The sequence below is a fragment of the Heteronotia binoei genome, chromosome 4 (genome assembly GCF_032191835.1).
Source record: "Heteronotia binoei isolate CCM8104 ecotype False Entrance Well chromosome 4, APGP_CSIRO_Hbin_v1, whole genome shotgun sequence".
In the NCBI taxonomy this organism is placed as follows: domain Eukaryota; kingdom Metazoa; phylum Chordata; class Lepidosauria; order Squamata; family Gekkonidae; genus Heteronotia; species Heteronotia binoei.
This window is the reverse complement of record NC_083226.1, coordinates 34,431,005-34,503,093: the sequence shown is the minus strand read 5'-3', so window position 1 is coordinate 34,503,093 and position 72,089 is coordinate 34,431,005. Positions and strand designations below refer to the sequence as shown.

Below are 72,089 nucleotides of genomic sequence, written 5' to 3'. Positions count from 1 at the left end.
AAGAATAGCAGAAGGCGACTTATATAAAGAATGGATTATCTTCAGAAAATTCGGGCCAAAATTCATTTTCTGCAGTAAGGTTGTAAGATAAGGAACTTCAACGGAATCAAAGGCTTTTTCAAAATCAATAGACAAGATAAAGGAAGACTCAATATTAAATTTCCGGCAGTATTGAATAACATCAAGGACCATTCTAGTATTGTCCGTTAACTCACGGTGTGGGATAAAGCCCGATTGGTCAGGATGAATGTAGTTCCCTATAAAAGTATTAAGCCTAGCCACCAGGGCTGCTGTAAAAATCTTGTAATCGCAATTAAGGAGCGATATCGGCCTGTATGAACTAGGGTCTAGCAAGTCTTTGTCTTTCTTTGGAAGAAGAATGATTTTTGCCTGTGACCAAGTAACTGGAAAAGAACCAGACTGTACAAACTGATTACAGGCGTCCGCCAAGATGGGAGCCAACAAAGTATTAAAAAATTTATAAAATTCTGGTATAAAGCCATCTCGGCCTGGAGATTTATTGGATTTCATAGACTTGATAGTCTCCTGTATTTCAAGTGCAGTAAAAGGTTTGTCCAAAAGGGATTTAACCTCAGGAGAAACAGGCTTAATAACTGAGTGAGTGTCTAAAAAAGATGAAATAAGGTCTGATGCTGGATGCTGGGAGGAATATAGAGATGAATAGTATTTTTTAAAAACTCCTACAATATCCTTAGTGGAATGTTTCAAGGTACCGGATTTAGAACGAATGGAAGAAATAGCCATTGAGGATATTCTCTTTTTAACCTTCCATGATAGGAGTTTAAGGGATTGAGGAGTTCGAAACCAATATTTTTGTTTTATATAAGCCATTTTTTTTTTAATCTTGGAGACGTCAAAAGATTCTAATTTTTTCCTTTCTATAAGAAGTTTTGAATAAGTTTTTTTGCTACCAAATTTTTTAAATTTCTCTTCCAATTTGGTAATGTTGGCAACCAAATCTGATCTAATTTTGTCTTTTTCTTTTTTATACGAAGAGGCAATAGCCAAAAATCTGCCACGAATTACAGCTTTAAACGAGTCCCAAACTATATGCTGAGGTACTCCACACTCAGTATTGAATTGAAAAAATTCTTTAATGTCTTTTTCAATGGAATCTGTAACCGATTTCATAGACAGTAGTTTACTATCCAATCTCCAATTAAAAGAAAAAGATCTTTCAGTGATTCCTGACATATAACCTTCCAACCATGCATGATCAGACCAAATCATTGGGCCAATGTCTACTTTAAAAAAAAAGGTTAGAAATAGAATCCGAAACTAAAAGAAAATCTATTCTGGAATAAGTTTGATGACGAGAAGAAAAGAAGGTATAGTCTCTTTCTTTTGGATGCCTGCTTCTCCAAATGTCTGACAGATTATAGGATTGAAAGATTTGAGCTAAATCATTTTGGCCATTCGAATCTTTTGATTGAGACCATTTATTGGCAGATAGAGGTAGCAGGCTTTTTTGAGATCTATCTAAAGAAGGATTGACAACATAGTTGAGATCTCCTCCCAAAATAATGGGCCCTTTATGAAAAGTTTGAAGTTGTGACAACGTATCTTTAATAAATGCAATTTGTCCATCATTTGGAGCATACACCGATGCCAGAGTATAAGGGCTACCATTAAAGACCCCATTGATAAAAATATACCGACCCCTAGGGTCAATTGAGGAATTTTCAAAAGTGAATTGGACTGATTTACCTATTAAGATGGCCACACCTCTTGCTTTGGAGGACCCGTAAGCTTGAAATTGATGAGCAAAAAATTTTGACTGGAAGACCTTGGGCTGGTTACCCTTAAGGTGAGTTTCTTGCAAAAAAACTATATCTGGTTTCTGATGAGAGATGGCAGAGGCAACCCGTTTTTTCTTAATTAAATTATTTAGCCCATTACAGTTTAGAGATAGAAATTTCAAGTGGCACTCTGCCATAATTGAAAGAGGAAATAACCAAGGTTATCAAAATTATTGCAATTCATAGCTTTGAACCCAGGCGCCACCAGGATAGCTAGAGGCGAATCCTGTAGATCAAATTTCAAAGGTATGAGGACAGATTTCAGATCAAAGGCTTTAAAAAACTTCCAACTAAATCCATAATAATTCAATACAGTTATGCTGCCCGTAACACAAACAAAAAACCATAACCAACACCAGTGGTCTAGCATTAACAGACACTAGCCACTAACTCACCCTCCAACTCTGTTAACCCAAACTTGGGAAAACAACAACTATTTACTTAAAAGGATAAATTTGAAGCGGAAGTCTTCGTTACTGAAGACACCACACAACTAGCAACAACTACCAAATGGAGCTAATTAAAAAAAACTGAAGTTCTCCATTCTCCCTCTCTGCCAAAAATGCTTATATTTAACACTATCAACCCAGCAAAAATAAAATTTATAAACAGAATAACAGAGCCGAATGTATAGAAAGTTTATAATGAAAGGCCAAACAAAGCTGATCGAGTCAAGGCTAAAATGCCTAGAAAGCCACATATAATAAAACCTGTGCCTTTTACCAACTCAGGTTAGTGAATTAAAGATAATTACAGGCAAACTAATATACCATGTGTAACAGCATCAGATCTCGATCACAAAGTTATTGTAAGACTTAAGACACTATGATAAAAATACAATGAAACTTTAAACAGAACTATGAACGCTATTAAATACTGGTCTCCCCAAACACTCCCCACCAACTATCCTTCAGCCACTTATAAGCCTATGTAGGGAGATATGATGGTGAGGGAAACAAGTTTCCAAACCTTCATAGTAGCATAAGGCACAAACTGACACACACATACATTCCCTACCCACCCTCTGTCTCACAGATTCATTTCCATTCAACAATTCACACAGGAAGGGAAAAGGTCCTGACAATTCATTAACTCATAGTAGAAAGAAATATATTGATATAAAACCCTAATCATACTATTCAAGTTTCTCACTCTGATCTACCCCCCCTCACTCACTCTCTCTCCCTCCCTCTCTCCCACTCCCTCACTCAACACCCAGCCTCCCCATTCCAGCTCCTACTCAAACCATATATTCCAAGTCACCCCATTCTTCCAATCATGCATACCCAATCAACCAAGAAGATTTCCTTTAATGAGTTGAATTGAATTAATAACTCCCTCACATTCATAACATTGTGTTCAAAAGATATAAATAACCAAAAAAAAGGGGGGGGACCCCCCAATTTCGTATATAAACATTGCGTCATAGGCACGAAACAATCATCAGCATATTTCTAAGCCGTGACAGAGTTACACGTAGGCAAAGCTTATAAGTCAGCAGTTCAGTAGGCAAAGCTTATATGTCAGGAAAAAAAAAAAAAAAGGGGGACGTCAAAAATCCACACAAAAAAGGGAAGATTTCTGCATAGCAACAGTTCCAGTGTTTAGCTTCTAGGAGAAACAGGCCGATCAGGACGGTTCATAGGCACACGACGCCATCTAGTGTCTGAAGTTATTGAGTGAACATGTGAAACTGCTTCTATAAGGCCGGTGGGAACAGGAAGATTCAAATCTCTCAGCATGCTTAGGCCTGAGTCAAGGCCTCCAGCGACAAACGACCGATCCTGTACAGTAACTTGCAGCTTGTACGAAGCAACCCATCGATATCTGATGTTTTCCCTGTTCAGGATTTCAATAATTGGCTTCAAAATTTTCCGCCTTTGCAAGGTTTCAGAAGACAAATCCTGTAGAATTTGGATGTTGTAATCTCCTAGCAGAAGTGGATTTATAGCCCGGGCTTTTTGCAGCAGCTTGGATTTAACTGAGGCAGAAGAGAAATGGACTAAAATGTCCCTAGGCAACGAAGTTTTCTGTGTGCGCAAAGGGCCAATTCTATATGCAGCCTCCAGGGCACAAAGATCAGATTCAGAAAAACCCAATGCCTTTGATAGCCAGGAGGCTATAAGAGATTTTAGGTCAGAGGGAGAGGCAGAGTTCTCGGGGAGCCCGCGAATTTTAACATTCCCCATTTTCAGTTGGTTCTCAAGTGCAATAATTTTATCAGTGGCCCATTCATCTCTTTTATAAAAATACTGAGTGTCCTCCTGCACAGCACATGCCATGTTAAAAGCAGAATCTGCAGTCTCTGCCACCTTCTCTAAGGACGTTTTGAAACCCTCCAACTGAGCAGAAAGGGGCTGGATCATGGCAGATATTTTGTCAGTCATATTTTTTTCCAGTTTTTGAAAAGCCTCCATTACCTCAGAACGAAATGAAGCTAGGTCTGCTGCTGTGTTTTCCCCTTCTCCCGACGCCATCTTGCTTGCAGGGCTGCTTGCTTTTCCTGAGGCCTTAGCCTTAGGCTTTTTGGGAAAATAGTCTTTAACAGAGTTCCTTGGGTTTCTTTTTGATCTGGATTTTTGACCATCTACTGTTCCCATACTAATTAAAGAAAAAAAAGAAAACAAACAACAACGCTGGGCGCTTGCTTAAGTGGATTTGGCAGGGGTAAGTAAGGAGCTCTGTTTTCAGGCGTCCATTCCCTATGCGTGCGACGCCACGCCCCTTTTAAGCATGTTTTAAGTTTTTAAAAAAATCATTGTGTTTGTCTGTATCCTTTATAAAGTTTATATCTCCGCTACCTGGCATTACATTTTATGACATATGTGGCCCAGCCCGAAAACCTTTCATTATGTCAGATCCAGCCCTCATGAGTTCAACACCCCTGGTCTACAGTATAGGATAAAGATACAACTCTTGGCACATAGGCTCTGACTTTACTTGATCAATTCTGGACCATGTGGCATACAAAAAAACACTGAATGCTATAGGTATGCTCTTGATTAAGACATAAGGCAATAGAACAAGAGGCCAAAAGAATATCTCTAAGCCTTTGTCACTTCACTAAATTTCCTTGTGGTCCAGCATTGTTCTATTGTTTTATTCTGTTCTGTATTATGAGCCAGTATGTGTACTTACCTTTCTGACCTCTGAAGACCACCAATTTAGGTCAAAACGTGTCAAAAAATCATAGAACCTCAATGGGAACCCACTCAACTTGACGGTTGAGTGGGTTCCCATTGAGGTTCTATGATTTTACATAGGATAGAGGCTTATGATGGGCCCTTAAATGGTTTTAGTTTTCAACAATAAATACATGTATGTTGATTTATGGTTTTTTTACACTTTGTTTTTAATGTTCGGCCCTTTAATTGCATATTAACCTTTTAGGTTTCTTACTCCAGTTTTTGGGTTAAGTTTCTTTCCCTTGTTTTTCTTTCTACAGTATAAGATACCAACCCTTGCTGAGCATTTGGAATGTTGAAAACAAAGAGGGCACCACCCTGGGGGGCAGGAAACTCCAAAATGGCTACCATGAGGTCAACCACAGAATGTAAGCGGTTTCCAAGCCAAGCATTATCCCAAGGAGGCAGATGTTTCCAAGTGGGTGCTGTCTGTAGACATAAGAACAATTCCTCTTGAGCTTTTCTGAAGCTCCTCCTACATCACTGAGGAAAGCCACAGCTGGCTTTGATTTGGGGGAACAGATGCATTGTTGAAGAAAGAAGTGGACAAAGAAGATAATTGGGGGGGGGCGGGTTCCACAGTGCCCACAGGTACCACACTGGCGATCACATGTCTCCTGAATTAAAGTTCACTCAATATCATTAAGAAATTACTATTAAATCTTAAATTGAAATCTAATGATGCTTTTAAAAAAATTATTCTCCTAAACTAACCAGGTCATTAGTATGCGTAAGAAAAAGCTCCCTACTTTTCATATACATGGACATCGTGATCACTAGTTTAGTTGCCAGGGTGCCTGGAGTTTTCACTTGCACACATTGGCTCGAAGACGTGGACTCTGTCCATGGTTTCTATACTATAAGTCTCAGCTTTGCATCAGCATTCTACATCTCTGGATGGGTGTTAGCCGGAACTACAGACAAGGTTCCAGCCGCTCCGTACATACACAGCCTCGGGCATTGCAATGGAAGAAGCCGCGCAGCCATGGGCCATCCAGGAGGGCACCTTCCAACATGGTTCTGTGAAGCAAAGGCTAACACCACCAGAATCCATCTTGTTTTCTGGACTCCATTTCAGCAAAGCGAGAGCACCACATACCCAACAGCCATTGCAATATCTACATAAGGCAATCAAGCTTATTTTAGGCGTGAATCCTGCCAGACAGCCTAAGCTTTTGTCAACGGAACAAAGAATAGTGCCCGCAGAAAAGGAAGAACAGCTTCGGCCAGAGCTAGCACTATTGTGTAGATCGGGTGTCACCTTAGGTAGCAATTTGACTCTCTATTGTCAGTTTCAGATAAGTTTGTATAGCTTGTTTTAATCCCTTCCACCCATGCCTTGCCCAAACTGTCACTTTGGAGCCTTCCATTTCTATGAGGTAATGTACCATGTGGTACAGTATCATGTATCATCTGACTACTTGTCATAAACCCCTGGACCTCCTACCCCCTAAGGGTTCAAGGTAGTCCTTATAACCTCTGACCCAACATCCCACACGTGTGCATCTGACAGTACCCCAGTCCTGTTTAGATACGCCCCCGATACCTGATCAGTTGAGGGTCCATTCCCCCATCTTTCTCATTTGTTGCCATTGGAGCTTTCCTTGAAGACTAGGATCGGTAATTATCACCGTTTGTCCATCCTTGTGTTAACTCTGTATATTTCTATTTTTATTAGGTCTATGTGTGTGTTGTATGTAACTACTACCTTGTATGTGTGTTCTATAGTTTTCTGTAATAAAAGCAGAATTGTTTTACTTAATCAGTATCCTTGGTCGATTTAGCAAGACTTTCTGGAAGTAGACTCCTGTATACATAGATTCTAGATCCCTTTGAGCCATAGTTGCCCACCTATTAATTCCCCAACCTCTTTTTAGGGCAATTTGGCTTACAGATGTTAGCATGCAACTGTTCATGTGAAGATGTGTTATTAAATTTTAGCTACAGGGTTTTTTTGTGTGTGTGCAATGTAAAGGATAAAAGATTTTCTATCAGAAACAAATTAATGAACCTCCACAGTTGGGAAAAATATCATTAGTGTTGCAATATAAGTATTCTGGTTTCTTTTGCTCACACACACACAACTATAACCACTTACAATGAAATAATCAAGCTTTGTGCATAATCAACAAGCAAGTATCTGAAATCAATTAATGCACAACAGCTTACTTTGTTGTTCACCATTAGTAACTTGATTCCAGTTCACATCCTCCCTTGCCGCTGCTTTTATGAACTGCACTGTTAACAAACATTGTACTTTCTGAAAAACAGAACTTTAAGAGCACATCCAAACTACACAAGCATAGCATGTTTATATTTAAGCATCATTGTTCCCCTCTCCTCCAAAGAATCCTGCAATGTCATTGGTGAGGGACAATCATTAAGGGCTAAAAATTGACCCCAATCACAGCCTATATGGGGATGCCAACCTCCAGGTGGGGCCTGAAGATCCCTTGGAATGACACCTTATCTCCAGACTACAGAGATCAGTCCTGAGGAAAATGTATGCTTTGGAGGGTGAACTCTATGGCAATGTACCCCTGATGGCCCAGTCCTCCCCAGGTGCCCCCTCCATCTCCAGGGGCTTCTCAACATGGATCTGGCAACCCAACCCCACACCCCCCACAGCTGGGTGGCCAGGGGGGCCCTGGTAACCCTTGTCACTGATCCAATCTTCTCTCCTTAGGTTCAACGTTTTTTACCGGCCCCCTGCCTACACCCATCACATTTGCAGCCACTTTACAGGCAGACATTATGAGGCTATTTCCATACTAAGAGACCTTGCTGATTCTACACAACATAGGAATCAAGCAGGTGCCTTAACAAATGCCCTGTCCTTTTAACATAGGCTCAATGGGATATTTACCTCCATTCCATGAAAAGCTTTAACTGCCCATTTCCACACATTAAGGCTCCATGAAAACGACAGGAGACTTTTCTTCATGCCTGCTGGCAACCTGAAGGCCAAGCCATTTTGAGCAGTCCTTATGGCTCTCAGTGTTTGGACAAGCAATGGTCTTGGATGATCTTATATTTCTAGTTTTGGGAATTGTGCAGAAACATGAAAAGGCATCCTATTAAATTGCTCATAAAGATACTTTTCTTGATACTTTCCTTGGAGTAAGCTGCCTTGACTATACCTAATAAATTTAGAGTAGACCTACTAAGGATTGGTCTGTTGGAAGGATTGCTTCTCAGGTCACACACCTGCCAAAGCTTCAAAGAGTTTTTACAGCTCTGCCTTGAACCCCAGCTTGATGTGTGAGAATTATGGCACTTGCCCATTATCTGTAAATCAAGTAATCCATAAATATAAGCAGTGCTTATATCCCATGACAATTTCAGCAGACCAAATCACTATTATAGGCATAGTGGATATTATTCCATTTATAACAGGGATCAAGGATGTAGGCAGGCTTCATTGCTTTGTTCCTTGCATACATTAATTACACTGTTCTTTATTCCACTGTAGTGCAATTTTGAAATGCAATTCTTCCATGGCTTAGCAGGCATCACATTGTTTTTAGTACACTATTCTCTAATTTTGAAAAGCAGTTGTATTCACTATTGGTGCATGTTTTACACTACTGTTCTTGCTTTGGTTTACTTGCATAATCCACCTAGAGTCTCAGCAAGAAAAGCAGTCTATAAATGAAGTAAGCACATAACTAAATACAAAAACAAGGTTTTTCCCTCCCTTCTCCTTACTAGAGGAGCCCCGTGGCGCAGAGTGTTAAAGCTGCAGTTTGATCCCCGGTGGAAGCTGGGTTTTCAGGTAGCTGGCTCGAGGTTGACTCAGCCTTCCATCCTTCCGAGGTCGATAAATTGAGTACCCAGCTTGCTTGGGGGAAAGTGTAGATGACTGGGGGAGGCAATGGCAAACCACCCCATAAAAAGTCTGCCGTTGTGAAAGCAATGTCACCTCCAAGTTAGAAACGACTGGTGCTTGCACAGGGGACCTTTCCCTTCCTTCTCACTAGAACCCGTACCTGAAGCAGAGTCTTCACTCAAGGCTGGGCATGGTTGGGCTGCATTGCTAAGAACAGTTGGCAGCAACCCTCATTGAATAAAAGCAGACTTACTTTGAGTAGATCATTTTAGGCTTGTTCATTTAAAGGAAACCACGGTCCAAAGCCCTGCATGCTGTGAAACTTATTCACAGACCTTGGTGTTGTGTATCTTGGCGCAGGCAAGAAGATAACAGAAAACCCATTTTTGTTTAATTCTTCATTCTTCTTACAATCCGTTGTATTTTCCCCCTGCACCTTTCTTTCCCCTTCTCCCCTTCACTACTAAGCAGTCCAGGCAGCCCCGGAGATGATAGTATATATGGGACAAACTTCTAAATATCAACAACTGAACCAACGTTATTAAAAACACAAACCTGGGCCATTCTCTCAGCCTAACTTACCTCACTGGGTTGTTGTGAGGAGGGGAGAACCGCATATGCTGCCCTGCACTTCGTGAAGAGGTTTAAACGGTGCTAAATAAATCACTGAAAGGGCCTCGAAAGTACTAAGACCCTACCTTACTTGCAAGCACATGTGTTGGTTGGAAGGAGCATGTGATCACCTGGCACATTTGAAAACAAAATCATGGAATATCTTTCAGGTGTTCTGTCTTGTTTTATTTATTTCCTATCCCCCTGTCCTTGCTAATGAGCATCCAGAGTGACTTATAACATTCTACCTTTCTCCATTTTGATGGTTGGGGCGGGGAGTATTCCATGTCACGAGGGGGTGGGGTTGCTTCAAGCCAGAGCGGCTACCTGCAACTTCCCTGCGCTTGAGACAGGCCATGCAGCTTCTTATCAGACCATTCCCTAACCTCGTGAAGCCCCAAATTCCTTCAGGCTCCGTCGCCAATTTATAAAGCAGCAGCAGGCGACGCAGCGGGCCTTCCCCAGGGTGCCTTTTTTTTTTGCAGATTTCAGGGTCCTGAGGCTAGAGGCCGCCTCTGCCCTGCAGAGGGCGCTGTGACCCCCTGCCACTTCAAGCGAACAGGGCAGCCAAAGAACAAAGGGGCCGCCGGCTGCAACTGCGAGCGGCTAAGCGCTCCGCTAGTCCTCGCGAGCTCCCTGAAGCGAGGGAAGAGCCGCCCGGAGCTCGCCGACGCCGTTCCGCTTGGGGGGGGGGGAGGGAAGAGGAGGCGGCGACTCGCGATTTGTTTGCAAGGCGTTGCACTGGCACGCTTGCTTTCTTTGCCAATTTGCAAGGCGTTCTTCTCCAGGAGAAGCGCCCGTGCCGACTCCGCGGTGTCTCTAGCGGAGAGAGACAGCACGCAAGAGCCACCTGCCGGCAAGCGGGAGCACGGAAGGCGGGGCTAGGCAAGACCGCCCCCCCCCCCGCGTCCGCGGGGGCTGGAAAAGGGAAATCGGAGCCCCACGTGGCTCCTGCGGGGGAGGTGCCGGGAGCGCGCCCCCGGGGTTACTGGAGCCGGGGAAGGTCCCAGCCTCGTTTGGCCCGTCGGCTGCTGTGCTGCGGCTTGGCGGCGAGGGGAATTCCCTGCTTGGCTGCAGAATGAAATCAATGCACACGCAGATGTTCGGCTCGGCGGTTGACGCTCCGACTTTTTCGGGGGTGACCCACAGCCCCGGGCCTGAAGGTGGCAAGAAAATGCCACCCGCCTTTTCCAGGGAGGACCGTCTCCCGCGGACCGCCGCTTGTACTTGCTTTCCATGCAAAGGTCAGCCCCGAAATAATAGAAGAAAATACTTCCTTTCCTTGACCTCCCGCCCGGTCCTAAGCTCTTTGACTTCAACCGGTATCAGTGGAACCTCAGCGTTTCCCGGATTTAAGGAAAGTTTAGTTAACTCCACGCCTTGAGATCCGGTACTCTAAAACTTTGTGTATATTGACGATGGTGCTATATTTTTAAGAACAAGTGGAGTTGCCATTGCCAACCTCCAGGTGTAGCCAGGAGTCTTCTTGGAGAGGGACGCCTCCTGGAGATCCCCTGGAATTACAATTGATCCCCCGGCTACAGAGATCAGTTGCCCTGGAGAAAATGGAGGCTTTGGTGGGTGGACTCCGCTGAAGTCCCTGCCCCCCCCCAGGCTTCACCCCCAAATTTCCAGGATTTTCCCAGCCTGGAGTTGGCAAGCCTACCCCTTCCTCCCCTGCGGGTGGCCAGGGGAGATCTGGCGACTCTTATTTGCAACCGAGATCCAGACTACAGAGATCAGTTCATCTGGAGAAAATGGCTGCTTTGAAAGGTGGTCTCGGTGGCATCACATCCTTCCCAAAACTCCATCCTGCCCATAATCTGCCCACAAATCTACAGGAACGTCCCACACCAGAGGTGGCAAGTTAATACACAGTGCGCAGGGCTCTTTTTCTAGCAAGGGCTCCTCTATGTATTAGGCCATGCCCCCCTGATGTAGCCAATCCTCCAAGAGCTTATAGTAGGCCCTGTACAAAGAGCCCTCTAAGCTCTCGGAGGATTGGCTACATTGGTGGGGCGTGGCCTAATATGCAGAGGAGCTCCTGCTAGAAAAAGAGCCCTGCGCAGTGGCAATAACAGTCAATCATGACTGCAGCTAATGAGTCAAGGCAACCTATTGGTATGCTTACTTAATAAAACATGCTGCTTTCCTGGGGAAGCCCATTCAGGGTGGCAGTCAATTTTAAACATATATCCAAGTGACATGGAACAGTAGCAGCACCTAGAGTTCCCAACCTCCAGGTGATAGCTGGAGAGCTCCTGTGATTACAACTGATTTCCGGGCAACAGTGATCAATTCATCTGGAGAAAATGGCTGCTTTGGAAGATGGACTCTACTATGGCATTATACCCCAGTAAAGTACCTTCTCAGGCTTTACCCCAGATTTCCCAAAATGGAACATGCAACCCTAGCAGCAACTCAAGAAAAAAAGCCTCCGAATTAAAAGTGGGTTTTTTTTTAAAGTTTTATGTCTGGCTTAAACATTACAATACTAATCCCCCTCTTAGATGCTGTTGCTGTTTCTCCACTGCAGAACCACAAATACATATTAATGTTACTTTTCCTGTTTAAAGCCAGCCATTAATGCTCCATTCAGCATACCTGTTTAACATCACGGTGTTTAGTGTTTTAGACTAGGGCAGGGGTGCCCAAACCTGCTTAACATAAGAGCCGCATAGAATGAACACCAGATGTTCGAGAGCTGCAAGACATGAACATCAGATGTTTGAGAGCCACCAGGCAGGCAGGCAAATAGATGGGGGCGGGAGGGAGAGGTGGAAAGAAAGCAACCTTAACTTTTCTAGTCTGCCAGCTGGCTTGGCTTGGAGAAGTGGTTTAAAGAGAGAACAGCCTTCTCCAAGATGGAGCAGTGGTGGCTTTGAGAACCACGCAATGTGTGCAAAAGAGTCACATGTGGCTGGCGAGCCACAGTTTGACCACCCCTGGACTAGGATCTGTATTATCAGTTCAAATGCCTGCTCTGCCATGAAGCTTCCTGTGTGACCCTGGGCCAGTCACTCTGTCTCTTTGCCTAGCCTACCTTTCAATGGGTGCATTCACACTACACTAAATAATGTGTTCTTCAAGTGGATTTTTGCTATTGCACAGTAAAAATCCAGTTGCATTATTTAGTGTAGTGTGAACCCACCCAATGTGTTTGAGCTCTGATTCACAAAAGCTTTCCACGGGAATAAATTTTGATAACCTTTCCGTTGCCACTGGACTCTTATTTTATTTTACCTTCTAGATGTGATTGTCAAAAAGAGGACTGGTCTTCCTTGTACCTTTTTGTTGCAGAAAAGGGAATTGCAGCCAGGACAGTCTGCCATAACTTTGACCTGCAATCCAGAAAAAGATTTGTTTGCCAAAAATCCCCTCTTATGTAACCGTGAAAGGGATAAACTTCCTGCAGATTCTTGCATAATATATAAAAGACTGTATTGCCTGTAGATTCCCTGTAAAGATTCCACTAATGCAAGCCCACATAACATTGGGCCCACTAAACTGAAAGTAGCCCTCATTTGGTGACCAACCAGGGTCTAGATAAAACTCTTGTTTTTTGTCTCTTCTCTGGTACTGCAAAAACCAGAAGGTTGTGAAATATCTAGCAGGCCACCATATGTGGCTAGTGGGGCTTTTGTTTTATTTTGGTAACTGACATCCAGGCTGACCCTTTGGTTAGATCACTGGTTGATAGGACAGTTGGTATTGCCCATAATCAGGTGTTTTTTTTTTTTTTTTACAGGAATGCAGTTTCAGCTGGCTTGGCCACGGCTCCAGTTAGGGAAGACACTAGGCAGCCATGTGTTCCCAGGCTGCATGCGTCATCCTCTCTGCTGCCTTCTGCTTGTGAAGAGAGTGAGAAACACAGGCTTGTGAGAACACACGTCCATGAAATACAGTTGGTGGCACTGTACTGTTCTGTGTCAATATGCGGAAAGTAACCTACTGAAGGGTGATATCACTTCCAGTGATGTCAGAGGATGTAGCCTAATATGAAATGAGTTCCTGCTGGGCTTTTTCTACAAAAAAAGTCCTGCCCATAATCCTCAGTTTCTTTAAAGACCATCAAATACAGGACATGTTTTTGAAGACAAAATACCTCTCCATTTCCTTCTCAATAGGAAACATTTGAAAATATGAGAAAAAGGTAAACAGCCTTGCTGGCTTTTTGGTTATGCATCACCCCTACGAAGGAAACAATGCAAGCTCATCTCTTGTTGAAGCAACAGAGAGAAAGAGAGAGGCTTCTTGGAAATCTGACTCTGTCCCAGGATGTGATGGATGTGCATTGTTCTAACTTGCCTTATCCATCAACGTCTCTGCTGATTGTTTGATCCCAAGAGAAGAAACATTGTGAGTAGAAGAGTCTTTTTGGCAGATGTAACCATAATTAATACCCAGATGTCCTTTTTGCTTTCCTGATGAGCTTTTTTTTTTTTTTGCAAACAAGACACCCCCATCTTAGAATTTTCAGATACTTGAAGAAAGTTTCTGGGCTGCTATGAGCTGCACACCAGAGGAATGAATCCACTGAGAGGGCCATCTCGTTAATCTAGGCCAGGCCTAGACAATATATGAACCTCTGAACACAGCTAACCAATTATGCAAGGTAGCGTCATGTCTGTGACTGTGAAATAGCTCTTGTTAAGTTTCTTTTGGCTACAATAGATGGCTGGTGGGAGAACAGAGTTGGGGGAGGCAAAGCCAGGGGAATAGGTAGAAATCACCTTATCCTCTTCTGTCAATAGAAGTGTCATTCTGCCCATGGAGTGACCATTTCGCAGGTGGAATATCGCCTTAGGATCCAGTTCTCTGTTGGAAGGAATGGCCATCTTTTCAATTTCCATCACACCTACATGCTGGAATCAAATTTACTCCAAAAACAAACAAGTGTATCCCGCCTGGATTGAAAGTGGCCCTTAGTGATTATTCAAATAAACCCCAAATTGATTATCAGCCTAAATAGCCTAGGCTAGCCTAGTCTCATCAGATCTTGGCTAGCGTTGGTTAGTACTTGGATGGGAGACCACCAAGAAAGAATGGGGTTGCTATGCAAAGGAAGGTAGTGGCAAACCACTTCTGTTTATCTTCTGGTGGCGGCTGCTCCATATTTTTATCTAACCCCCTCTTGAAGCTGGCTATGCTTGTAGCCGTCACCACCTCCTGTGGCAGTGAATTCCACACGTTAATCACCCTTTGGGCGAAGAAGTACTTTCTTGTATCAGTTCTAACCCGACTGCTCAGCAATTTCATTGAATGTAGAGTTCTTGTATTGCGAGAAAGGGGGAAACATACTTCTTTTCCTGTCTTTTCTATCCCATGCATAATCTTCTAAACCTCTATTATGTAAAGTGTTGTCTTCCTCAATAACTCGTGTTCATCAATGTGCCTACTCATTCTGTCCTTGATAATGGTTTCTACCAACTTTCCCGGTTTTGAAGTCAGACTGACTGGTCTGTAATTTCCCAGATCTCCTCTGGAACCCTTTTTAAAGATGGGAGTGACATTTGCTACCTTCCAGTCCTCAGGAACGGAGGCAGATTTCAATGAAAGAGTACATATTTTTGTCAGCTTCAAGAGGGGATTGGATAAACATGGAGCAGAGGTCCATCAGTGGCTATTAGCCACAGCATATTGATGGAATGCTCTGTCTGGAGCAGTGATGCTCTGTATTCTTGGTGCTTGGAGCGGGGGCAACAGTGGGAGGGCTTCTAGTGTCCTGGCCCTATTGATAGACCTTCTGATGGCACCTGGTTTTTTTGTCCACTGTGTGACACAGAGTGTTGGTCTGGATGCGCCATTGGCCTGATCCAACATGGCTTCTCTTATGTTCTTAAACCTTTTAAGGCTTGCAAGCCTCATTTTTGTCTTTGCTCCTGTAGAATCTGGGAACATCACATGAGCCAAAACAGCTAACTGCCACAGATGCTCTAGCAGGGCTTCTACAACAACTCCACATGGTCTTTTATATGCAACAATATCTACCTTAAATAGGTCAAAACATTTCAGTAGGACAGGAAGATAGTGTTCAACGTCTCAGCCTTCTCTGCCCAGAAATTAAGGGTCAGATAGCACAAGAAAAAGCAGGCCTCAGATTCAGTGGAAGCTCACAGGAGTGCAACTCCTGAACCTTTTTGAGAGTTCCACCTCCTTGACCATTGAATAGTATGTGCAGCTGCATAACAATCCCTGGGTGAACTCCACCACCTATTTTTCTACAAAACACGCCTGAGAAAAAGGGTCTGAAGTTTTAATGCTAGCAAGTAGAAAGGGGGAAGACGTTCTGGCAAGTACAACTGGAAAAAATTACCACACCATTGCTCACAAAGAAGAACTGCTTGCTCTTCAATAAGAGCTGATAAGCATGCGGTTTAGCTATTTTAATGCCCACACAGAGCTGGCCATGTTGCTGCTGAAATGAGATTTCCATCTGACAGGAGCCCTTTAAGCTCCAGTGCCAGATAAATCCTGCTAGAACTCTGTACAGACACACACACACACACAGTCCCAATTGTTATCTGCATTGTGTCTTTGTATCATTGGAACAGAGTTCTGACAGGACAAATTAAAGTATGCCAAACCAAATTCCCTTCTTTATTCCATTCTCTCATGTAGATTTTAGTTTGTTGGTCCACAAACAAGTCAAGCAAAATCTTTTAAAACTTTGGGGGGAGATCTAGATGGAGACTCTTTATGATATTTAATATCCAAAACTAGAGATAAGCAACCAGAGCTCAATCTGGCCACCAGTTTTCCAACTGGCCCCATGTAGCTTTTCACGCCTCATGCGCCTCAACTACTTGCCTTTGGCTTGGCCAAGGCACAAGCAAAGGGCTCTTTTTATCCTTTTCTCCCTCCCTATTTTAATCAATAAAAAACTCATCCTTTGTTATGAACTTAGCCTTGCCCTCTAAAGAGAGAAGCAAAGGGCTCTAGCCGTTTATAATAATAATAAATAATAATTTTTTAATAAATAAATAAGGTGAATAGCATCAGAATCTGTGTTACAGAGCAACAGGTAAAGGGAATAAGAAATTTCTTTACATGCTCTTTCCACATAGTGGACAATTAGTTGCTTTAAGGGCCACAAAACAAAGGCCAAGGCTTCCTAGCCCTGGGATTCAGAGTTTCACTGCCTCTGGATGTGGAGGTTTCCTTTAGCTGTCATGGCAAGGAGCTGTGAATTTATCTAATCCCATTGCTTGCCTTTCAGTACTGGTAGCTGATTTGGATCATAAACCTGGGCTGAGGTCTTCAAATGTGTCCCATTGGCAAGAATGGTGTTTGACACACGTCAAGAAATGACTTGCCACTGCCCTGACCTGGATGGCCCAGGCAAACTCAATCTTAGAAGCTAAGCAGGGTCAACTCTGACAAATATTTGGATGGGAGACCTCCTTGGAATACCAGAGGTAGGGGCAGGCTTTATTCAGCCACCTCCCTGAATATCCTCCAGGCCCCAGTAATCACCAGTGGTCACACCATGACTTCCAGGTGCACAAACACAAAAAAGAAAGAAACGAGTTTCCACAAATGCTCATCTCACTACAAGGGTTTCCAGGTAGTGTTATTTATCTCCATGTCGTGAAAAGCTTCAGCTTCCTATTTCTACCAAATTAAGCCTCTGTTAAAAGGACCAGACAAATTTTCTCTCTCTCCAGGTGGTTGGCAACCTCAATTGCTGCCCATTCACAGTACAGAAAAATGGTCTATACTGTAGTCCCTGTGGTGTGGAAAAATATGATGAATTAGCCAGATACTGCCTCTGAACATGGAGATTCCAGCTAATAACAGCCGATAGCCAATGCTTCGTGAACTTGTCTTAGTCTTCTACTTTCAGAGGCAATCTCCAGCACAGACTTGTCCAGTTTGCAGTATAAATTATGAAAATGAATTTTCACATATCTATTCCATTACAACTCCCCCACACAAAATGCTTTCTCTTTCAAGGTATTTCCATGTATGTCCGGTGTGGTTCTGCTAAGTATATTTCTATTTCAGGTGTCCTCTTGCCCCATCTCCATGCCTCGCGTTCTCTGGACAGCAATTGTGGCGGGGGCACTCTCCATTTCAAAGTCACCTTTGAAAGTCACCTTTGAAATGGCACAGATCATAAACTCTTTGATAGTTTGGCTCCCAGTCATCTACTATACAGAAGAAAGGTGTTGGAAGATCAGCAAAAGATCAGAATAATCAAGCAATACGTATTAGTACATTTGGATACTGCAGTTCTACCATGACTACACCGAGCCCCATGGCACAGAGTGGTAAACTGTAGTACTGCAGTCCAAGCTGTGCTCACGACCTGAGTTTGATCCTGGAGGAAGCTGGGTTCAGGTAGCTGGTTCAAGGTTGACTCAGCCTTCCATCCTTCAAAGGTCGGTGAAATGAGTACCCTTCCAGGATTTGGAGAATGCTGAGCTGACCTGCCTCTCTAAGGGGGGCAGACTGGAGCTTCTGTTCAGGATAGTAAAGGGTAAATTTTTGCCTTCTGCCTACTTTTCTCAGTGAGAGATTAATCCAAGATATGCACAGGAAACTTTGAGGTGATTTACCTTGGCTAAAAGGGAGTCCCAGGGGGGGCTCCTTTGAGGCTTTGAGAGATCCCCGGAGAAGAGTTGCATATTCATCATCTGCAGAAGTTTACAGAGTCATTTATTTGACATAAGCTTGACAAGATCCTAATCTTCTTTGAGACTGCTAAACATCTGATGCTGTACGAGACCAGTGTTGATTTGGATAACCTTAGAAAAAGGTACTGATTCCTATCTACCATTCAGGGACTATTTTAAAGCAAACAAAATAATATTAAGTGGGAAAGAGAAAGTTTGAAAGCTTGGAAGAAGTAGAGGAGAAGGGGTGAATTTTGGACTTTGTTAAATTAAGGACAGTGTTATAAATTGGAAAGGAATTTATTGTTTTGTCTACCTGCGGTCGTGGAGTGAAAGCACCGTCGTCAGAGATCTGCTGTTTCTACAGTCAACACAGGAAATACGTCAAGTATCGTGAGACTTTGTTACCAGTGAGAACGTGACTTGGGGCAAGCAAAGCAGGAAGTAATTATTGAAGAAGTGGACCTACTCTAGGACTATTACCATAGGAAAACATCGGTGGCCATTACTGGGAGGCTAAATTTTATCTGAGCCTGGGAAGTTCGGAGGATGGCGAAATTAGGCTCATTTGAAAGGGCAAGTTCTAATATATCAAACTTAATAGTTAAAATTTAATTTGGTGATATCAAATTTTTTGCTGTTTATTTAATGTTAGAGTCAAAGGTAACCCGTGCAAGGGCTGCCTCACTGGAGAAGATACAAGATCAGTTGGAAGCAATGGAAGCTAGGATGATGAAAGGGGTGGAAAAGATGATAAATGCTTGCAAGAAAGAACTTTAAAAAGATATTGAGGACTTTAAAAAAGAAATGGAAAAGCTTAGAAATGAAACAGTGGTGGTGTCAAAAAAATTGCAGGAGGTAGAAGGGAAAGTTAAACTCCAGAATTCCACCTTATTAAAAATGCAAGAAAAAATAATCCATGACTGTAAATTGATGGAGACACAAATACTTCTGAGAGGAGTTCCTGAAGAAGAAGGGACAGACTTAAAAGAACATGTAATAAAAATAATTGCTGATTTTTTGGAGGAAGATCCTGAAGGGACTAGAAATATGTATGATTATATGTATAGAGTGAATTCATCATATGTCAAGAAAAATAACTTACCAGGATATGTGGTTATAAGATATATGACAAAAGAAATGGTGGGAAAAATCTTGAATAAAAATTTTGAAAAGACATTGACAGTGGGAGGAAGCAGAGTAAGAATAATGAAAAAATTGCCCAGACAAGTGATAAATGACAGGAGAACATATAAGAAATTAACAGAAAAACTATGTGACAATGGAATGAGGTATAGATGGAGAATACCTGAAGGTTTTAGCTTCGAGCTACAAGGAAGAAGGATTACAATTACAAATACACAGGAGCTGCGTAAATTTTATGAAGAGAATAAAGAATTTGTACCATGATGGATTACAAATTATTATCTTGGAATGTAAATGGACTAAATTCACCACAAAAAAGAAAGGCAATATTTCATTGGATTAAAAAACAAAACTATAATATAATTTGCTTACAGGAAGTTCATACTGAGCAAAAGGATTATAAATTTTTATGGAATAAACAATTGGGACTGGAATTATTTTCATTGGCTGAACAGAAGAAAAGGGGTGTGATTTTTTATATTAAACAGGAATTAGACCCAAAAATAATATTTAAAGATAAAGATGGAAGATTTGTGGCAGTAGAAGTAATAATAAATGCAAAAAAACTTTATTATTGGGACTGTATGAACCAAATGGTGCAAAAGATGTTTTTTTTAAAGACATTATAAAACAACTTGATGAAGTGACATATGACCAGGTCATGATTATGGGAGACTTTAATGGAACAATTCAGAATACATTGGACAGATCTGGGGGAAAAAAATAACAATAAAGAAGGAAAATTGCCAAAATCCTTCTTTGAACTGGTTAAACAAGAAAACCTGGAAGACATATGGAGAAAATTTAATCCTGAAGTACGAGATTATACCTTTTTTTCAGCAAGACATAATACTTTTTCCAGAATTGACATGTTATGGGGTACAAAGGACTTAGGCCTTATAACTAAGAAAATAGAGATCTTACCGAAGATAGGTGCAGATCATAACCCAATATTATGGATTACAAAATTGTCTAAAAAAATGAGAAGATGGAGATTAAATGAAGATTTACTACAAAATAAAGAATTAGTGGCATCTCTAGAAAATGAAACTAAAGCTTTCTTCCAAATAAATGATAAAAATGATATAGAATTTCAGATGGTGTGGGATGCTTATAAAGCTATAATGAGAGGAATATTGATTACATTAAACAATAAGGACAAAAGGGCAAAAGAAAAACAGATGTTGGACATTCAAAATGAAATAAAGAAAAAAGAAGGGGAAACTGAGGAAAAGGCCAGGGAAAAAGAAAATTATAAGAGAGATTACAATACTACAAGTACAAATGAGACATTTGTTAAATAAGGAATTGGAATGGAATTTGAAAAAATTACAACAGAAGTCCTTTGAGGGAGCAAATAAACCTGAAAAGTATTTGGCCTGGCAACTGAAGAAAAAGAGAGGAAGTAAAATTATTAATAAAATTGTGGTTGATGGAAGAGAGATGGTAGATCAAGAAGGAATAAAGAGAGAATTTTTCAAGTACTATGCTAAATTATTTAACGGTATTAAAGTAAAGAAGGAAAGGAAGGAAGCATATTTGCAAAAGATTAAAATAGCACCCTTAACTGAATATATGGAAAAAAATTGATCCAATTGAAAAAATAGAAATTGAAGCAGCGATTAATGCAATGAAAATTGGAAAAGCACCTGGGCCAGATGGATATACAGCAAAAAAATTTTAAAAAGAAGAATTAGTACCGAAACTTCAAAAAATGATGAATATGATAAGAATAAAAGGGAAAATACCAAATACATGGAAGGAAGCTGTAATTTCTTTGATTCCTAAGGAAGATAGAGATGTCACGAATGTAAAGAACTATAGACCAATTTCATTACTAAATAATGACTATAAGATATATACAAGAAGTTTGGCAGAACAACTTAAACAACATTTGATAAATTTCATAAAGGAAGACCAAGTGGGATTTCTCCCTAAAAGGCAAATAAGAGATAATATTAGAACTGTTGTAAATATTGTAGAATATTATGAAAGACATCCAAAGAAGGAAGTTGCATTATTCTTTGTGGATGCAGAGAAAGCTTTTGACAATTTGAACTGGGACTTTTATGTTTGCAGTAATGGAGAAAATAGAGTTGGGGGGAAACTTTATAAGAATGATAAAGGCAATATATACTGAACAACGTGCAAGGTTATGTATAAATGCAGATCTTACAGATGAAATGATAATCAGCAAAGGTACAAGACAAGGTCGTCCGCTTTCACCTTTGTTGTTTATAATGACTCTTGAAATTTTATTGATGCAAATACAAGATGATAAAGAAATAGAAGGGTTGAGAGTTAAAGGATTTACTTACAAATATTTGCAGATGATATGTTTATAAATGAAAATCCTACACAAGTGACACCTTTGTTGTTAGCTAAAATACAAGAATATGGAGAACTGGCGGGATTTTATGTTAAAAAAAATCAAAATTTTTATGTAAAAATATGCAAGTAAATAAACAAAAGGAGTTGCAGAGACTAACAGGATGTGAAGTTACTTCTAAAGTAAAATATTTGGGTGTGGAAATAACAATGAAGAATATTGACGTGTTCAAAAATAACGATGAAAAGCTATGGAGTAAAATGGATGAAGATATGATAAAATGGAATAAGCTTAACTTGTCATTGCTTGGAAGAATAGCTGCAATTAAGATGAATATTTTGCCGAGAATTATGTATTTGTTTCAAATTATTCTGAATGTGAAAGACAGTAAACAATTTAACAAATGGCAAAGGAAGATTTGTATGGGCTGGGAAGAAACCAAGGATTAAAATGCAAGTTTTAATAGATGCTAAAGAAAGAGGAGGATTCCAATTACCAGATTTAAGATTATATCATGAAGCAGTTTGTTTAGTATGGATAAAAGATTGGGTGACGCTGTTGAATAAAAAACTTTTAGTGTTGGAAGGTCATGGAAATAAATTTGACTGGCACGCTTATATGTATTATGGGAAGAAAAAGATGGATAGTTTTTTCTCTCACCATTATATAATAAATAATCTGTTGAATACCTGGATGAAGTATAAGAAATATGGTGATGAAAGAAAACCATTATGGATAGTGCCAGCAGAAGTGAGACAGGTGAGGAAACAGCTGAGACAGGTGAGGAAAAATGGCTGTCATACAATCAACTATTAAAAATACAAAGTGGCAAAATAGAATTGAAATCTGCTGTGGAGTTGAATAACAAATACGATTGGTTTCAAATGCAACAAATAAAGAGTTTGGTGGAAAATGATATTAAAACTGAAGGAATAAAACGAGAGCAAACAGAAATGGAAAAAGTTCTGCTTGGAGATAATGAAAAATTAATTTCAAAAACTTATATGTTACTTTTAAAATGGTCTACAGAAGATGAAGTAGTGAAATCTCAAATGATTAAATGGGCAATAAATGTAAATAAAGAAATACAGATGGCTACATGGGAATATTTATGGAAGAACTCTATGAAACTTTCAACATGTCAGAGTATTAAAGAGAACTGTTTTAAAATGATGTATAGATGGTATATGACTCCTAAAAAATTGGCAAAGATGAATAACAAAATGCCAGATAGATGTTGGAAATGTAAAAAAATGAAGGTTCTTTCTACCATATGTGGTGGACTTGTGAAAGAGCAAAAAAGTATTGGCAGATGATCCAACAAGAAATTTCTAGGATCTTGGGATATGAATTCAAGAAAGCTGCAGAGACTTTCCTGTTGGGATTACAAATGGAAAAATTTCCAAAAAAAAGATAGAACTATAATTTGGTACTTGCTTTCAGCTGCTAGGACACTATATGTGCAGTTATGGAAGCAAGAAAAGATACCAAAGAAATGTGATTGGATTGTAAGAGTTATGACATGGAGTGAGATGGACAAATTAACAAGAACTTTAAGAGACTATGATTTAGAAGATTTTAAAAGGGAGTGGGAAAAAATTTAGAAGTTATGTAGAAGACGAGTGGAAAGTAAAAGGACATTGGACAATTTTTGATAATGATTAAACTTTAGAAGAAAGAAGAATATTAATTTTAGTTCTTAGGAATTAAGGGTACCTTTTAATGTTAGTATTTTGAGTAAATAACACTGGCGGGGGTCAAGTAACGGAGGGAGGGGTGATTAGAAAGAAGCATATGGGATAGATGAAAAGAAGTTATTAATGGGAATTATTACCATATGTTATCAATAAAATTGTTTAAAAAAAAGGTCGGTGAAATGAGTACCCAGTTTGCTGGAGGTAAAGTGTAGATGACTGAGGAAGACAATGGCAAACCACCCCATAAAGTGTCTGCCAAGAAAATATCATCCAATGGGTTGGTAACAATCCAGTGCTTTACCTTCTTACCATGACTACAAACCTGAATGAATTAGAGAGCTTTGATTTTACTTTTCACCCTTTGTGAAAGATACCTTAAATGACTCTGATTTTATAACTCAGTATTTAATAATTATTGTTTGTGAAAAAAATAATTTAGAGAATAACAGTGCACTCCTATGCAGAGTTACTTAGATCTGAGAATAGATGTAGACCAGGCATTTCCAACCCTTTATGAGTCTGCAGTCTCCTTTGGAATCTGACACATTGTGGTTGGTGCAGCCACAAAATGGCTAACAAAATGATTGCCACAGGAAGTGGAGCCAGCCACAAGATGACTGCCATAGCTTACACTGTGAAGATCTTTGTGCTGTGATGGCAGTTGCTGCTAAAGCAATATTTTTAAAATATCTGCAGAGCCAATCAAATCTCCAAAAGCCCCACTAGCCCCACCTACATTTTAAAATAGGGTTCCAATTCCCAGCATCCTGCTGGGTGCAGAGGTTCCCCTGAATTTGGGGCCTCCAAGTTGCTGCCATGGAACTGGTCAGCGGAGAGAGACTCACCTCTGAAGAGCACCGGCACACCGTGATGTGCTCGATGTGATGACATCACCAGGAAGTGACGTTATCATGCCAGGCTTGTCATGGGGGTGCTCTTAGCATTTGGGGAAATCTCTATGATAACCACAGAGTTTTTCCAAGCTACTAGAGCATCTCTTCACAATGTGCCTGATGTGATAATGGCACTTCCTTGTGACATTTATTTATTTATTTATTTATTTATTTATTTATTTATTTATTACTTTACATTTATATCCCGCCCTCTCCGCAAGCGGACTCAGGGCGGCTTACAGTATCATAAAAACAATCAATTCCATAAAACATATAAAACCATAATACATTTATCAGGTTAAAAACTATTACGCTATCTCAATCTAGTCTGGCGGTATTGGGTTCTGACTATGACCGCCAGCTTCTGTAGGATGTCCGGTGGCAGCCCATTTTCAGTCAACCAGAAAAGCCTGCCTAAACAGTTCGGTCTTACAGGCCCTGCGGAACGCCGACAAATCCCGCAGGGCCCTTATAGCTTCTGGGAGGGTGTTCCAGAGTTCTGGTGCTGCCACCGAGAAGGTCACACTGTGCACACTTTGTGCATGCAAGGGAGATCCCCTGCCAGCTGCCAGGTAAAACCTGGCAACTCTATTCAAAAAACACTTTGTGGGTACCAGGAAAAGTGTCAATGGACACCATAGCACTCACGGGAACCACACTGGAGATACCTGATATAGACCAAAGCAACTCTGCATATAATTACATAATGAACTACATATTTTTCCTCCAAGAAATTAAAAAAAGTTTACTTTTTAAAAGTCAGAATCTTCTCTGTTGTGGCATCCTAATTGTGTAATGCCATGCAGGAACATATTTACCTGGCATCCATTTCACTATTGTTTAGGATGCAGGTGAAAATGATCCATATATCAAAAGCATTTTGGCACTGTTTATGGTATTTATCCATTATATTGCATACCTTCTCTTCTATTGTCACCCCAGCACCGAAGGGCTTTCTGTCTTGCTAGATGTAATGCTCTGCCCTCTTCTTGGCAGATTCAACAAGACGACCTACTCTCTTAGATACTGTCCTTGTGACCACACATCCGTTGAAATAGTCCCTCATGTCTTGCTCCACTGTTTGCTATATTCACAGCTTTGTAATTCACTTCTGCGTCCCATTTTAGAGAAATTAGGAGACTGTTCGGATGCCTTGAAAGTCTGTAGGCTTCTGAGTGGTTTCTCCCCAAAAGGCACCAAAATAGTAGCCAAGTTCATTTTTCTGGCCCCTATAATACGCCAAAGGATTTTGTAACCATAGTTTTAATTGGTAACGATGTTTCTAAATTTTAACTCTCTTTTGTATTTTATGGGTAATTTTATTTTGCATAATTTGGTAATCTTCATACTTTGTATAACTGATTTCTTTTATGCCAATAAAGGATGATGATATATTGCCACTAGGATGCAGATAGCGGGTGCCTGCTGTAGATTTCGATATATTCTTCATTTGTTGTTTATTATTATATTGCTTTCACAGTTGAACATAAGCTGCCTCTAGAGACTGCTGGTGAACAGCGGCTTCAACCTGAAAAGCAAAAGCAGCACCATTTTCCCTGGCTCTCGAGTCCACTGATGTGTGCCATTTCAAAAACACGAGGTTAGATCCTAGACTCTTCTGCTCACCCATGGGTTTGGGAGGTATTCCAGCATGCGCTCGCACACACCCCACCATGCCACTCCTGCCTTTGGATCTTAACATCCAACCCTTGAACAACATCCAGCCGATCTTCCTTTCTCTGCAACTTTTCACTCCAGAGGCAAAAAGGCCAGCCACCGAGAGACAGTCTCTTGCACACCCAGAACCAACATGTCATTTTCTTCCATGGCCCTGCTAATCCTCAATCCAAAAGCATTTTATAAAATTTAAATTCTGAGTGTATCAATTTGATATTAAAACTGAGGGTTTCGGGGGGGGTAGAATGGGAAGCAAAAAAATCCCAGCAGCATTAGTTTGCAAATTCCCTCCCTCCGCTATACTCCAGACAAGGGTGGGGAAGCGGGGGGGTGGGGAACACCACCCTTTCCAATGAGACGTGATGTGAAGGCATGAGCCATTGCAGCAGGCAAGGCCATCGTTCCAGCTGGAGCCTCAGCAGGCCCATATGGGCTTATAAACACATGCTAAGGGAGGGGAGGCCTCTAAATAGCTTGCTTACGAGACTCAACACAAGACAGCCTGGTTAATGAAGAATTTTTTAAAAGTGTCTTTCAAAATAGGCCTTTTATACAATGGGCTGTAAAGGCATTCACGAGCTGCCTCCCTCCTGGCTTCCTCAAACCTGCTGTTGAAACGGGCAAAACTGAAAAATGGCAGAGCCGGATCTTCGGAGCTGCCAAGTTCTGGCTGCGAAACAGGCTTCATAGGAACCAGCCATTGGATTCTGCCCCGCAAGAGGAGCTGCCTGGGGTTAGAGCCAGAGCGGGGAGGTTCAAGTTCCTCTCCTTGGACCCCAGCCTGAGATGGGGACCATCTGCCAAGAGGCTCCGGATTGCCCAGTTCTCAGTCCCCGTTGGAACAGCGAAGAAAAGCTTCCAAATTGCTTTGGCAGTTCAGGAACACTTCCCCCCCCCCCCCTCAACATTTTGTTTTGTTTTTGGCCTGTGTATGGTGCTGCCACTTACATAAGAAGCTGGTCCCAGAGTAGTAAATAAATAAATAAAATGCCGAACAGTGTCAATTCCACTCCTCATTGCCAGCGCCACTTCTACCCGCCAAGCGTGGAAACCACAGGCAATTAACCATCATGGCAAACCTCACCCTTGTATAAACAATGCAATGTTTAGCGCACTGGGGGGGGGGGGATTGGAGCCAGTGGAAGAGGAGGCAGGATTCCCTGCAGCAAAATATTTTTTGAATGAAAAAGTCACTTCACAAACCATCCTTTTTTTTTGGGAGGGGGGGGTGGTTAAGATGACTTTTTCCACTCCCAGATTAGAAATGTTAAGGTTCTCCTTTGAGCAGTAGATTCGTGCAAGGGTTACCTTTGGGGGAACGATGGCACGTATTCTGCAGTCCACTTTTGCAATGGCAGCTGCCCCTGCGTTAGTGGAAAATGTTTTTAAAATTTGCAGTATACTTTGTAACGCTAAGAATTTCACGGTATCCAAACAGATATGCTCTCTTGCCCAAAGGGTATAGTAGTTGTCTAAGTTTTGCCCCTGTTGCACAGCTGTTATTTAATAATGCATTTTAGACAATGCTGCTTGATTGTGGTTTGTGGTTAGTACTCACAACTGCACAAAAGATCACAGCATGTGTAGTGCTACCCCATATGCAATGATCCATCCATTAATGAACAGCGCTGCCTTGGAGATGAACTTCATTGATGTTTTACTGGCTGAACGCCCACCTGTTTCCTGTGCGAAAGAGCCCTGAAGCAACATGTAGCAACAAGTCCCTATAACAACCTGCCGGTTCGCAGCTATAAAGGTGAACAAGTCCTGAAGGGCCCCCAAAGTGATCACAGGCCATTCTACAGTCACTACATCATTAATAGCTGGAATCACCAGCCATGAATGTCTTCCTAAGAACCCTCTTGGGAGCAAAGTGTGAACATAGGAGAGGCCATGCTGGATTAGAACAGTGGTCCATCTAGTCCTATTTTACATGGTGACTGGCCAGTAACTCTGGAGGGCCAATGAACATGACACAGAGGCCAAGGCCTTCCCCTTACTGCCGCCTCCCAGCACTGGGATTCGAAGGTTTGCTACTTCTGTAGATGGAGGCTCCCTTCAGTCACCATGGCTCATTTCCTCTTCTGATTCCCCCCCTCCCCCCCATTTTTAAAGTTATCTCTTCTCATGGCCACCATCACTACTTTCACTGGAAGTGTATTCCACAGTTTAATTACTCATTGGATTAAAAAAAAATTCCATTTTGTCAATCCAGAACCTATTTCCCAACAATTTCATTGAGTGCCACCAAATTATGCAATGGGGGGGTCCCTCAGTCCACTGAGAGTTTTGCAAGAACTGTGACTGACCCATGGTCATCCAGCAGGCTTCATGCAGAGAAGTGGGGACTCAAACCCGGCTCCCCAGATTAGAGTCTGCCACTCTTAACTACCACACCATACTGGCCGCCTTGTTGGGAGTCATATGCCTGTTTCAATGGGGAAGTTCCTTATAGTTTTAATTCCCCAGCCCTATCCACCATTGCCATCACAGTGAAGGAAAGAAATGTGGACAAAATAAGATTCTCTGATCTGTCTCTGCAGAAGACCTATAAACATTACTACTGCCCAACAAGCACAGTCCCTGCTCCCCAGTCTAAGCTTTGTCTGGGTAGGTAAAGATGGATGGGTACCAGGAGGCAATATTAAATGTGCTGCCTTACAATGAGAAAGATCATTGGTCTATCAAGGTCAGTGTTGTCTACTCTGACTGGCAGCAGCTCTCCAGCATCTGCGATCAACGTATTTTTTCACATTGCCTATTTTTAACAGGGCAGCAGGCCTAACAGCCCAAACTAGCATGAGATCATCTCACAGAGAAGAAAAAGAAGAAAGGAGGAGGAGGAGGAAGAAGAAGAAGAAAGAGGAGAAAGACAGACATTGGATTTATATCCTGCCCTCCACTCTGAATTTCAGAGTCTCAGAGCAGTTCACAATCTCCTTTATCTTCCTCCCCCACAACAGACCCTGTGAGGTGGCTGGGGCTGAGAGAACTCTCACAGCAGCTGCCCTTTCAAGGACAACTCCTGCGAGAGCATTCCAGCAGGTGCAAGAGGAGGAGTGGGGAATCAAACCCGGTTCTCCCAGATAAGAGTCCGCAAACTTAACCACTATACCAGACTCTCAGGGTCAATACATGGATGGGAAGCAGCCACCAAGGAAGCCTGGGGTTGCTATGAAGAGGAAGACAACTATAAACAACCTGCTCATCTTGCAGACCCATGAGGCAACCTTGAGTGTGCTCATCTTGCAAACCCATGAGGCAGAAGCTCATGGGAGGGGTCACCATGAGTCTGTTGGCACTTGGCCGCATACTATACCTTTTCCTTGCAGCAGGAGAGACCAGGTTGAATCTGGGACCTCCTGCATCCAAAGCATATACCCTGTCATTGAGCCATGGCCGCTACCCCAACTACAAGGAGAATGTCTGCCCATCATTCAGGAAAATTATCAAGACAATATACATGAATCTTAATCAGTGTAAGAATGCCTTAGATAGCAAGGATCCATTCAGGTGGAACTGTTTAGAAGAGGTAAAGCCACAGCCACCCAGAAGGGCATTGTCGGAGGAGAGAGAGGGTAACTGCTCACCTGCCATCAGGGCCAGCTCGCCCACTAGGCAAACTAGGCAGTTGCCTAGGGAGCTGGGAAGGGGGTGCCAAATTGGGCTTCTCCCCCTCCCGGTGCCGAAGACAACCGCCTAGCTTGCCTCTCTCTCTACCCGCCGCCAGCCCCCTTCCTTCCTGTCCGCTGTATTCTCTGAACCTTCCTTCCAATCTGCCGCACTCCCCCTGCGACGAGGCTGACCCTAGTGGCTTCAAGGCAGCCAGCAGGGCCACATTTTGAGAAGAGAAAGCTGGAGAAGGCTTCACTCCCCTCTCACTTCTGGTTCCGGAAAGGAGGGGGGGGAGAAGTCTCCTCCAGCTTTCTCTTCTCAAAACGCAGCCCTGCTGGCTGCTTCGAAGTCGGTAGGGCCAGTCTCATCGCAGCGGGGCACAACGGAACAGAGGGGGGGGTGGCAGTGGGGAGGCACCACATCAGGGAGCCTGCCTGAGGTGCCATGCACTCTAGAGCTGGTGCTGCCTGCCATTCACATAGGTACTCAAATCTGAACTCCAATCATTTATGCCATGAAGTAGAGCAGCGAAAGGAGGGATTGTGCAATTGGACTTTTTTTTATTGTTTCCGGCAAGGAGTGTGCATAAATGTCAGAACAAACAATAAACTGCACAGTCTGTTCTTCTCTCCCCCATTGCTATCGAAAAATAAAACAAGGGAGAGAAGAATGACAGAAAGCACATCGCTCCCACACAGCTCCAGGCCAGAGAGACCATGACAGATTTTGGTGGATCTCAAAAAACAAGATTCGTTGCAACACTTAAAGGGCCCTTGCTTGTGTGTACAAAGAACATTTTGCAGATGGGGTATTTTGAAGAGTACAGTGCAGATATTAAACCTCATGGTAACTATAGCAATGTATATATTCAAGATTAAACTTCCCATTTTAAGAGTGGGGTACAGCGCAATACAATCCACTTTCCAAAGCATTTTGTTTTCTCCAGAGGAAATGATCTCTGTAATCTGGAGATGAGCTGTAATTCCAGGGGATCCCTGGGGCCCACATGGAGGCTGGCATCCTTAGGGCTCCTCAGTGGGAAAGCTTTGGAGCAGCCTGCTGTGGTACAGCAATATTTAGAACAGCTTCTACTAAAAGGAAGAAGCACTGAAGGTACACTGACTTTCAGTACTTGGGAGTTATACAGCTTGGTAGTTCTCTAAGGCCCTGAGCTGGATAGTGCATCCTCTACTCCGATTTCATGAAGCCAAGCAGGATCAGCCCTGGTTAGTATTTGCATGGGAGATCACCAAGGAAGTCCAAAGCTGCTGTGCAGAGGCAGGCAATGGCAAACCATCTCAGTTCATCTTCTGTCTTGAAAACCCTACAGGGTTGCCATAAGTTGGCTATGACTTGATGGCACTTTCCACCTGATTGACTCACAGTTTGAGGTTGCTGTTCTATAAACATTTGACCAATCCAGGTAGGAAAGCTATAATCTTTTACGGAACCAGTTCAGGGATCTGAAAAAGCTTTTAAAACTTGAAAGTCTACTGGGTTCTAGTTAGTAACCCACCAGGGCTTCCCTCCCCCTCTCCCCCGGAAAAAGAAGTGCCAGAACTCTCAAGAGGGAAATGAAGGAGAAACACATGGCTGCCCCTCACAAACTTTTAAACATTTTTTTGAGAATTTTGTTTTCGCAAAGAAGTTATGGAACTCCGTTCTGCTGGGTTCCCTCAGAACAAAAGCCCCAACTACTACATTCCATCAGCCCCATCCCTAGGGTTGCCAGGTCTGTGTTGGAAAAATACGTGGAGACTTAGGAGAAGAGATTGGATTTCTACCCCACCCTTCACTTGTAGTTTCAGAGCAGCTGTGGGGTAGGTGAGGCTGAGAGAGCTCTGACAGAAACTGCTGTTGAGGGTGCAGCTCAAGGTCATACCAGCAGGTGGATATAGAGTGGGGAATCAAACCTGGTTCTCCCAGATAAGAGTCTGTGCACTGAACCACACCAAACCATTTCTGCTGTGGTTCTGTCCACGACCTTGCTGAGCCAATTGTGGTCCCACTTTGCATGCTTCAGCCGTGCCCAGTAGCCCAGCTGCTTTGAAGAAATCTATAACTCACCCCCAACTTGGAATGAAAAATTCTGAAGGATGCTTTCATTAGCAATCTCTTGAGGCTATGCCATTTGCACTGTCAGTTTTACATCTTTGAGGAGCCAAGCAGAACTTCCAACTAGAGAAAATGGATCCTTGAATGTTGAATGGCTCAATTCCCAAAGACACTTTATCTGCAGAGAAAGTGCTGATTCAGCTGGGTTGTAACCAAGCAATCCTGTTTCATTTTCAATGAATAGTTTTGGGCTTTCTTCTGTCAGCATGTAACATTTAAGCTGAATTCTTTTCAAAGGAGAAAATGTGGTACCTCCCAATGTACTCCCTGGTTCCCACTTCTTTCTCCCCCCCCCCAAGCATCTGCAAACGAAAGACCCAATCCTCACTTTCATCCATCTCATTGGAACAGGAAGCACTTCAGAAAAGCCCAGGAGGTATTACCATATGTCTTCAGGCAGCACCCATTCAAAACCAGTTATCTCAATCACAAGAGGATAAATAAAAATAAATAAATAAAATTTGACTTGGAATCTTTCAACATTCTGTGGCAGCCATTTTGTAGTTAGTCATGTCCCCCATAGCAGCCATTGGGCTGCAGTAGCCACTGACTGCTTTCTAAATACAGACTGCCCAGAGGCTCAAAAAGGTTGGGAATCCTTATTCTACAACTCCTAGAATGTACTGGGGAAAGAAAGGGAATGGATTAAGATGGACATGTGCTGAGTGGAGGTCATCAATCTTCAGCTAGAACCTGCATTTGGGGGTCCCATTCTGAGCCAGCCTAGCAGGGACAGTGCCCCATAGTCCAGTCCTGGTAGCCCTATTAAAGTTGCCAACTTCTAAAATGGTCAAGCTAGCTGTCCCTTTGAGTTTGAGCTGCAGAAATCAACAGGTAATATTACTTAGCTGCATGCCATGAGAAGCTCCGGCTGTCCATTTTCCCATATATCAGTTAAGAGGAAAGAACACCAATTGTTCTCCCCACATAATACATTCACATGTATTAGTACTCTGTGTGTGTGTGTGTGTGTGTGTGTGTGTGTGTGTGTCTATGAAGTATTTCACATAATGGTGTATCATGGGAATGAGGAATACTGACAAAACCCCAAACTTCAGGTCTTGCCTCAGCTCCAGGTCCTAAGCATACAATTTTCAGCAATGCCGTCTGGTTTGCACAGAGCTGCTGAAGTAATTTATTTGATGGAGTTAATGCTGAAATAATTCCTCTGATGCTTGAAAAACCACAAGACATTTTGATGTTCTCAACAGAAGCTCCAAACAGTACCCCATAGTGCCGAAATCATTTCATAAATGATTGCCAGTTAAACAATAGACAATATATCGCCCTTTAATAGAACCCCGCAATCTGGCACCTGAGGTGGGCCACCTCACCCAGACAGCAGGGCCAGCCATGAGGGGAAATTAAACACAAGGCTCATTGATCTGCCTCTTCGGTTTGGGGAAAGAAAGGCACTTTTCTCTTTTCAACAGAGCTAACGTTCAGAAGCGAAGTGCTAGAAAACCAATGTTATTAAGCGTGAAAAACACCTTCAGACTGATAGAACATGTGAAAATGCCTTTGGATTGATGGGATGCTCGCTGGTGGTTCGAAGACTGCTAGCAGGTCAAATCACGCTGGCTCCAGTTCCCAAGCTGCTACTTCGTAACTGAAGAGAACTAAGTGTACTTTAAATACTATCCTACTACTAGGGAATGAAGCTACACTGCCTGAAACAACTCAAGTACAAAACACAGCAACCGAGCTGCTCAGTATGACAGGCTGGTAGGAACATAACCCCTCAGAATTCTTCGACTCTCAGCTCACCTCAGAACACAGCGTTCAGCCGAAAGGTTCTGCCCCGATGTTCAAAGCTCTCCATGAGATTGGCTCTACCAATCAAAGCGACCACTTCTCACTCCAAGAACATGATCTCTCATACCAGCTGTGATTCACTAGGGGGAAAAAAATTCAATTGCTTCCAGACAGGAAAGGCTTGGGAGGGCAAGGTGCAAAACTGTTGAAGCTGCCAGACTTAAGTCTAGGAAATTCACTCTCGGCAAGGAAATGAGCAGCCCAAACTGAAATCACAGTGGCTGCAGAACTACTTTATTCTGTCCATATATTTTTCATACCCACACACACATACACTACACATTGCAATACAGCAGACATGCATTTAGTTTATTTACACATTTGAGTGTTTATTTTTAAGAAACTCATAAGGATCAGAAAGCAAATTTGCTTGCTCTCTTCACAAGGCTAGCTTTGAAGCACAGTGCTTCCCTTTCCTCCCATTCATTATAACAGGTGTCTCAGACCCCAATCTTCTCAAAGTAAATCCTTAAATAAAAAGAGAAATACAGACTGGGAAGGTACTAGAGCCTTCTAAAGCAGGAAAAATGATAAAGCACAAACTAAAGGAACATGTTCACATTTTTAAAAAAATCCTTTCCACAGATTATGACCTCTGATATAACTTGCCCTCCCAACCCCTCACTTTTCACCCTCAATAGGGCCCAAAACAGCTTTTGCTATTGTTTTCTCCTCTGCCATTTTAACCTCACAATAAGCCTGTGAGGTAGGTCAGGCTGAAAGTGACTGGCCCAAGATCACCCACAGAGCTTCCATGGCAGGAAGGGGATTTAAACCTCTGTCTTAAAATATTTATATGCACAACTTTCTCCTGAGCATCAACACAGGTCTCCCTGATCCTAGTTGGCCATGCTAACCATTATACTGCACTGACTCTTTGAAAACAACTGAGGGTTTTTTCCCCCCACAAGTGAATTACAACTGGTATGACAGATCATGTGTTTTGGAGTGAGACGTGATCGTTTTGACAGGAACAGCCAATCTTACGAAGATCAGGACTCTTTTTTTAATGGAAGGAACTCCTTTGCATATTAGGCCACATACCCCTGATGTAGCCAATCCTCCTGGATCTTACAGTAAGCCTTGTACTAAGAGCCCTGTAAGCCCTTCGAGGTTTGGCTACATCAGGGGTGTGTGGCCTAATATGCAAAGGAGCTCCTGCAACAAAAAAAACCCTGATGAAGACACTGAACATGAGGGCATAACCTTTGAACTAAGCTTTGTATTATAGAAAATGGAATATGAACTGTTTTTGTGTCCACAACCAAGAGTTTTGGCACTTCAAAGAACTGCTTTTCATTTGTGTTTTTGAGGTGAAGGGGAAGCGAGTAAGAGATTGCTCTCATGAGCCACTATACAAACTGGTATTGGGTTGGATCCAAAAAACTGCCATTCTGACAGTGTCATGGTAGTTCTATTGGCAAGATAAGTTTTGCTGGTTCTCCCTCCTACCGCACCCCCTCAGAAAAAAATCCTATGCAGATTTATCCACTCTGAGTACACTGAAATCAGACTCTGCATAGTACTGTCCTGTCAGCCATCCACCATGAATCCCAGTGTCGAAACTAGTAGGGGGGAAATAAGCAATTTATAATCAAAATGCTTTTCCTGTAGTTTAGAAGATGAACAGAAGTCTCCATGGAAGAAGGAAACATATCTGTATTGCTCATTAACTAGTTATTTTCTCATGTCCATATATCTGACCATGATGCTACTAACAGAACCCAAGTTTCAATTTTTCATTTAATAGCAGGCTTTTAAATGCAGAGTGAATCCAAATACAAATATTGTTTTCTGCCCAACTATAAATGTCTTTATACAATAATTTAAAATACATTTTCACAACAATTTGTGCTAAAATGACAACAGTGCAATTACCGTTGAAGTGGTTGAGAACAGCACCAAACTCAGTATAAATCTAGTACCAAAAAGAATCAAGACACTTGGTCAGCCCAAAGACATCACGGAGTTTTCCAGTATGGAAGAAGAACCCCTTGTGTAAGAAGTACATTTGCTGGTGTTTGTTTTTCAGCTGCCTGGTAATTGAATTCAACATAATACTACACGGACATTTCCAAACAAAACACTCTGTGATACTCCAGTTGTGTACAGCATTCCAGAATTGACCACCTAAGTGGTAAACTGAGCCCCCCAAAAGCTGTAAGGCATAATGTGGACAGTTGGCATTCTGAACACTGCACACCTCATGTCCACACCCAGATGTGACCTGGATGAAATCTTTCACTTACTTATAAAAACAATTTCTGTTTTGCAGGGAGCAAAGTTAGATCCAAGCATAATCTGCACGTGGTTCGGTATGCTCTCTAAATGTCCAGGAGCCCATCCCGATAGCTGATGAATCCACAAATGTTGGCTAGTTTTGTTTTAGATTGAGCTCTGTTCTTCAGCACAGTGACTTCAAAATCACTTCTACTTAATCAAAAATACCCTTCTTTCTACATAGCATTACAAGCAGCGTTCCACACAAAATGCTAAATTCTGATAAGAACAGTTCTCAATGCAGATCAACTGATAGCAAGGAAAAGAAATAAAAACTGTATTTATCCTCCACCAGCCTTGCATAATTTGTGACCCAACAAGTCAATAGCAGAGCATTGGCCATATATGATGGCTGGCAACCTTCCTCTTCTTGTAGTTCCATGCAGCTGGGGAGGGGGCAGATTTATCAAGCCTTTAGGGACCTACGTGTGCTTAGCTAATGAATTTCATTTGGCTTGGTGGGTCACAAGCTGTCCAGGCCTAGCCACCTCTAGCTAGCACTAGATAGCTGATGCTCCAAATGATTTGGAAAAACTTCTCTGGAATGCACTTTCTATTCCACTAAGAATAATTTGTGCTGTATTTGGAAAAAGGCCCATGCTTCCTCCTAGATGGAGTCCCTGTCAGATTAAAAAGTAGGACTGTCCATGTTATATGAACCTTTCATCATGCCATTTGAACGTAATTCACATGAACTTCATCTACAAGTTTCATTGCCCTCTTAAAAATCACCCATGAAGGGCAAACTCACATTTACCATCACTTGGTTCCAACGGTGCATTTCTACACGTGGAAATTTCTGCCCATAGATCTTGACTTCCCCATCTCCCCCCGCTCCTGCTGCAGCTCAAAATTCCCCCCCACACACACAAAATGCTGCTGGGGGACCATCCAGGAACTGCATTTCGAGAAGTATTTTGGGCTGCAATAGGAGCGGGGAGGTGAGAAAGTCATTCTCTACTGGCACAGAAATGGTGCATTGGATCCAAGCCACTGTCTGGTATCAAAGTGATCTGAACGATAGAGAAATTTTAAAAACTTATGAAAGATCCATGAAAAACTACAAGATCCAAGCCATCATCTGGTATCAAAGTGATATGAATGAGAAGACAAAGTTTAAAAAACTTATGAAATATCTGTGAAAAGTTACAAGATTTCTTGTGACTCAGGCCAACCATGCAAACTTCTACATTTGATACCAGAACAAGAGTTAAGAAAACTGGAGGTTTCAGAGGAAGTGTCAACAGATTAAGCTAGTTTCTGAAGTTTGACAGTACAAGTGAATTTTCACCCTTTTCAGACACTGAATGTATTACTTTCTCACAAAAACATTTCACAGTGTTCAATTAGGTAAAAACAATATTTTATAAATATTGAGAGGGAAACCCTCTGCTATTCAACCCCTAGATTAGAATCCAGCCAGGATTAAGTCCTACCTCATTTTAGCGGGAAAGTTCAGCACAAAAATCTCTCTCCTACATTGAATTTGGAAGTACTTAACATGGGCTGGATAGTACCTAAAATAAGTTATCATTGACCAAAAAATAGCCAAGTCTTAGCAGTCACATTTTACTGCTACTAAAAAAAACCCTTTTTATCAAGTTTTTAAAAGCAAGGGGGTTGGTTTTCTTAATTAGAAAACTTAACCACAATAAAGTTTTTCTCATACAAGTAAGATCAAATATAGTCTCTTATTTTATCATTTACATTAGGAAAAAATAATCTGACATGATGTCTAGTATCCAAACATGAACTCTATTTTACAAAAAATATATATATCAGAGGCACCATTGAGCCACACAGCAGTAGCAGACAAAAAGTCCACAAGCATCGTCTGTGGAGAGCCCCATGAAATGGGGCATAAACAGGAAACTTTACAACAGACAGAACTCTGAGGGTCATTGGAGCTAGCCTCTTGCTACATGAATTTCCTTATACACAATTGTCATTTCACATCATTGAGAAAGAGAAACATTAAACGCATATATGGCCATGTACTAACAAGCTATTTTTAGCCACCCAAAGGTGCTATTTTCAGTGGTTTTTTATTCCGTTTTCTTTGCATGCCTTTTCTTAACGCTATCCCCCATCTCGCTACCAGCAGTACATTCATTGACTGAAGTGCCACCATTATAAGATGCTTTGGCCTTGCCCTTCGCTTTCATGCAAGCTGGCTGAAAACCAAAGAGGAAGGAGCCCAGTGCATTCTCAAGGACTGCAAAAGGAGAAGTCCTAGATTCTGTCAGCATCATGGCTACCTGCAAATGAAAGAGGGGCAAGGGGAAGATGACATAGCCAGGACATCAATTCACAACTTAAAACAGAAACAACCTGGATAATATTGCATGCAGAATTAATTTTAGGCAAAACTGTAGGCTACCTCACATGATTTGGGCTACCAGTCAAGTGGACCCCACACCCAGTTACACAACATGGCAAAACTGCCATGAGACATTATAGGATGGTTTGCTCCTCACCAGTGTTTCCTCCAAGCTGAGTTAGTGAGAGCTAGCTCACAGTTTTTTAGCCTCTGGCTCACACATTTTTGTCTTCCCTCAGGAAGGATGGTTCCCAAAGCAAAATAATCTATGCAGTAGCCAAATGGCTCTACTCACAACTTGAATGATGGTAGCCCACAAGGTAGAATTTTTGCTCACAAGACTCCACAGCTTAGAGGGAGCATTGCTCCTCACCACATGTAAAGTACAATGGCTTGTTCCTTACAAAAGGCAGCCACTTCAAAAATCCTGATGGTTAGTTAGGCGGGCATAAAATATTTCAAATAAATAAATTTGACATCCACAAGGCATAGTCAAAGGATGGTACATCCCCAAATACTATGAGACTACGCAACTCTTCCACTGGTCTTGCCAGGCTAATAAATACCATTATATGGGCATTGGGGGTGCTATCCGTATAGTTATTATGGGGGAACTGCAATGGCGGGGAGTGAAGGACGATGTTATCTTGTCAAGCAAAGTTGCCCTTCAAAGAACTGACCCCAAATTAAGGCATCATTCATTTATGAAAGTATTTTATCCTCATTCCTAAAGGGCCCCCTTCTGTCTCTTTCTGTAGCACAGATGTATCGTAAGATAATAATCCATCATGCAAAAGTACCAACATTCAGATTGACAAGCCATGTCAAAGTGACGTTTAAGCTGCAGCTACATCTGAGGTTGGAAAGTTGATTCTGGATCAAAGCCATCTTATTCATCCCTCTGTGGGGAAGGGACGGCTGTCATGCCACATGGACTTAATGTAATTTAAAAGCTATTATAGTTTTGGTATATGAACGTGCATTTCTGGAAGAAAAAATGTCAGTACGTAAGATACGCAGGGCTTTTTTTTTTTAGCAGGAACGCACAAGAACGCAAGGTGGCTTGGTGTCAGGGGGTGTGGTCTAATATGCAGATAAGTTCTTGCTGGGCTTTTTCTACCAAAAAAGCCCTGAAGATACAAATAGCAGTTACTGTATGTGGCCAAAGGCTGTTACAATCAGCCAAAGTAAATGTTTCTTTTATGTAAGTGCTATGAATTACAGCAGCAAAACACTTGAAAAATCCTTACCTTGGTAACCACTAAGAAAACTGTGTAGAACAACATGAGGTTGTGAACTTCCATTGGAAGGTAATGGGTGTGCTGCACTGTGAAGAGTACTGCCCCTACCAGGCTCACTTTCACAGGGCTAGGAAAGAAAAAGACAAGAACAAAAAGGTAAGGAGGCATACTGTTCTACTCTGCCACCAGATGTACGGAATAAATAAGCTCTTGACACTGCTAATTGTTTGTTTGTTTTTTAAAAAAAAGCTGTCACCACTCACTAAGAGTGATTTAGGCTCATGAGAGCCGCAAACTGTTGATCCACTGGAGTCAACTTACTGAGTGAAACTGGTCACTTCCAACCAACCGCATGGCATCATTACTAACAGGGATCACTGTGCAATTTCTAAGGCTATTTTAAGCCAGGTGTTTTACAGTATGTGGCGGGGGGGAGAGACAGAAGGAGTGCATAGTGTACAGTGATGCTCTTTTCTGCAAGCCATGATTGAAAGACTCATTTTGGAAAATGCTGGCATGCTGATCTATTAGAGACACAATCCCTCTCATGTGGAGACTTCTAGTTTATCTACCGCCACCGCCCTGCCCCCCCATCAGGGTTTTGTTGAGCCAGACATAAATAATAGTTCATACAGTGGAGCATTCAAAACAGTACATCACTTCAATAACCTTTACAAGAACTTTTGAAGACAGGCTGACAGTGTTGTGCCCAAGCTACGGATGGAAGGGAGTATGTGAAGCTGAGGCAACATTGGTTTGTATAAGGCCACCCAGTGAGTGTATGACCAAGGTGAAATTCCTAGCTCACAGTATCAGCACCACTCTAGCTCAGTCCCCAACTAGAGCTGCACCAATCTATGTACATATGAAGCTGTCTTATACTGAATCGGACCACTGGTCCATTAAGGACAGTACTGTCTATGCAGACTGGCAGCTGGTCTCAGGTAAAGGATCTTTCAAATCATGGATTAAAGGTAAAGGTAGTCCCCTGTGCAAGCACCAGGTCGTTACCGACTCATGGGGTGACAGCACATCGGGACGTTTTCTTGGCAGACTTTCTTATGGGGTGGTTTACCATTGTCTTCCCCAGTCATCTTCACTCTACCCCCAGCAAGCTGGGTACTCATTTAGTTTGGTGTAGTGGTTAAGTGTGTGGGCTCCTATCTGGGAGAACCAGGTTTGATTCCCCACTCTTCCACATGCACCTGCTGGAATGGCCTTAGGCTAGCCATAGCTATCACAGGACTTGTCCGTGAAAGGGCAGCTGCTGTAAGAGCCCTCTCAGCCCCACCCACCTCACAGGGTGTCTGTTGTGGGGGGAGAAGACATAGGAGATTGTAAGCCATTCTGAGTCTCTGATTCAGAGAGAAGGGTGGGGTATATATATGCAGCTCTTCTTCTTACTTGATCTTTTTAACTGGAGATGCCAGGGATTGAACCTGGGATCTTCTGCATGCCAAAAACTTAAAAATGTTTTTCTTCTCTGGATTCACTTTTACCCAACTCTAAATATTCCAGCAGTGTCACACTTGATCATATTACTCACGTTATCTCACATCTTTTTTTAAAAATACAACTCAGTTCTTGGCTCAACAATATTTGCCGCAAGATGAGCTCTGCGCAAAAACATTCCTCCTTCCATCACTGAGTTTTTCAGCATTCCTCTCTTCACTTCGTTTGCTGCCTTTCCCTACATTTAAAGTTCTGTTTTTCCCTTGGCCAGCATATATTTGAAAGGGAGTGCAGTATCTGCAGTGCTTAAACAGGCAGAAATTGTGTATTTTTCCCCCATCATTGCTGAAGGATTTAGGTCACATTCCAGAAGGACAGCTCATACCTCAGTAAAAAGCTAGGCAGGAGCTGGGGAGGCAGAGAGAGACAGAGAGATGTACACAAAGCACACTTTTGGCAACATCCCGGCTTACGTTTCTGTGTTTCTCTCCTGTCACTCTTTATTACCTAGGACAGTGGCATGGAGGCAGGGTGCCTAAGTGCTTTTGCGCCCCTGCTGTTTTTATCACACTGGAAGTCACAACCCTGTTTTCGAAATAATTGTATCCACAAAAAAAACCATTGGGAAGTCATGCAGGAAGGGCAAGGGGGCTTGAAAAATGCCCACCATGAGCCCGTTTTCCCTTTACAGTGCCAGTCGGCAGCCTGACTGCCAGCTTCGCTTCTTAGTTTCCACAGCAGAAGTTAAAATTGGGAGTGATTTAACATTCCCAATTTAGCTCCAGCAAGCCTGAGCTGTAAGCTGTAACTCAAGCAGCACTCCCCGTGTGCAGTGAAGGCATGGCTCTCTCTCATACAGCATACTAACAGAGCTGACTTCATAGCAGTCTCTTGCATCCTAACAAAAAAAAAATCATGAATTTTTATTTGCAGTTAATTTTAGTTGCTGTTTGGAGATTGACATTTACTGGAAACTAGCAAAGTGTCCATCACTATGACAGGAGGTGCATGTATGATGAGTGCCGTTTGTAAGCAATGCAGCAGGGCTAGTATACTGCAAGGACCCCAGAGGAGACTCCAGTCAGGGTAGCACAAGGCCATTCAGGATCAAGATGGGAGTGAAAGAAGATCTTATTTCCACCGCAGTTGTGGCCCCAAGGGCACCACACTGCTTTCCCTCCAGAGCAGTGGTCCCCAACCTTTGTGGCACCGGGGACCAGCACCAGGGCCGGCCCGCGCACCACGGCACCGTGCAGCCTCTCCCTGCCCCCCCCATGGCTGTGCAGCCTCACCACCTTTGCCGCCATGCAGTCTCGCTGCCCCGCCTCCCCGCAGCCGTGAAGCCTCTCAGCCCCATCTCTCCTTGCAGTGCCTCCTCCACCCTCCATTTTTACAATTTTAAGGCCGGAGAAGGGGCTGTGAAGCGCTGCCTTCCCCAGCTCTTTAAGGGCTGCCCCCCTCCACACCGATCAGCGAGGAAAACCTCCGCAGCAGCAGCAGGCGACCTGCTGAACAAGCAGCGCCGCCCTTGTCTCCTCCCCACTTCCTTCCCACGCCCAGAAAGGAAGTGGAGAGGAGGCAAGGGCAGCGCTGCTTCTTCGGCAGGTTGCTGGCCACTGCTGTGGAGGTCTTCCCTGCCAATCAGTTGATCAGCACGGGGGGGGGGTCGACCCTTAAAGAGCTGGGGAAGACGGCACTTCACCACTCCTTCCCCGGTCTTAAAATTGTAGAAACGGAGGCTGGGGGAGGCGCTGTGAGGCATGGCGGCTGCACAGCACTGGGGGGGGGGGCACCAGGCTTTGTGGCCCGATTGCTAACAGGCTGTGGACCGGGGGTTGGGGACCCCTGCTCTAGAGGACTGTCACTCTTTAGAAAACAAACTCAGATATAGGACTAATGGGGAGTCTTCCAGGCCTGGACTCATGCCTCCCACCCCCAATTGTCCATTGCTGATCAACTTGCTGACTCCCTCCCACTGCTGATCAACTGGATGGAGGGAGGGCAAATGGAGGGGCTGTTTGGGGTCACGTTTCACTTCCAGCACAAAACTGGAAAAGACATCATTGCACAGGAGAGCTGCACTAAAGTTCACCCAAAACTCTATGATTTAACCGTAGAGCTCTAAGGAAATCCTGGAAATCCTGGAGAAGTATCGGAACATGATGATGCCTCTTCTGCTTTTGTGCTGAAAGTGATGATCATATGAAGCTGCCTTATACTGAATCAGACCCTGGGTCCATCAAAGTCAGTATTGTCTTCTCAGACTGGCAGCGGCTCTCCAGGGTCTCAAGCTGAGGTTTTTCACACCTATTTGCCTGGACCCTTTTTTGGAGATGCCAGGGAATGAACCTGGGACCTTCTGCTTCCGAAGCAGATGCTCTACCACTGAGCCACCGTCCCTCCCCATGCACTGATGCAACACCAAAGATCCTGCCCCTCCCCATCCTCCCACCAGGTGTCAGGTGCAGCTGGCAGCCCTAGACTGTACTGTGCCATGCAACCCTGTGACAGAACATTTTACTTAACACAGTTTTGCATATGGGCCACAGTAAGATTCAAATCTTATTGATTTTCCATTTACGATCAGCCTAGCTATTTGCAAAATAGAAATCAAAAGACTATCTGATGCAGTCATTATTGTCCAAGAAGAAGTGCAGATTTATACTCCCCTTCTCTCTGAATCAGAGGCTCAGAGCAGCTTACAATCTCCTATATCTTCTCCCCCCACAAGAGACACCCTGTGAGGTGGGTGGGACTGAGAGGGCTCTCACAGCAGCTGCCCTTTCAAGGACAACTTCTGTGATAGCTATGGCTAACCAAAGGCCATTCCAGCAGCTGTAAGTGGAGGAGTGGAGAATCAAACCTGGTTCTTCCAGGTAAGATTCCACACACTCAACCACTACACCAAACTGGCTCTCCTGATGCAGGACTTCAAAAAAGATAATTATAGGGAATGCTGAATAGGGATGGGCACGAACTTCATAACAAACCTAAGTTTGACCCAAAAAATGCCAGGCTTGGGTTGTTAACCGAAAAGTCATGAGACTGCATCACAACACACCTCCAATGAACCTTCATGGTTTGCACAGAGGTTAATGGGGTTTGTTTCAGCCAGGCCTCAGATTCAGTGGGAGCTCACAGGAGCACGGCTCCTGAACCTTTCTGAGAGTTCCTCCTCCTCCTTCTGAGAGTTCCACCTTATTGTCCACTGAATAGTATGTGCAGCTGCATCACCATCACTGGATGAGCTCCACCATTTCTACAAAAAGACCCCTGGTTTCAGCAGTTCATGTGGCAGACATGCTGGCACCGATCACTTCATCATTAAAGCAACGGGGGATCCCCCAAGGATTCCAGAATCTGTGTGTGGTGGGGAAGGCTCCCCTGGTCGCAGGGAGATCCTGGCTGCCACGGCTTCTCCTCCCGTGGTGTGCTTTAAAACATGGCACAGGAGGCAAAGCTGACTCCAGGATTTGTGTGTGGCAGGGAGGGCTCTCCCAGCCACAGGCAGATCCTGGCTGCCACTGCAGAGCCATTTAAACCCTCTGGTTCTGCTCCTTGCTGCTTCGAAGAAAGGAGGACCAAAACCAGAAAGCTAAATATGGGGTTAAGTGCCTCCCAAAGGCATTTCACCTCTTCCTTTCTACTGGCCATGGCTTTTCCCAGACAGCAGAAAGGAGAGTAGTGATGCTCTGTATTCTTGGTGCTTGGGGAGGGCACAGTGGGAGGGCTTCTAGCCCCAATGGTGGACCTTCTGATGGCACTTGGTTTTTTCGGCCACTGTGTGACACAGAGTGTTGGACTGGATGGGCGATTGTCCTGATCCAACGTGGCTTCTCTTATATTCTTATGTTCTTAAGAGGGTGAAATGCCCTCTGGAAGGCAGCAGCCTGTGATAACAAAGTCTGTGATTCTCAGCAGCCTGTGATAAAAAACCTTGTCACAACCCAGAAAAGCTCTGCTGGACTGTGTGGTTGCAACAATGGCAGAAAAGAAAGCTTGCTTTGTTCCCAAAACCATTAATCAACTTTGGCTTGCACACTTTTGCACTCTTATGTGCCAATTCCATCATGAACTTCCCGGTTTGCAGCACATCACAGTTCTCCCAGTTTAAATCGAACAACAGACTATAGTTTGCCATAAATCAGGATGAATTCAGAGCATGGGAGGGAAGGAAGGAACACTTCCCCACATAACGCCAAGCCAGGGTTTAGCATTAAATCAGCAAGCCAAGCAATGTTCTTTGAGCACACGAGAAAGGAGACTTACCAATTCATACATAACCCTCTCTAGTTTGCTATTCAGCTATCATTTATCATACAACATCTCTAGTATGCTCACTGGACCTATCCCAAAAATTTAGCTTGTTCTCAGCCCAATCTACTTCACAGGAATTGGACTGCTTTGAAAGCCCTGTTTTACCCTCACTTAGTTGGAGGACGTATGGAACACAAATGAAGAACAAAAATAAACATCAAGATGTTCAAGCAATCCCAAAGGTGGCAGGATCCATGGAAGCCCTGAACAAGGGATAGGTGAGAACCAATAAAATTAGACTTGAACAAGACAAGACTAAGTGTTGCTGCTTGAGGACTGAAGAGTCAGCCTGTCCCAGAGGGGGTTGCACCCCTCCGAGGGCGTGGGCTTGTAACTTTGGGATGCTGCTCAGTCCTGACCTACAGCTGAGATCCAGGTCTCCTCTGTGGCACAGAGTGCCTTTTACAGCTCTAGCTGGCTCACCAGCTGGAGCCATTCCTCAAAAAGCATGATATGAGGCTGTCTTTGAAAGTTGTCCCGAAACTTCAGCTGGTCCAAAATGTGGTACCAGGTGACTATTAGGGACTGGATACAGGCACTGTATCATTCCTGTGCTGAAAGAACTACACTCCATTTTTGGGAATGATTCAAAGTGCTGGTTGTTACAGTTACATTCCTAAATGGTTTGGGGCCAGGGCACAAGAAGGGCTGCCTTCTACTTTGCTTTCCAGTCTGAGATCCTGTTTACAAGACCTGCTCTCTGTCCTGCTACCTGCAGAAACGAGGCTGATAGTAACAAGACACAGGGCTTTGTCAGTGGTGGCACTTCATCTGTAAAATGCCTGCCCCCCTCTGGCACCTATTTCTATTTGCAAGACAAAAAGCATATTTTGTTTACCAAGGGTTTGGTCCTTTAACTGTTTGTTTTACAATCCACTTCTAGCCCGAGGACTGTTATGGGGATCTTTAACATAGATGGTTTATATTCTAGATTTTTAATGGTTGGTTTTATCATTTTGCCTGGTTTTAATTTGAGCAAGAAGCATGACACAAATGTTTTAAGCAAATATTTCAAAATTCAGGTTTTTCTCATTCAAAATAAGAATATTGCAAAGAAGATCAATAAACTACTGAACATGTAGCTTGGCACAGTCATTCTAATGCTGTACAAGTTATAATTACCTTAAACTAGTCAAACACACAGGCTGACATAGCCTCTCCATCAGCTGATTATGTAGCCTAATTGCGCCCATCAGCACAGAACTGTTCAGCCTCAGCTTTTTAAAGACCAAGCAAACCACATTTACAGGAAAATTAATTTCCTTCCCATGCAAAGCACTGACTGCTTAGCAAAGCAAAAAGTCTTTTTAATTCCAACTGTGTTCCAGGGAATCATGACATTCCCTGAAAGTCCTTTGCATAATGGAAAAAAAAATCAGTAAAACTTCTTTAGAAGACTGCATGTTTACCCTTAATGAAGCTTTCCTGTTTAGCACAGGTGAATGTTGTGTGTGTCCTCAGAACACACGAGTGACTGAGATACAGTGAAATATTCCACATGAAGGCATAACACGGTGCTCCCCACTGCGGAGGCAGCAGGTGGAGGTGGATGGCTTCCACACAGTCTCATCCCTTCCACCCTCACCCCATGCTATTTGATGGGCTGAAAACACCAAGGCAGTGACAACTGCAGCCCCCGGCCAAGCATGACCTGCCCTTTGCTCCATCTTAAAAGGGAAATGGACCTCACCAAATCTGTCTTTGGAAAGTCATATAGAGACTTCCCCCAAAAGGGGGCATCTTGCTGTCCACAGAGGGTAAAATTTCCACATGGAAACCACCAGCTGGGGGTGGGTGGTAGGTGGGAGGCAGTGCTTGACTATACCCAATGTGTCCCAGAACCCCTTGCAGTATGTGAGGGATCCAAAGTAGATTCTTGGGGAGTTTCCTGGCCAACAAGACCATGTGGAAACCATCAGAAAGTTAGAAAGCTGCTATTTTGTAGCCTGCCTTTTAAAGAGTCCTGTATCTGAAGCCCTTACACAGGGCTTTGAAAGCAAAGGAAAAAGCCATTCCCAGAACTGTGCCAGTTGTAATATGCTTTTCTCCACTTACTAGGACATCTTCAGGAGTTCATTAGTCTCTGGCTTCCACACACCTCTCACCAACTGTTCAAAGTTAGATATTAGGCCACCGCCAGCTCCTGATAATTCAGTGAAAAAATATATATATATATATGACATGAGTAAATTGGTTCAAAGAAGTCTTCCATAATTCGGTCCTGCTTAGTTAGGCCAACTGCAAAGTTCTCACACTACTTTCAGTGGGAACAGGATACACCCCTCAACTATAGATGTGACACAATGACCTATTTTACAGTTGCTGAAATAGGATCCTCAATTTGAAACTCCTTAGAAAGCACCCTATTATCAGAGAGCAAGTCTTAATATTTTATGGGGGGGGGGATTCAGGCAGAATCACTTTCAGTTCTGTCAAAGCTGAACAGTGGCAAAGATTACAGGCAGCCAACATCCCTTAGCACTTAGAATTCATAACCGTCTTATTCAAGGGTCATTTTGTAGAAAAAGAGGTGCCAGAGCTCATTAGCACAACTCATTTGCATATGCCACACACCCTTGACATCACCAAAAGGTATACTAAAGCTCATCAGCTCAGCATCTACCTTAAAATGCTTCTTGAATTATCATTGTCATAAAAAGCCTTACTCCCAGGGTGGAATTCTAGCAGGAGTTCCTTTGCATATTAGGCCACACCCCCTTGATGTAGCCAGTCCTCCACGAGCTTACAAAAAAGAGCCTTGTAAGCTCTTAGAGCAGTGGTTCCCAACCTTTTTGGCACCAGGGACCGGCAGAGTGGGGGAACCGCAGGGTGGGGGAACTGAATTTGACCTCCCCCCCCCCTCATGCAGCCACCCCGCCTCGTCTTCTCCTTCTGCGTCGCCTCCTCCTCCCTCCGTGTTCATTATGTTAAGCCAGGGGAAGCGTCTTCCCGGCTCTTTAAAAGCTCGCCTCCCCCCCCCCCCCACACACACACACACTCCCGCGGCAGCAGCAGTAAGCAATCTACTAAACAAGCGCCACTGCCTTTGCCTCCGGAGGCAAGGGCAGTGCGGCTGTTCAGCGGTCACTCACCGCTGCTGTCGGTTTCTCCTGCGGATCAGCTGCTGCTGTGGGGAGGAAGGTGAGCTTTTAAAGAGCCAGGAAGGCGCTTTCCCGGCTTAACATAATAAACACAGAGGGAGGAGGAGGCGGCACAGGGGAGGGGAGGCTGTGTGGCACTGTGGTTGGGGCAGCTCAGCTGGCGGCCCAGTTGCTGATGGCCCACGGACCGGTATGGATCCGGGGCCCGGTGGTTGGGGACCACTGTCTTAGAGGATTGGCTACATCAGGTAGTGTGGCCTAATATGCAAAGGAGCTCCTGCTAGAATTCCACCCCTGCTTACTCCCATCAAAGTTTTAAAATTACTTTCTCCTATGTGGCCACAGTGGCATGATGAAGATTTCCATCTGTCTGCTTTATGTGTTTTGGTTATTTTCCCATTTTTTTTGTGGGGAAATATATTAGAAAGTTTGTCAAATCTTAAGAGTTCAACAAAATTCTCACAGGGGATTTGAACAATGAAACCCAGAAACAAATATTTGGGGGGGGGGCAGGTGAGGTAAGAAAGAAAGAGCACAATAAAATTTAGAGATTTCGGAGCTCTGCTCCTATGAGCTCCTGCCCAAAATGAGGTCTGATCTTATTTAGCAAGAAACCAGAGCACTTCAAAACCCTTAAAACCTTCCTGGACTGAGAAGCCAGTTGCAAACACGAAATTGTCTTATTAGGTATGCAGTGTCAGCAGTTTGCGCAAGGTAGAGATGCTGGCCTCTAAGTGGGGCCCAGGGAACCCCCAGAATTACTGCTCATCTCCAGACTACAGAGATCAGTTCCCCTGTAGAAAATGGATGTTTTGGGGGGTGGACTCTTTGGCATTGTACCCCACTGAGGTCCCTGTCCCCCCAAGCTCTATCCCCAAATCTCCGGGAGTTCCCCAACCTGCATCTGGCAACCCTACCTCCCCTGATTCCCCATGGGTGGCCAGGCGTGATCTGGCAATCCTAGCACAAGGCCTGCATAGTAAGCATCAGCAACCAGAGATTGCTAGACCAAATCGAGCGCCAGGAGGGACTGCCTACAACCATTTGCCAGTTTTAGAGGTTTAACATAGAACCACAGAGAGGCAAGGTCTGCACTGACAGGACTAGCTCACATGTGGGTGGTGGGGAGAGACCAAGGCCCCATCACAAGGGCTAGTCAAACTAAGTTTTTAAATGACACTTCTTGACAACAAAAATCCCTGAAGTGGTTCACAAGAAGAAAAATCGAGACACTAAAATTAATTCAGTGCCACCTACTAAAAACTCTGCTGCAGCAGCATAACCAGGCTATAAAACATTAGATTTCAATCCCCAAAGCCCAGTGGAACAGGAAACTCTTCACCTGCTTCTTTAGTAAAGCAAGGGAATGCAGAAGAAGAGCCTCTCTACAGACAGCATATTCCACAATGGCAACGACTAAGATAGACTATAGAATCCATCCAACAGTAGACTTATCCATCCAACAGGATACTCTATAAGCAGGGCCTTATTGGCAAAGAAGGGTTCGCATGGAAGAAAGCCTTCCCTAGCTGCCTACCAGGGCCTTTCTGAACAAAACAGTGTGGTTTCCACACTGCCATGTGCACACATCTACAGCCCTTACTGTGTTCAAATTCTTCCCCTTTACTTGTTGGCGCCTGCACAGAGAACAGCTGGCAAATGCCAGTAACTCGGGTCATGCAAACCAGTTAAACTGTTTCTAATTCTAACAGATTGGTCTCATAGATCCAAGAGGGCAGCCATGTTGGTCTCATATCTCTGTTTTGTTAATGGTTACTTGCCCAGTTACTTCTGTCTCATAAAGACAGCAACCCGGAGAACTTTTATAGCTGTTATGAGAGCTTTTGCTTTTTCTCATTATGCTGCAAAAAAATGGCTAGCATAAGCAACACGTTGGCAGGTTTGCCAAAATGGTTACACAGCACAGGGTTGCCAACTCTGGGCTGGGAAATTTCTGGAGATTTTGGGGTAGAGCCTGGGGGATAAGGATGCCAGCCTCCAGGTGGGACCTGTGGATCCCCCAGAATTACAGCTCATCTCCAGACTACAGAGACCAGTTCCCCTGCAGAAAATGAATGCTCTGGAGGATGAACTCAATGGCATTGTACCCTACTGAGGTCCCTGCCCTCCCTAGGCTCCATCTCCAAATATGCACGAGTTTCCCAACCTGGCTCTGGCAACCCCCACTGGTGCCCAGGGGGTACCTGGAAACCTTACTCCAGAAGGTGGGATTTAGAGAAGGGAGGGACTTCATTGCGGTATAATGTCATAAGGCCCATCCTCTAAAGCTCTTCCCACCCCCAGTGCCACTGAGATAAGTTGTAATTCCAGAAAACTTCCAGGCCCCATCTGGAGGTTGGCAAAATACAGCCTAATGTTCACTATATGGGCAAAGATCATATTTCAAGAGGAGAAAAGTAAATAAGGAAAGGGGAGAAATGTATTACAGTCTTAAAATCTGACTTGTTGAAAGTCTGCAGTTATGAGCACAAGATTCTTGTTTCCTTCAGAATATCGAGAGATGTATTCAAAACAATGCCTTTAAAGCACAGGAAATAAGGAAAGGGAAATTTAGTCACGACTACAGATGCGAAACTCTCTTCAGCAGAGATGATAAATAAAAAATTTTATTTAGGACATTTTTAGCCCCCATCTTTGCTCCAAGAAGCTCAGGCTGGCCTACACTTCTCTCCCCCTCCTCCATTTTTATCCTCACAACAACCCTGTGAAGTGGGCTTGACTATGACTAGCCTATAGTCACCCACAGAGTAAGGCTCTCAATGTGGGATTGCTAAAACCTAGTCTGACACTACCCACTCCCCTCAATTCACAATGCCCTGAAAGGGGGCCTACCTACACCTGGCCAAGATGGAACTTGCAGAACTGATGCAGTGCTAAAATGTTTTATGAGCTAAAAAATGTTATATGAGCTTATTTTCTTTAGCTACCAGCTCATTTAGCCAATCCTAACTCAAATGCAGCATTAGCCACTGGAACAAAAAGCTGAACCAGAATCCTTTCACCGAAAACCACAGATAGCTGCAAGTGATTAAATGCTACCTTATATGCACACTTAAATTTGGAACAAACCCCAGTGAACTCAGTGGGACATGCTTCCAAGTGAATGTTCATTGTGCTGTAGTACTAAGCATGCTTACCCTTCTTCTAAAATCTGTGAGATTTACTTCTGAGTAAGCATAGGAGTATCAGGCTCTACAGGTTGAAGGAGGAACCAAGAGAAAACTGTCAAAGCAGTTTCTGAAGTATTCAGAACATTTACTAATTAAACACAATTTACTAAATAAACAAAAAACAAAGGAGGGTTCTCAAACATTACCTCTGGCCCAACCAACAGCTATCATGACTATCCATGCATTTTTGTAGTGGCTGTGTGCATGAGTGACTCCGCCTGTTATTTTCCATGTTCTCGTTACTTCTTTCATTGCTGAAACCAACAGTCTAACAGGCAGGCAAGCCAGGTAGCGATAGAAAAGATCGTGCGGACAATAAAATATAAGATACCTGAAAAGAAAAAAAAATCGAAAAGGGTTTTAACCTTAGATACCACAACGCATTTGGAAAAAGAGCTGACCAAGGGAAAACAAAAGTCTGGAGCTCTTTTCGATTTTGAAATTAAGAAATAACATGCAGCATTATCAAGGCAGAAAAAAAGCTTATGTCAATTAACTCTTCTGGCTTTTGAAGAAATGAATTTCAATAAATGCAGCATTGCACATGCTGCAAAACAACCTTCTATACCCAAAAACCACATCACCCTGACTGTAAGACAGGCAGTGGCCAGGGCTGTTTTAATTACATCTAGATTAGGCTACTGCAATGTGCTCTTCTTAGGCTTACCCAGATTCTACAAAAAAAGTCCAGAAGGATTTGCATATTAGGCCACACACCCTGATGTCAACATTGTTTTACATGGGGCTTTCTGGGTTAAAAGTCCAGCAGGAACTCCTTTGCATATTAGGCCATACCCCCTGCTGTCACCATTGTTTCACACAAGCTTTTTTGTAGAAAAAGCCCAGCAAAAACTCATTTGCATATTAGGCCACACACCCTGACACCGAGCCAGCCAGAACTGTGTTCCTGTTCAAAAAAAGCCCTGGGCTTACCTTTGAAGAGCATTCAGAGACCACAGTTAGTGCAGAATGCTGTGGCTAAAAGTCAACTAGTCAACTCTCATTCATCTTCCACTTTGAGACAGGTTAAGATGCTATGACCCACTGTATGAGAACAGTGCTCAGTTTGCCCTTTGATGAATTGAGCCCTCTTGACAAAATGCTACATGAGCCAGATACCAGCAACGATGTGTGCTGCACATGCAAGAATTCTGAAACTCATCAAAACATTAGGACCTCAGCTGTAGCACATTCCATCTCTCACCTAGGACAAACATTTCAGGAATTTCTAGTTTGACTTACATTCCAAGATGTGCAAGAAGGATGACACTGGTCAACTATATACCCACAAGGCCTACTTTTGAGCCAGTTCTTATCAAGACTGATAATGGCTCATGCTTTTGCCCTGTTTTTAGACACTTGCCTAACCTTCACAATTTTGTTCTTAGTCCTCTAGCAGTATAAATCAAAGCAGTACCTTGCCAACGTTGTGCTGGTGTATCCCCAGTGACACAATTACATAACTTCAATTCAGACTGCCGCCAGTAGTTAGCATCAATGCCATTGTTCAGTATAAAGTAATTCAGACCTTTGTCTGCTTTCCAGTTGTGGTGCTCATGAGAAGTTTCAGGAGCTCTCTCTACCCCAGAAGGTATCTCTGACCCAGAAGGTTTTTAACCATTGCAAGTACCATTGACCGTAGTGGAAAGCCCACTTATAGCAACTCCATAGGGTTTTCAAGGCAACCTGTGCTTTCTGTGCGGTCTCCCATCCAATAACTGAACAGGACAGCTTCCAGGACCTGATGAGATTGGGCTTGCCTGAACTGTCCAGGTCAGGGCAAACAGACATCAACAGCAACTGTCAGATGTCTGAGTTGGTGAAAGTGACCAGTTTAAAAAGCTGACACAATTGACCCCTATTAAGTAATATGACATAAAACAGCCAAATTTTCTAGATTCTGAAGTGATATGATATAGAAAACATGAAGTGGCCCTAAGAAGTGGTCCTTATTGAAACAGACATACTTTCCTTTACTTTTCACTCTTATTTGTACAGCTCTATACCTCTTTGTTGCTTTGTGGGCGGCGGGGGGAGGTATTTGTGAATATCCTGCATTGTGCAGAGGGTTGGACTAGATGACCCTGGAGGTCCCTTCCACCTCTATAAGAAATCTATGTCATCCTCCCTAGTGTGTACAGATTTGAAATGGCTATTTTTTTAAAATAGTTTGTGCGCATTAAGCAGAATAAGCTTATTTTTCATATCCCCTTTCTTCCAACAGGATACTACTGAGAGAGATGATGCCGCCCACCCCCCCACCCCAGCTCAAGCTACAATATTTTGAAGGAATGGGCTATGGAATTCAACAATATTGCAAACTGCCCTGACCTGGATAGGCCAGGCAAACCCAATCTCATCAGACCTCAGAAGCTAAGCAAGGTCGACTCTGGCAAGTACTTGGATGGGAGAGGAAATACCTGAAGGTGGGAGGGCAAGGGCAGGCTTTATTCAGCCACCTCTCTGAATATTCTCTGCACCACCAGTAGGGGTCAGTCACCAGAGGTTATCATGACTTCTAGGTGAAAGCACTGTAAGCCAAAATGCCCTCAAAACAAGGATGGGGAATTGTCAGGTGGGCACCTGGCTTAATCAGGATTTTTTACCTGTGTATACAGGATTCCACGTCCAGAAATTAATGCTTAAAATATTAGGGACTCTAGTTAAGTAAAACAATTAAAATTTATTCCAGAAAATATAGGCTTACATACAAGATAAAATACTCATAAAATCATACATACAGTCCTAAGAAAAATAGAGAGAGAGATAGAGACAACACATGGGTAGACAAACAGGGTGATAATTACCAATCGTAGTCTTCAAGGAAGGCTCCAATGGCGACGAAAGAGGATGGGGGAAATGGGACCCTCAACTGGCCAAGAATCAAGGATGCATCTAGACAGCGGAGATAGGATACTGCTAGATTCACACCTGAGTGGAGCTGGGTCAGAGGTTAAATAGACTACCTTGGACCCTCTGGGGATGAGAGGTACGAGGGAAGAGAAAGGGGAGGTACTACAGTGACCATAAGGGCTGGACTTCTGCAGTAGCCAATAGCAAGTTGATTGGTGGCACCTAATTGGATACCAATAACAGACCAATGAACAAGCTTGGGCCCGGGTTACCTGATTGGCTGTACAGGTAACCATGGACCAAGGGGGAGGCTCCAGGACGACAGTTGGGGAGAAAAATAGGAGAAATTACTGGGTGGAGGGGTGCTTAGGATTATTAAACTTATCTAAAAAGGTGCCAATAGATGGCCAAATTATTGCCTAGGTAACACCCGGTTTGCACAAAGGAACTTGGCTCTGGCTGAAGATGGTCTTCCTCTTCTTCAGTCTTCTCTTGGCACTAGTCTTTGTCTTGAGTTCCGTTGAACAAAGGCTTAGGCAGTCTAGCAGGGTCCACGCCTGGCTTGATGGCGCCATGGGTGGTTAAAATCTGCTGCGTACGTGTGCTTCCCGCTGTGCTGAAATGGAGTCTTGGCACTGCTGGAAGATAGCTGGTATTAGCCTCCCAAAGTGGATTCTATGGTCAAGGCTGAAAACTGCATGGTCTGGATAGCTCCTAACGGCGCGCTTTCTTCCGCTCCAAGATAAAGATGGCGTTCGCCCAAAGCGACTTGAAACCATCCGTTCTCCTTGCTGCCGTTCTTCCAGGGACACGGAGCGCTGCTTTAGCGTTGTGGCTGTTAGTACTCATAAGTCCTTTCCAGTCTGGTAGGCAAACCCACGTCCTTCTGGCAGATGTGTGAGAACTCTGTCTCCAGGCACTCTGGCAACCAGACGGGTGACTACGATGTTCTGGAAATTAGGGACATTTCCTTACAGCACACATACATTAAAAAAAATTACCAATATTGCAAACTGCAGTGCTTGGTGTGTTATATACCTAGTGTACATATCTGCAGTGTCTTACATAACAAACCCCTACCTACACAGATTTTGCTAGTGGGTCTTCTTCATTTCCGAGGTTGAGCCACTCACACTGTTGTATTCCAGCAAGGATGAACCTTGCTACTATTTCAGGCTGCAAAGCTAGCTCTCAGTAGGGTGATTCCTGCTGCTACTTTTTCTCCAGGGCCAGATCTGCATGCCACTCACATACAGCTGCCCAAAAGAGAGGGAGGTTTTGGCATCCTTTCCTGAGAAGCAAAGGTTGTTGGCCTTCTCCCATCATTCTTGCTTCTCTCCTCTGACATTACGCTAGAACAAAGTTTTAATCCAGAGGCACCTTGAAGATCAACAAAGTTTTATTCAAAGTATAAACTTTTGTGCACATGCCCACTTCAGAGCTTATACTTTGAATAAAACTTTGTTGGTCTTAAAAGTGTCACTGGACTCAAACTTTGTTCTGCTGCTTCAGACCAACATGGCTACCCACAATCCCAGAAAAACAGTCATCTGTGGGCACCTTCTCTTAGTTTGCAGAAGGGCTATGGGAAGCCCAGAGGGTTGTGTGTTTTTGCTTTCCTTAGTTTTTATATATGAGCTGGTTAATTTCTGCAGGTTGTAAAACCACAGTCTCTGTAAGAATATCTTCTCTCCCCCCCCCTCCAATTTACTCAATATGCATATATTTAAAACTCACTTGGTTATACAAACATGTAAATCCAATGCTTCCATTTGGCACCTGAATTTAACACAGTATAAGTCCCTGGCATCAACATCATGGGGCAGGACAAAGTCTGCATAGCCTCATGAAATCACTGTACAATTGGAAATGGGTGTTTCCTTCTCCAGGGAGGTTAATGGAACACTGAAAATATACTTTCTTTAGATAGTTACAATATACCCTTCTTTTCTCTAACAATGATACAAATCAGCTTACAACACTGTCCCCCCCCACCTCCACCTTTTGTGATAGCTTAGACCAAGACTATGTGACTGGTCCAAGATCACCCCACCAAGTTTCCATGGCAGAACAGGAATTTGAAACTGGATCTTCCAGATCCTAGTCTGACATTCTAACCACTATACCATCCATGTTAATGTCTAAAATGGAGAATCAGCAAATGCAAGTCCTAAGCAAAACTCAGGCCCTTTCAGCATAGCAGCTAGTTCAGTTGCCAACCCAGAAACACAAGACAGGCATAAGGAACAAGTGGTGGAGATTGTGGCAAATGGCATTGTTTGACTCTCTACTAGAAGAAACAGTCTTGTCTACCATTGCCCACCTCTCCCCCAGACCCTCTAAAATTGCTGGCCTAGCAACTATGACCATCTACTGAATGATTGCTCATTACATATTTTGAAGGCCATCTCACATTTTCTTCTGTTTTGAGCAATGCATAGTCAAACGGTTGCGGCAAGTTGCAATATCTACAAAGGCGTAACACCTATATTTTGCATACATGTGTAGAAGACCAGCAGATTGAACATTATGAGCTGGAACGATAGAAAGTCAGATGCAGTATTTGATCCTGCAGCAGTAGAAGCAACTATTACCAGACTGCCACCTTTCAGAATTTTTAATGATATTTCCAATAGATACCAGTAGATGTCACTAGCAGATAACTATTTCAGAACCCTCAGAGTCTCTTGCTTATTCAGTAAGTGTTTGGGCCTGTGGGCGTGTCAAATTTTCTAAAAATTGGGGCATGGGTTTAAGTACAGAAGGAAGCCAACTATGCTGCTATCTGATCTTATGCTGAGATTGCTCTATAGAGCATAAAAATTCCCACCATACATATTTTCATAGGCAACATAGCAAGAATATGTGGGGCAGTTTTTATTCTGAAAGGATTGAGGGGGCAGTTGTCACAATTTATGCACATCGTTTTTGAGAAGAGCTAGCAGATGTACCCAGTCCTCAACACAAACAGTACAATGGGATTGAGCCCAGAGGAACTCTGCATAGGCTTGTGCTGCAAAGTTCTTAACACTGGAATATCGCCACCCCAGCTATTCATTTTGCACAGGCCAACTTGGCCTCCACAAGCCTTTGGTTCATTTATTCCACCTCAATGCTTTGCACATTCAATGGCTGCATCTATCTCCAAATGGCTCCTTCCACCTACTCAACGTACTTTCATGAGCACAAGGAGAGGGAGAGATTTTCAAAGTTTAACAGGGTTCACTTAAATGTATTATAAGTTTCAACTGAAAAAAGAAAAATGTTAACAGTATTTGAACAGTATTTCTTAAAGTAAATACAAGATTAGGAAGCTACCCTTGTCTCTCCAAAGTAAAGGGATTTTGTGCCTTTGGCATGCATCTCTAGTACATACGCCAGGGGTCGCCAATCTTTTAATGAGAGCTACTTCTGAGTTATGAAATATATCCTAATCTAACTACCCCTCCCCTACAGATACACACAAACATTAACCAAGTCCAAAAAGCTGAACATGGACTAAGAAGAGCACCCAAAATGAAGCTAAGCAGCCCAGAGGAAAACCCCTATGAAAAAGGCTTTTTAAGAAGCCTACAGTACACCTTTTCCAACCTCCTTCTGCATCTTCTAATCTAGAGCATGCAGAAACTGCTCAAAAGCAGCCAGCAAGCTACTGGTAGCTTAGAGGCTACCTGACACAAGGCCCCTGACATATGCCCACTTAATCGTTTATCATAAATCACATGGGGCTGGACGCAGTGGTAAATCATTGTTTTCCTACACAGGGATCACCTCTCTGTCTGAAAATACACATTCATTTGTGAAGTGCCAGCTTTCTCTGTGCCTGGCATCTATCAATCAAGCAGGCAGCCAAAACATATGTAAGCAATTGTACTGTATTCTCAGCATGAAAAAAAAATTACTTTTCCAACACCCATCTAAGAAAGTCAGCACACGCCGGCGGGGGGGGGGGGACCCAATGGATTAGAGACTTCACTATTTAACAGTATTATTTAATATTTAAGTTTATTTTGTTTGCAGCTAGAAAATAGCATTTCACTCTCCAACTATCATCATCAGTGTATACAAAAGTTAACATTTTCCACTGCAGCTTCTTTCCTGAGCAAGCAGCTATGCATCTTATAAGCAAATATATAATGATTTTAGAGCTCTAAACTGGATGGCCCAGGATAGCCCAATCTCATCAGAGCTCAAGAAGCTAAGCGGGTCAAGCTCTCGTCAGTACTTGGATGGGAACCCATCAAGGAAATCCAAGGTCGCTATACTGCAGCAGACCAGGAGAAACCACCTCTGTTCATCTCTTGCCTGGAAAGCCCAACAGGGACATCGTAAGTTGCTGCAATTTAAAGGCACTTTCCACCACCAATTATTTTAGGACATGCAAGGCAATTTGGAAAGAATAACCTAAAGTACGTTTTGCTCTTCAGACCACATGTTCAACTACTCTGGTGAGTGACCTAAGCCAAAAACACAATCTCACATCCAAGACGCACCTGTAAGAAAAAGTTTCTATACCTTGGCACTGTGTTAGACCAAGGAACTGCTGCGGTTAAGGCACAAGAGCCATTAAAGAAGGAACAGACCCTTCCCATTCAGTCCAGTTATTTAGGAAAATAAAAGTAGGTTCTCCCTGAAGTAAGGCAGTTAGTGGCAAACTTAATTTAGTAGCAACAAAGCAGTTCCTAACAGAGGACTAAGATTCAGAAATCTAAGACTGACTCAATACCGTTTTTTGCTAATGAGTTTCACTAATTAGTAAAAAGTCCTAAAGGAACAATGTGTATGTACTTTTCCACATGTGAAAAGTCAGCAAATACTCCTTTGCGTCACCTACAGACACAATTTGAAAACAAAGCATTCTGTTGGTGGCACACTAAAAATTCAGAGGACATATAACCTTAGCTCACAGCAATTGGTGGTTTGTGCAGACTGCTTTTTATTCTTCATTTTTATTCCTTATTATTTCTGCAACCAAACCTTTCGAAAGCAACAGAGGATAACTCGGATAAAGTAATTCAGTTCCTGGTTTCCACATAATGCCTCAAGAAGGGATAAGGGCAACCTAGTCCTAGTTTTTTTCTTATTCAGGGAATAAATTTCACTGGATTTCCACTGTGGATTTCTCCCAGCTGTACACCGAACTGCAGCTTTCTTGCAAAAGGCATCATATAGCAGCTAAAAGCAGAAGTTGTCACAACAGTCTCTACTAGCAAGCCAGGCCTTGCCTCCGCCCTTCTTCACTTCAGGGACAAAGGTACTTGCCAGCCATTTGAGAATATACAGCCTTGCACTCCCCATTCCATATCTCCAGTACTTCAGGCACAGTGACCACTTTTTTATTATTATTACTAAAAGGCTGGAGATTATGTCCTTGCATTTGATCTTGCATTCAAAAATTAAGATTGAAAAGAGCACAATCAATTTTAAAAACATAAAGTTGTGTGCTTGAAATGAGGGAGACTGGAGTGTGACATCCAAGCAGCCAGTCAATCAGAACTGCTTTCTTGTAAGCTGGATCCTGGTGAGAAATAAGCTCGTCTTAGGCAGTGTTGGGAGTGCAGCAGCTCCTGCTTTTTATAAAAAAAAATGAGTACCTATACATACTGTGTTAAATGTCTAGGTCAACCAAAATGCTTTAAAATTAGCTGAAGTTAAACACAACTTGTACTACAAGCTCATGCTTTGTTACTATCATAAACAGAGAGATAATAAACTTAGATTTAAAACTGCTTACCAGACTGATGAGGCAAGGAGGACATTTGTCGTATTGGCAAGAAATGCAACTGGAGGTTCCCCGAGCATCAAGGAAGACAAAATGGACCCACCAAAGCAGTAAAGCATAGCACTAAGCCAGCATGCGATTGGGCTGTGGCATGATACTTCCACTGCTCCTGGAATGATACAGAATTCAGACAAAATCAGTTTAAGACCTCTTCCTGTCAAACTTTAAACCTCCTCAGAAAAGGAGAAACAAGCAATGTGAGGCCCTTTAACAGCCCCCAAATTTCTCCTATTGGACCATCTAAGGAACATTTTCACCTTGTGCAGAACCTCAAGTGGCTCTTCAGAGGATATCAAAGCTCTCCATGAGGAAACTGACATGAACATTTCTCCACACTTTTATAAATTCTTTCATTCTCTGTCAGAGTATTTAACAATAAGCACATCTTTCACCACAGAGAGAGAAGTTACCATTTGTAGAAGCAACCACTATACTATGACTAAACAGTGTTTGAAATCTTAGGACAATGTTTGAGTCCAGTGGCACCTTTAAGAGCAACAAAGTTTTATTCAAGGCATGAGCTTTTGTGTGCATGCACACTTTTTCAGATTGAAGAGATACAATCTGTGGAAGTGTGCATGCACACAAAAGCTCGTACCTTGAATAAAATTTTGTTGTTCTTAATGATGCCACACTGGACTCAAACCTTGTTCTGCTGCTTCAGATCAACACACCTGAAATCTCGGGAGTGAGTGGTTTTAAGTTTCCATGACCATTGCTAAAGATTTGTGGTAAATCAGAAGACAATCTTTCTAGGGAGAAAAAAAAAGAATTATGTAGCACCTCAGAATTACTAACCAATTCAAATCTGAGCATCCTCAGAAACACATTCACTGTTTAGTAAATTTGGGGGAAAAAAATACTATTTGTCTTGTTTGAATTAACTTGGTTATCTGTAAAGCAATGTGCATTTTGCTACCAGCAATGTATTTCATGCTAGTCACTGAGTACTATCATATCAATCATGGATGAAGGATTACATTCACATGACAAGCTCAACTGTTGCTCTTTCCAAGAAAGATTCTCCATAGTATTACCAACGGAGTAGTATTTTGTTCAGTAAAAACTACATGCTTTTCTTCCAAGAATGTGCAAACAAGAAAATGGCTGCAATAAAACTAAGGTAAAGAAAGAATGACATGAGATAGCAGCAATGACTTTGAGAATACTTTGAAGTTCAATGTCAGAAGGAGCGATTAGTGACTTGATTTGTTCTTCACTGCCTCTGTGCCCCTCACCAACAGTAGCAATTTCATGGAGCTCAGGGAACCACACTAAGACGAAAGAATCAGCAAACATTACCCCTTCTCTTCCACAGGCAGAAAACCGTCTTTAGGTCCAACGTATCCTGTAGGTTATTTTGACTATAACAGACTGACACAGCCACCCCTCTAAAACCTGTTTCTATGGAAATACGTTGGTAAAGGCCAAATTAAAAGTTGTTTACAGATCAGGAATATTTACGTATAAAAACATTATGCTGTAATATCAGTATCACATGATACAATTATGGCTGTTTAGGAATAGAAGATCGCTGTTCAGTTTGCATGTATCCTATCAACGTTCTTTCGAAGCACCGAAGTTGCAGTTAATTAAGCTTAATTGTGTACTTGACAAGGTTAACAAGGGAGATAATGATCTGGATGAACTATCAGGTTTACCTAATGAGAACTCTGTAATGCATGAGTGCTGTCCAATCCAAATGCCCCAAGTACATATTCCTGAAGATTTATGAGAAGGCTTGAAAATAGGCAGAATATTTCAGAAAACTAAATTTTCACAGTTTAAAAGGAGAAATATTGAGAAAGATGCTTTTAATATCACATTAAGTGACAAAATACTGGATGCAGCACATCATTTTCTGCTCCTCCATATCAGCACAGAAGCAAGACATAGTGAGAAAAAGATGAATGTGTACAGATGTATAATGGGTTGCGATTTCCCCACCCTGAAACAAACATTGTGGGACTGAAGCAGTGGACAGGAAACACACAACCAAAACAATTAATGGGTTAGTGCACCTATTCAACATTGGAAGACTAAAGCATCCAGAGCTAAAAATGACTGGGGGGTGAGGAGGGAAGATGAACAAAAAGTTTATATAAGTAAGCATGACCAAGAGAAAGTGAAGAGAGAGAATTCTCTTTGTCTTGCTGTGACAGCTTCATTCATCTGATCATTCATCTGATCAAGGATGGTACTCAACAATACTGAGTACCAGCACCTTTTTGGAAGTGCTCTCTAGTCCTTATCCTCATGGGCCAGCCCACCCCACTCAGTCAGAAAAAGAAAATGTGGACCCTCAGGAACAGCGTAGTAGGGATGCGAAGAAGGAGAAATTGGTGGAAATCCGAACAACCATCTGATACAGCCCTTGAAGTCACTTGGTGTGGCCCTCGGGGATTGCTGGACAGATACACAGATTGCCATGTGGCAGCCTCCCTGGGGCCTGGCTAGCCAGCGAGGATCATGGGACCTACCCATGCTGTGCAGCAGCTTCCCCAGGGCCCGGCAGGGATCACAGGGCCCAGATGTACTGTGCTGCAGCCTCCCTGGGCCCGGCTGGCCAGTCAGAATTGCTGCAGGGGCTGGAAAAGTTACTGTCACAGTTCAGTTTGCACTTGATTATCCCAGATGGTGTGGCCTAATATGCTAATATTAGGGCATGTGGTCTAATATGCTACTGAGTCCTGCTGGACCTATGCATTTGCCTAGGGTGGCGGGCTGTGTGTGTGTGTGCCAGATGAGGCTCCCCCTGCATGATTTCAAACAGAAAAACAATTATTTGCATTTTGCTGGCCTGAATCATTCTACCTCAGCAGAGCACTGTTTTTTAAGTTGATAATTTTTTATGGCCCGCAAATGATGTTATAACTATCCATATGGCCCTTAGCAGAAAAAAAGTTCCCCATCCTTGATCTATATGATTACAGGTATCTTTTTTATTGAATGAAAACACTGCATCTGAGCAAACCTTTCAGAAGGTGCCACGCTGCAAATGGGTAAACCCAACAGCTCCCCCATATGCCAAACATTCTCCACTCTGACTCTCACCTCATGAAACAGTCTGGCTGAGGAGGCCAGGTAAGCATCCTTGCTTATGTTTGACACATTCTGCAGATCAACAGAATTGTTCAGGAGGGCATTTTTGTAAAGGGAAGTGGGTTCAAGTATTAACAGCTGGAATTTTTAGGCAACTTCTCATCGCATTGCCTACTGCATTGCTTTCTAGTTCTGTAATCTGGCTTTATTGCCTTGTTTTCTTCTACGTTTTACTGTTTTATTGCATCGTTCTAATTCTGTAACCTTGACTTTTTTTTTGCATTGTTTGTATATGTTACAGTCATTTTGGGGTGCTCTCTAATTTTGTGATCCAGTTTTAATAACTGCATGGATCACCTTTATTAAATGGGTTCTTTAAATTATATAACCTGCTCTGAGTGACAAAGGCAGACGATAACTAAAGCAAATAACATATGAACATATGAAGCTGCCTTATCCTGAATCAGACCCTTGGTCCATCAAAGTCAGTATTGTCTTCTCAGACTGGCAGCGGCTCTCCAGGGTCTCAAGCTGAGGTTTTTCACACCTATTTGCCTGGACCCTTTTTTGGAGATGCCGGGGATTGAACCTGGGACCTTCTGCTTCCCAAGCAGATGCTCTACCACTGAGCCACCGTCCCTTCCCCAAGTCCTACCAATAGAACTCAAAAATTGCCTAGTGGTAAAGTTAGAACAAAAGGAAGTACTTTTTACTCACAAAAGTTATTACAGAATTCAGCCCCATAAGATGTGATGCCAGGCACTGGCTTAGACAATTTTATGAAAATAATTGGACAGACATAATTTTCATGAATTGTTCAATGGGTATTGGCCACATTAGCTAAAGAAACCCCCAAGCTGAGGTGCAGCAGACCTTGAGATGACAGCTGCTTTCAGGTCCTGCTTAGGAACCTCCCGGAAGTACATGGCTGGGCACTTTTGGAGACTGGATGCTTGAGGATGCTGAGTCTCAAACACAGCTCTTTTTTAGAGTTTTAAGGCAACTGGAATACATTCTGAAAATCCCTCTTATTTCTATTATGTTCATTCAGGCAGAAGCCACAAGAGGGCCACAAGGCACTGTCATAGGGTTATTCTCATGAGCAAAACTGCACAGCTGCACATGAGTTAGTTCAAGGATGATATTCCTCTGGTATTAACCCCTGCTTGTCTGCGTGAAGGTATTCAGCTCTTTTGAGACGATTTTATAAAATGTGTGTGCTGCTTTTTAGTAGGTGGCTTTCAGTAAAATCATACACAAACACACAAGCATCAAAGCTAAAAAAAAAAGAGCAAAAGAAAACAAATAATCAGCAGAACTATACAGACTCAAATGCAAAGTCATCAGAACCCAAAAATTCATCAAATTAGTACTTCCACAACAATCACTAAAACAAACTAAAAGCTCATCAAAATAGATAAGCATCTGCAGGTTTCAAAGGGACTAGGCTTAATGGGCTTCCTAAGAAATACCAACAGTGCCACCACTAAGAAGGTCCTATCACCCATGACTATACTGAATTACTCCAATTGTGACAGAATATACTAATACTAAATATACATCAATGCTCATTTTAAAACTACTGATTTTTCCAAGGATCACCAGTTCAAAAACCAAAATGCTAGATTATAAAGGGAAATTACCAACATCTAAAACTGATCTAGCAATCCAGTTTGTGTTACCACTTTTTTGTATAAGCATTTAGACAGGCAAAATGCTTTATTGTTTTGGGTTTGACTGTAGAGTGGCCAGGTTAGTTAGGTCATTAATACTATTATTCTTTAGAGCAGCGGTCCCCAGCCTTTCTGGCACTAGGGACTGGTTTTGTGGAAGGCAATTTTTCCATGGACCGGGGCGGGGCGGAATGGTTTCAGGATGATACAATTGTGCACTTTATTTCTAAAGTGTTTGGTGTGGCGGTTAAGTGTGCGGACTCTGGGAGAACAGGGTTTGATTCCCCACTCCTCCACTTGCAGCTGCTGGAATGGCTGTGGGTCAGCCACAGCTTCTCATAGAGTTGTCCTTGAAACAGCAGCTTCTGAGGAGAGCTCTCATCCCCACCCACCTCACAGGGTGTCTGTTTTGGGGGAGGAAGGTAAAGGAGATTGTGAGCCGCTCTGAAACTCTGAAATTCGGAGTGGAGGGCAAGATATAAATCCAATGTCATCATCTTCTTCTTCCTACATTGTAATATATAATGAAATAATTATAAAACTCACGGCCCGGTTGCTAACAGGCCACGGACCAGTACTGGTTCACGGCCCGGGTGTTGGGAACCCCTGCTTTAGAGGATGGCAAAACAAATATATACCTACAGGTACCCCATACAGCAGTTAATGATTTCCACAGGTATACTAGTGTAACCACGGAAAACTTGTAAAATACATGCAATTTCCCACGTCACTGTCTCCTTGGCAGAGGAGGAACAAGCCTACATATCCCAAGTATAATTTCCTAAACCAACTAATTTTTCAAGCTGTACAACAGATTGCCCAGAACATTCTAGATTACAACACGACAAGATTCGTTGTTAGAACAAAGGCTGCATCTTTAATTTAAAAATATTCAAATACAAAACTATGGGCCCTCAAAGCAGATTTAGTCTGTGAATACCAATTAACCAGAATGCTTCTGAAATATTTTAAAACAAATGTTCTTTAAAAATCACAGCAACACATAACTGAAAAGACAACAAAGTAAATCCACACTGGCTGCTCTGAGATCTGATACACTCATGGAACATTGCAGTCCTATGACAAGACCTAGAGATGTTTAAACAGATGATCTGCAGCAGTCTCAAGACTACAGTTCCCAAAATTCTATGGAGAAGATACAGCAACTAGACAGTGTAAAAACAGTATAATTTGCAGAGCAGATGAACCCTGAGGATCCTCATCAATTCAGTTTGTTTTTCTGCAGAGGAACCTGATACAACAAACTATTTGTGGCGAAGAAGTTCCAAAAGTTTAAACCAACAGTTAACAAGATGTCAATGTTCTACTTTGCCAACACAGCCTGAAGGTTGCCAAGTCCAACAGTGCCTTTGTCATTTAGTTGATATCTCACTTTTCTCCCCAGTGGGAACCCAAAGCAGTTTACAGCCATTCTCCTCTCCATTTTATCCTCACAACAACCCTGTGGAGTAGGTTACACTGAGTGTGTGACTGGGCCAAGGTCATACAGTGAGCTTCCTTGGCAGAATGAGGATTCAAACCTGGGTCTCCCAAATGCTAATCTAACCACTACACCATACTGGCTCATTTATTTGATATTTCTACATTTATTGCAGATAAGATAAAATAAATCCAGTGTCTGATGGGTCAGCAATTTACATATCATCTCCCATTTCGCCTACCCTTCAAGGCACTTTTAGCCACTAGCAAAACACAAATAACAACTAATAATTGTGAACAATTACTCAGAAGATGTATTAAATCGATACCTGACTTTTCAGTCCATTACAGACTCCAGAGGGAGCTTGCAATCACAATGAAAGATAAAATAGAAAAAAGACAAAACACATGAAGAAACAAAATCAATTAATGCAACAACAGTAAGACACTAAGCTACTAAAACCACTGTAAAGTGAAGTTGTTGCAAAACTGCTAAGAAATGGATACCATCACTAAAAACCCTGAGCAGCCAAGGCAAGGTAGCCAAGAGTCACCATAAGCCTCCAAAGAAAGATTCCCTCTGCCCACTCCAGCTCACTCAGACACAATCCAATCAGCCTAGGGTAACTGCTGGATATTCTTAGAGAAAAATATTATTTAGCAGAACTAGAAATGAGCAGTGCAACAAAGAATACGCAGAGAATATGTGTGTGTTTAAAAGAATATGGACAAATCTTCTGGCTTGCCTATTTCATAGGCCACTAGGGGACTGTAAATCCCCAATCCCCTATACACACACACACTCCATCAGCTGCTCTGCTCCAGAACTTCCACTGTAAATACTGTTGTAAGCTTCCCTGTGACTAGAGGTTTGTGCAGAAAAAACACAGCCTTGGCACTGAGCTCAGAGCTTATAAGGTAACACAAGTACACTAGGAAGCCTATGTAGGAGATGGAGAGATGGTGTTCCCTGAGGCATCCAGAGCTCAAGCTCTTTAAGGCTTTACAGCAGGGGTGGCCAAACTTGCTTAACAAAAGAGCCACAATAAACATCAGATGTTTGAGAGCTGCATGACATGAATGTCAGGTGTTTGAAAGCAGCAAGGCAGAAGGCAGGCAGGCCTTCTTTTAAAAAGCAATCTCATTCATATCAGAAAAAGAGATTCCATATGAGTTTTTTCCCCGATGTTTCCCCAAATTTCTATTTTTTTCCATCATAAAACTTGGGGGAAAGTACTAAATGAAGCAAATAGATGGGGGGAAGGAGGGAGACAGATAAAGAAAGCAACTTTAACTTCAAATACATTCTCCAAGCTGTCAGCTGGCCTGGAGAAGTGATTTAAAGAGAAAAATGCCTTCTCCAAGCTGGCTGACAGGGCGGTGGGAGCTTTGAGAGCCACACAATATGTGTGAAAGAGCCACATGTGGCTCCCAAGCCACAGTTTGGCCACCCCTGATTTAAAGGTGCCCTTAATTGCACTCAGAAGGTCTCTGGTAACAGCTCCCCCCAAAAAGCAGCACAGTAAAAGAAATGTGATGCTTGCCATCTTGCTCCCAATTAACCATACACATAAGCAAAGGTATCATTTAGACACCTCTTCTCAGATCAAATTTGAGAGCAACAGCAGAAGTCTTCACTCACTGACATAAGATAGTACAAGGGAACGGACAAATCTGCCTGGGGAGAGAATTGCATAATTTTGGTGCCTTTTAAAAAGCAATCTCATTCAGATCAGAAAAAGAGATTCCATATGAGTTTTTCCCCCGGTTTCCCCAAATTTCTAATTTTTTCCATCATAAAACTTGGGGGAAAGTACTAAATGAACTTTTTTCTATGCCTTCATATTCCCTGCCACCACCACAGACCCCTCCCACAGTTTCCAATCCATGTCGTTGAGCTTTTCAGGTGCCAGCAGTGTGTGGCAGAATTTCAAGTCCCCCCCCCACACACACACACACTCTTGGTTTCATCTGAAAACCGCATTTGGGCAGCAGCCCATTTTGGTAGCAAACAGAGTGTCACTAAAGGTTCAGACTTCTACTAGCAGGTGTGCGTGGGTGGCACCAGAGGAGATCAGCAAGAAATGTAAGCGTGACATGCAATTTTAAGTGAGGCCATGGTGCTTTTTAAAGGAAGACAGGATCTCTAAGATAAGCACCCCTTGTCGCTGCCTAAGTACTGACAGCTGACACCAGCTCTCAGCAACAGACTCTTTCCTGCTCCCATAGGCAGCACATGTTTCGTGTAGACAGATGTGTAAACTTTCTTAAATAAGGGAAAAATTGCTCCTGCTCTTCAATACATTCTAAGAAAGATCATCTCCAGCAAAGTTCACTTCATATGTGAAACTTCAAACTCATTATATGTAACTCAGTGGAAGGAAGCAAAAGCGGCCATTCCTCCTATTTTAATTTAAAAATAAACAAATCACCACCACCCAAACAGTACAAGCAGCATAAACCTCATAAGGAAATATCTTGTTTCCAACTGCATTCAGTTAAGTTCCTCCAGAAGCCTATAAGGAAAGCATGAATAAACTGCAGTTCCAATTTTCCCCTAAGAGTACACTGCTTCTGAAGAAAGCAGTCCATTTAAGAACTGCAACAGAATGTTCTACAGTTCTGTAAGGGTGCATGATTGTTGCTTAGAGTCATGGTGAGGCACTGTGGCAAAATAAGAAACGTTCATTCCGCGTGGAGAAACAATTCCTTTGGTGTGGTATGAAGGCGCCATTGTAAGCAAATCTCAACACTGCTGGAACAACTATAATAGTCAGGAAATTACGGTAACTATTAATGGTAGAGAGATCCAAGTGGGCAGCCGTGTTGGTCTGAAGCAGCTGAACAAAGCAGGAGTCAAGTTTAAGATCAACCAAGTTTTATTCAGAACATAAGCTTTCGCGGATTGGGATAAATTCAGAAGATATATAGAAAAAGAATGGAAAGTAAAAGGTCATTGGGTGATTTTTGAGAATACCACTTAGGTTGTTAAAAGAAGAAAGAAGATGAACTATAATAACTGGGTGGGATTTTATAAAGAATAAGAAATGTGCGTGTTTATTGCTTTGCAAAATATATATATTTCCTTTTTTAATTAAGATTCTTTTAAATTTAAAGATACCTTTTGATATTAGAATTTTAGGTCAAGATTTGGGGGGAGGGGAAAGTGTAATGTATGGGGAAGGTAGTAAATGTTTATTAATATTTTATTCGTATTGGATATAATTGCCATATATTACCAAATAAAATTGTTTAACTGAGAACATAAGCTTTCGTGTGCTCTCTAAGCACACTTCATCAGAAGAAAGCTTATGTTCTGAATAAAACTTGGTTGGTCTTAAAGGTGCACTTGACTCCTGCTTTATTAATGGTAGAGTTAAGGTAGAGAAGCCTAGCGGATGACTGCAGGGATTACAGGCTAAGGATGCAGTTGGAGGCACATGGTGAGATGCTTAAAGAGCAAGCATAGCTGTCCCCAAAGGATATCCACTTAAATTTCAAGGCACAGTGCCAGTTCCAGAATTCAAACTTCATAATTTGTATTCAAAGCCCTCCCACCTGTCAATGTGTGAAGAATCTTGCCAATCACCCACTACTGAGCAAAAATCCGCTCCGCACATGGTTAGAAGCACTCCCTGTAATTGTTTCCCACAATCAACAAGTTATTCCTGCTATTAACAGACAAAGTCAGACACACATTCAAAAAGCTGAGGATGCCCGCTTTTTTGTACAAACGACCGATTCAGGTTATTTAATTGTGACAGAACCCCAGACCCCACATGGTCAAGGAGCAATAGTGACTGATACCTAATACCGTTTCTGGGACTGAAGGAGCAGTAATGTAGGTCCCCTCTCCCGCATCGAGGGAAATCACTCTGCACATGCCCAGAAGCAGAATTAACTCCTAACGAACCAGCAAAAGACCCTGGCAAAAAGTTAATCCCCCTCCAGCAAGACACCCACCTCGCTGCTCCTTCAGAGACATTACCGAGGCGGCATAGTGTGCCAAGTCGAAGAAGGGGAACATGGGCAGCCGGGAGAAGCGCAGCGGCAGCTCGCCCAGGAGCGACTCCATCTCGGAAAGGTCCTGTCACGCCAAGCGCATGCGCAGACGCCAAACACCGGGGAGAAGACAAACATACGAGCCAACGTGAGAAGAGGGCGAGGAGATTTGCGCAGGGTGAAGTGGGCGGGGCTATAGACGAGTGTCCCGCCCCCTTCTCCGCCGCCTCCAGATGAAGCGCGCGCGAATAGGTTAATCCGTGAATCGTTTTGACCTATACAAGCCGCCGTGTTACAGAGGGCGGGGGAGCTCGCGCCACAGGTAGCATAAGTGGCTCCTCCCCTGGTTTAAGGCTGCGGTCGATTCGGAGGTGATTGGTTGCGCTCCTGCGCCGTTGGGCGGGCTCAAAGGGGAGTATTGATGGGAGGAGGTGGTTACGGCAATATCTTTTTAAGAATGCTATCAGGAGAGGAAAAACTTGCTTGCTATCATATGCATGGTACTTGTAGGTCCATTGAACTTTTTTGTGAGTAGAGATCCATGTGGGCTGCCCTGTTGGTCTGAAGCAGTAGATCAAATTTTGTAGGGTTGCCAAGCTCCAGGTGGTGGCTGGAGATCTGCTATTACAACTGATCTCCCGGCAACAGAAATGGAGAAAATGGCCGCTTTGAAAGGTGGACTGTCTGGTATTATTACCCACTGAAGTCCCTGCCCTGCACTCCTCAGATTCGACCCCAAAATCTCCCAGTATTTTGCAGCTCAGACCTGTTACCCCTAGTTCAGTGGTACCTTTTAGAGCGATACACGTTTATACGAAAGTTAATACCTTAAATAGTTCATACTTTAAATAACGTTTGTCTTAAATGTTCCACTGGACTCAAAATTTGTTCTGTTATTCCTGAGTAATTGTGGATGAGCTCAAGCGCTAAATCCAGTTACTAACAGTTTTAAAAACTTGGAACATTTGAACACATGAGAAATTGCCTTATCTTCCCGGTATGCACCTTAGGAAACATGTAAGTTATCCAGGTACAGTATGCTCTTGATTGTATGTTCACTGTTAACATTCAACATGTTTGTTTACTACTTTTATACTTTATCCTCACAACAATCACCCTGTAAGGTGAACTAAGCTGAGAGTAACTGACAAAGGTCAGCCAGTAAGCTTCAAATCTCAGTGGGTGTTAGTCTGACAATAACCATGTCATGAATGGACAGCTAACCATGCAGTTTAAACCTCACATTTGTGTGGATACTGAGCTCTTAGAATCACATATACCAAAAACACAGTGCTACCCATGAAGCTCTTGATACACATGGTCATCATTTTGTGTGAAGAAGGAAATGCAAGAGCGTGCACGTACAGTTTTGGCATATGTGTACCACATTCCCAGAACACACTGGTAATATCAAAATATAACGTGCGTATCAGGCACACTGGGAAATTCACAGATAGTGGAGCATTCCCAGTAGTGGGCCCCTGGTATACATGGCTTCAATGTCTAAAAATGGCACTAGTCCCATTTTGTTTTTAAAGTGAATGCTCATTAGCTCTTTTTCTTATAGCTGAATGCATAAGATGTGAATATAAACTCCACCTTTTCCTAGCTTTGGCTCCCTGGTTTTATTTTTAAAGTGTTTACATAATGGCTCTCTCATATAAACAGATGTTCACACAATATAGATGGTGCATGCCTGTTCATTGTGTTCAGGGCTGCTGAGTCAGACTGTTAAGATCAGCATGCTGCCTCTGTCTGGCAGCTGCTGTCCAGGATTCCCATCACTTAACTGCACAAACTTTTTAACTGGAGATGCTGGATTGAACTTGGCACTTTCAGCATGCAAAGCAAGGGGACATTCCTTAGCAACCATGAGTAAGCTTCATAAGGTCAAAGAAACATTCTTAGGATCAGGCTGTAAGGTCTGCCTTATATCACTGACAGCTGCATTTGGCTCTGCAACTTGCTGCTGTTTCTTGCTGCCTCCAGAAGCCCATTTTCTGTAAGGCTCATATTTTTGAAGATTGTTGGGAGACACAATTCT

At 42.9% G+C, this 72,089-nt stretch overlaps 1 protein-coding gene and 1 non-coding gene across 2 annotated transcripts; both read right to left on the bottom strand.

Moving 5' to 3' along the window:
* Positions 1-35,077: 35,077 nt before the first annotated feature.
* On the bottom strand, positions 35,078-70,369 carry TMEM38B (transmembrane protein 38B). The gene is made up of 6 exons (XM_060237105.1): positions 70,007-70,369; positions 59,841-59,997; positions 51,400-51,584; positions 47,017-47,104; positions 39,202-39,319; positions 35,078-37,889 (listed from the first exon to the last, which is right to left on the bottom strand). Exons 1-6 carry the CDS (start codon positions 70,116-70,118, stop codon positions 37,677-37,679), a joined length of 873 nt encoding a protein of 290 aa, XP_060093088.1. The 5' UTR covers positions 70,119-70,369; the 3' UTR covers positions 35,078-37,676.
* Positions 42,973-43,039, bottom strand: TRNAP-CGG (transfer RNA proline (anticodon CGG)). The gene has a single exon. It is a non-coding gene; the product is annotated as a tRNA-Pro (tRNA).
* Positions 70,370-72,089: the final 1,720 nt, after the last annotated feature.

Coding starts and splice junctions, on each gene's coding strand:
- TMEM38B (XM_060237105.1), bottom strand. CDS start 70,118: ATGGAGTCGCTCCTGGGCGAGCTGCCGCTGCGCTTCTCCCGGCTGCCC. Junction 51,585..59,840: donor CTCCTTGCCTCATCAGTCTG/GTAAGCAGTTTT, acceptor TTTTCTTTTCAG/GTATCTTATATTTTATTGTC. Junction 37,890..39,201: donor TTTTCTTAGTGGTTACCAAG/GTAAGGATTTTT, acceptor TTTCATTTGCAG/GTAGCCATGATGCTGACAGA.